This window comes from Rattus norvegicus, chromosome 5, assembly GCF_021556685.1.
Source record: "Rattus norvegicus strain SHRSP/BbbUtx chromosome 5, alternate assembly SHRSP_T2T, whole genome shotgun sequence".
Lineage (NCBI taxonomy): Eukaryota > Metazoa > Chordata > Mammalia > Rodentia > Muridae > Rattus > Rattus norvegicus.
The window spans coordinates 148,575,798-148,647,148 of record NC_141538.1 but is presented as its reverse complement, the minus strand read 5'-3'; the positions used below and the strand labels follow the sequence as shown (position 1 = coordinate 148,647,148).

General features: G+C 48.9%; 1 protein-coding gene, 1 long non-coding RNA gene and 1 other non-coding gene across 4 annotated transcripts; all 3 read left to right on the top strand.

The window, feature by feature from the left end:
• Nucleotides 1-12,453: 12,453 nt before the first annotated feature.
• Nucleotides 12,454-12,641, top strand: LOC148006070 (small Cajal body-specific RNA 16). Its single transcript, XR_015621561.1, has one exon.
• Nucleotides 12,642-22,400: 9,759 nt separating this feature from the next.
• Serinc2 (serine incorporator 2) lies at nt 22,401-44,722 on the top strand. The gene is given in 10 exon segments (NM_001031656.3): nt 22,401-22,484; nt 32,415-32,576; nt 33,177-33,367; nt 33,947-34,026; nt 34,428-34,565; nt 36,728-36,897; nt 39,393-39,483; nt 39,919-40,054; nt 42,749-42,958; nt 44,191-44,722. Coding segments are annotated over 10 exon segments (1,353 nt in total). The 5' UTR covers nt 22,401-22,445; the 3' UTR covers nt 44,327-44,722.
• Nucleotides 44,723-47,060: 2,338 nt separating this feature from the next.
• LOC102552786 (uncharacterized) lies at nt 47,061-49,881 on the top strand. 2 transcript variants are annotated; one of them, NR_174166.1, is given in 4 exon segments: nt 47,061-47,298; nt 48,301-48,418; nt 49,586-49,714; nt 49,812-49,881. It is a non-coding gene; the product is annotated as an uncharacterized LOC102552786 (long non-coding RNA).
• Nucleotides 49,882-71,351: the final 21,470 nt, after the last annotated feature.

Here is a 71,351-nt window from a genome sequence, read left to right as displayed (position 1 = left end):
TCCTATGCTGTACCCCTCCCCCATGCTGTACCTCTCCCCCCTATGCTGTACCCCTCCCCCCCGATGCTGTACCTCTCCTTCCTATGCTGTACCTCTCCCCCCTATGCTGTACCTCTCCCCCTATGCTGTACCCCTCCCCCATGCTGTACCTCTCCCCCCTATGCTGTACCCCTCCCCCCGATGCTGTACCTCTCCTTCCTATGCTGTACCTCTCCCCCCTATGCTGTACCTCTCCCCCTATGCTGTACCCCTCCCCCATGCTGTACCTCTCCCCCCTATGCTGTACCCCTCCCCCCGATGCTGTACCTCTCCCCCCTATGCTGTACCCCTCCCCCCGATGCTGTACCTCTCCCCCCTATGCTGTATCCCTCCCCCGATGCTGTACCTCTCCCCCCATGCTGTACCCCTCCCCCATGCTGTACCTCTCCTCCCTATGCTGTACCTCTCCTTCCTATGCTGTACCTCTCCCCCCGATGCTGTACCCCTCCCCCCTATGCTGTACCCCTCCCCCATGCTGTACCTCTCCCCCCTATGCTGTACCCCTCCCCCCTATGCTGTACCCCTCCCCCATGCTGTACCTCTCCCCCCTATGCTGTACCCCTCCCCCCGATGCTGTACCCCTCCCCCCCATGGTGTACCTCTCCCCACATGGCTCCTCATCTGCATATCTGTATAACTTACATGTCTATTTCTATATCTAGTTTTTCCGTACCTCAGGCTGGACTGGAACTTACTGTGTAGCCCAATCAGGCCTCAAACTTAGCATCCTCCTGCCTCATGTGCCAACCATGCTTTCCAGTTGGCATTTGGTTGTTGTTTGTTTTGAGACCAGGTCTCATGTAGCTCAGGCTGGCCTCAAACTGGACATGTAGCCACAGATGGCCTTGGACTCCTCATCTTTCTGCCTCCACCCACTGAGTGCTGGAATTAAATGGCTTGTACCACCACGTTTTGGTTTTTAGTTTTAAAGTGACATGTATTTACTGATTTTGTATGTAGGAGAGAGTGGTACATGTGGAGGTCAGAGGACATTTTGTGGAGTTAGTTCTTTCTCTCAACTTTATGTGGGTTCTGGGGGTTGGACCCAGACTAAGCTTTGCAGCAAGGGCCTTTACCCAGTAAGCATTCTGTTCTGTTCTGTTTTGTTTTTGTGACAGGGTTTCTTTGTGTGGCCCTTGCTGTCCTAGAACTAGCTCTGTAGACCAGGCTGGCCTCGGACTCACAGAGGTTTGCCGGTTTCTGCCTTCAGAGTGTTGGAATTAAAGGCACACACTACCATCTCTGGGCTTTGTTTGTTTGTTTTTTCTTTTCTTTTTTTAGGAGCTGGGGGCCACTGAGCTAAATCCCCAACCCCGGCTTTGTTTGTTTTAAGATTAATTAATTAATTAATTAATTTTTTTATTCATTTATTATATATAAGTACACTGTAGCTGTCTTCAGATACACCAGAAGAGGGCATCGGATCTCTTTACAGATGGTTGTGAGCCACCATGTGGTTGCTGGGATTTGAACTCAGAATCTCTAGAAGAGCAGTCGGGTGCTTTTTTTTTTTTTTTTTTTTTGTTTTTTTTTCGGAGCTGGGGACCGAACCCAGGGCCTTGCGCTTCCTAGGTAAGCGCTCTACCACTGAGCTAAATCCCCAGCCCCTCGGGTGCTCTTTTTTTTTTTTTTTTCTTTTTTTGGTTCTTTTTTTTTGGAGCTGGGGACCGAACCCAGGGCCTTGCGCTTCCTAGGCAAGCGCTCTACCACTGAGCTAAATCCCCAACCCCCAGTTGGGTGCTCTTAACCGCTGAGCCATCTCTCCAGCCCCAATTTATTTATTTTTAAAGATATGTTTATGTATTATATATAAGTACGCTGGCTGTAGCTGTCTTCAGACACACCAGAAGAGGGCACCAGATCTCATTACAGATGGCTGTGAGCCACCACGTGGTTGCTGGGAGTTGAACTCAGGACTTAACCACTGAGCCACCTCTCCAGCCCAAGATTTATTTATTTATTTATTTATTTATTTATTTATTTATTTATTCTTTAAAGATTTATTTATTTATAAATAAGTACACAGTAGCTGTCTTCAGACACACCAGAAGAGGGCATCAGATCTCATTATAGATGGTTGTGAGCCACCATGTGGTTGCCAGGATTCGAACTCAGGACCTCTGGAAGAGCAGTCAGTGCTCTTAACCACTGAGCCATCTCTCCAGCCCTTATTTTATTTTATTTTAATTTTTTTATATATTTATTTATTTCATGTATGTGAGTACACAGTAGCTGTCTTCAGACACAGAAGAGGGCATCAGATCCCATTACAGATGGCTGTGAGCCACCATGTGGTTGCTGGGAATTGAACTCAGGACCTCTGGAAGAGAAGTCAGTGCTCTTAACCACTGAGCCATCTCTCCAGCCCTTATTTTATTTTATTTTTTAATGTCATAATTTTGCCTGCATGTAGGTTTGTGCTTGTCACCTCCAGACATCATAAGAGGGCGCCACATCCCCTGGAACTGGAGTTACAGATGGTCGTGAGCTGCCATGTGGATGCTTCTAACCCAGGGTCTTCTGCAAGAGTAGCAAGTTCTCTTAACATAGAGCCATGGATTCAGTCTCGTCCCGACCCCTCACCCTACTGCGCTGTGTACCTCAGTGAGCTAGTTTGCCACCACCAGGTTTTGCTTCTGTTTCTGACAGGTTCTCACGTAACCCGCGGTGGGCGTGAACTTCCTGTGTAGCTGAGGTTGTCCTGGGACTTGTGCTTGGTATTTGTTTGTTTGTTTGTTTTTGTTTTTAGAGATGGGGTTTCTCTGTGCAGCCCTGACTACCCTAGAACTCACTCTGTAGACCCAGGCTGGCCTCAATATCAGAGATCCACTTGCCTCTGTTTCTGAGTGCTGGGATCAAAGGCGAGCACCACTCCCGGGGTTGTGGTTGGTATTTTTTATGCCAAAAGCGTTTTCATTGAGGAGTGTGTGGTCAGTCACAGACACTTCACAGTGGCACGTTTCCTGGTCTAAGGGACTTTTTCAGTGGCAGAAACCAAGGGAACACTGTCTTTTATGGGGCCTCACTGATAACCTAGTTTCCCACCTAGCCCCGCCCAGAAGGTGTGGCCCTGAGGCCAGGAGTATTATTTGGACTTTCCAAAGACTATCTATCCTCTCTATTTCAAGAATTGATCCAGGAACCACAAGATCCAAGCCGGCCAACGAGGCCCCATGGATTTGTTCCTGCATATCAGAATGCGGGTTCGTTTTTCATTATTACGTCTAGGCAGACCTGCCTTACCCTTGGCCTTGGCCCAGCTCTGTAACCTACGCTGAGATCTACTCCACTCGCCATAGCCATTGACTGCCCTTGTTCACCCCAGTAACACATTTAACTTGTTCACATTCCCGTTGCGGTTTGTTCAGACTAGAGTGTAAACGTCTTTGTGCTAGTAAGTGCCTTCGGCTGGCATTCAAAGGGTAAAGACTATGTCCTTTGCGCTCTTTATTGTAAGTCCAGCACCAACTGCAACGCCTGGCATGGAGCATAGCCTGGGTAACAGTGAGACCCCATTTCAAACAAAAACAAAACAAAACAAAGCAAATGATTGTTTTCTAAAGTAGATGGGACTGGAAGTTTGGCTCAGTGATAAACATGTCGAGCACACACATGGCCCTGGGTTTAACCTCCAAACCTCCAAAACAGAGCAGGGAGGAGGTATGAGAGATTCAGTGCTCAATGCTCTTCTGTTGACCTGTGATATGTTTTCTTTTCTTTTCTTTTCTTTTCTTTTCTTTTCTTTTCCTTTCCTTTCCTTTCCTTTCCTTTCTTTTCTTTTCTTTTCTTTTCTTTTCTTTTCTTTTGCAACACACCGCAGCCCAGGCTGGCTTGGATCTCACTGGGTGGTGCCCATGAAACCCTGTCTAGAAAAATCGTAAGAGATGGAGAGAAAAAAAAGTACAATGTGATATCGTGCCCCATCGTCTCAGTGATGGAGGAGTAAGAGGTGAGCCTCTGCAAACCTGTGGGCTAGCCTGTGGTGAAGACAGACCGGTGACAGACAGTCTCGAGCAAAAGGCAGAATGACCCTGAGGACAGAAGCTGAGTGTGTCCTCTGATGTCCAGATGCACACCCATGTTCCCACCCCTACTCCCACCTTCCTTCCTTCCCGTCTCCCTTCCTTCCTTCCTTCTTTCTTCCTTCCTTTTGTCCCTTCTTTTTTTCTTTTTGATTTTCAAGACTGGGTTTCTCTCTGTAGCCCTGGCTGTCCTGGAACTCACTCTGTAGACCAGGCTGGCCTTGAACTCACAGAGATCCACTTGCCTCTGCCTCCTGAGTGCTGGGATTAAAGTTGTGTGCCACCACCGCCTGGCTCGTTCTCCTTTCCTTTGAGATGGGGGTTCACTGTCTAGCCCCGAGTCACCTGAAATTCACCATATAGAGCAGAGGTTCTCAACCTGTGGGTCATGACTCCTTTGAGGGTGGTTCGCAGAGGTAGCCTAAGACTGCTGGAAAACACAGATGTCCACATTATAATTCACAGCAGCAGCAAAGATACAGGTATGGTTTTTTTATGGTTGGGGTTCCCAACAACACGAGGAGCTGTATTAAAGGGTTGCAGCATTGGGAATGTTGAGAACCACTGGTGTAGACCAAACTGGTCTCAAACTTACAGATATCCACCTGCCTCTGCCTCCCAAGAGCTAGGATTAAAAGTATGACCTACAATCCTCAGTGTTATTATTTTTAATGATATCAGGGAGTGGTTAAACCTAGGCCATAAACCCTGGTCTGATCCTGTTGTGTTTTGTTGAACTTCATATGACTCTGGGCTTCTGATCCTCCTGCCTCTGCTCCTGCATTCCAAGGTTGCAGGTGTGCAGCATACTGGGCCTGTGCAGCGCTGTGGAGCCAACCAGACTTCCTGCGTGCTAGAGAGAAGCTTTGCTTAGAGCCACACCCCAGCCCGTGGGCTCATGTGGCTCACACCGCTCATTCCTTTCTAAGAGACAAAAAACTGGTTCAGAGAGAAGATTTAGAGTAAGTGACAGGGACTGACATGAAGGTTTCTCTGGCACCCAGACATCCTTCTTTTCCTCTTGAGACCTGGGATTGAAGTGCATTGACACCTGAGTTTCTCCAGAGTCAGGAGGTCTTGTATTGAATGCAGATAGTGTCATACACCAACATGTCCACCAGGCGGCACCAAGGAGCCAGGACAGGAACGCCTTACAGTTCATCCTCGTTTGGGTCAGACTAGATCCCAAGGAGACTTCTAAAGGTCACCCAGAGAGATAGGGACAGGGCTGGCCTCTGAGCTGGGCCTTCTGACACGAATCAGCTGCATATTCTGGTTGGCTGGCAGTGTCCCTACCCCTCCTGGGGTTTACCCCTCTACCTGGACACTGACTGTCATTGAGCACAGATTCTGCCTCATCCCTGCTCTCTGTGAGAACTCAGGACCTCTGGAAGAAGAGCCAGTGCTCTTAACCACTGAGCTATCTCTCCAGCCCGGTGGTATACACCTTTAATCCCAGCACTTGGGAAGCAGATCTCCATGAGTTTGAGGCCAACCTGACTCAGGTTCAGTTCCCAGCACTGACCTGAGTTCCGGGGGACCCAGTTCCCTCTTCTGGCCTCCCCAGCACCAGCGCACATAGGCAGTACGCATGTATACATGCAGGGAAAACACTCGTGTGCGTAATAGAAATCTAAGGGTGCAGCGGAACGAGAGGGGGACTGGTACTGTGATGAAAAGAGAATGCATACATTTTTGAAAGTGTAAAACATAAAATCAAATAAAGAAAAAAGCCATCCTTCTAGGAGAATACCACCTTGCCCCTGGACCAGCCACTTCCTGGGTTTGATTTTTTCCAACGTTTCTGTTGACCTGAGAAACCAAGTCAGATCGAGCGCTGATATTTTACTTGGCCCATGAGCTATGAGTGATTTTTATTTTTGTAAATATATTCGTTACTACTTTGATTTACTTTAATTATGTATGGATGTCTGTATGTGCACCTCCAAAGGTGTTCTCGGAAGCCAGAAGAGGGTGGAGCTGGAGTTACAATCCTCTGGGAGCTGCCTGACGCGGGTGCTGGAATCTCAACTCTGGCCCTCAGGTAAGACAGCAGATACTCGTAGGCACAGAGTTATCCTCTCTGGCCCCTGGATTTTGCCTCTGTCGCCCCCGCCCCAGTGCTGGGACAGAGCCCGTAAGCCTTTCCTAAACTGGGCAATGGTCTGACCCGATCGCCACCCTTACACCTCTTATAAAAGATGTCTTATTTTGTTTTTAGTGCACGGGTGTTTTTGCCTGCATGTATGTCAGTGCTCACAGACGCCAGAGAAGGATGTCGGCTTTCCTGGAACTGCAGTTATAGATGGTTGGGAGCCGCCATGTTGGTACTGGGACTCAGACTCATGTCGCTGCAAGAACAGCCATTGCTCTTACTCACTGAGCGTCTCTCCTGCCCTCTTTGGTTTCCTTGCTTATTTATTTGTTTTTTTTGTTTTTTTTGTTTTTTTTTGTTTTTTTTTTTTGTTTTTTTTTTTGAAACGAGGTCTCCATGGATCCAAGGCTGGCCTCAAACTCACCATATAGCGGAGGATGACTTTGCACTGGTGATTTTTTTTTTTTTTTTTTTGTCTCTACTTCCCAAATGCTAGGGTGGCAAGTGTGAGCCACCGTGCTTACCATACTTTCTGGATTTGAGGCAAGGTTGCACAAAGTTGCCCAGATTGACCTAGAACTTTCTCTGTGGCCCAGGAATACCTTGACTTTTTGCTTCTCCTGAGTCAGCCTTCCAAGTAGTTGGTACCACAGGTTCTGGGTACTGGGCTTTGCTTGAAACCTTTGTTTGCTCGTTTGTTTGTTTATTTAAAGCAGAGTCTTGCTATGTAGCTCTGGTACTCAGATACAGTATTCACTATGTAGCCCAGCCTGGATTCCTACTCCTAGCAAACCTCCTGCCCCAGTCTCCCCAGTGCTGGGATTATGGGTGTATAGCACCATGCCTAGATGAGTCCTTTTCTTTCTGATGGTTCAGTGTACACAAACTCTCCTGTAGTCACAGAGTTACTGAAATATTGTGAAGCTGAGTCCAGCACCACATAACTGTGATCTCAGCCCTTGGGAGGCTGAGGCAGGAGGAATGATAAAAACAAGTTCTGGGCTAGGGCTAAATAGCCCAACTATGTCTCAAAAATCAAACCAAGGGAAAGTGAGATGACTCAGCAGGTAAAGGTGTCCAGCACAGCCTGCTGACCTGAGATTGGTCACTGGAACCTCACAGTGCAAAAGACCAGCTTTTGAAACTGTCCTCTGACTTCTGCATGTGCCCACAGCATTCACACACACTCAAAATAAACACACATAAGTCAGTCCCAGCATTCATGGTGGGGGACTTATCTGTAACTCTGGCTATAGGTGGTGCAATGCCCTCTTATAGCCTCTGGGTGTGGACACACACACACACACACACACACACACACAGCCAAGGCTACCCTGTCAAAGAAGAAGAAGAAGGAGGAGGAGGAAGAGGAAGAGGAGGAGGAGGAGGAGGAAGAAAAGGAGGAGGAGGAGGAGGAGGAAGAGGAAGAGGAAGACAGCAGTAGCAGCAGCTGCAGCATAAAACTAGAGGCTAATGAGACAATTGATCAGTTAAGAGCCTGTATTACTCTTGCAAAGGCCCAGAATTCAGGTCCCAGCACCCAGATCAGGCGCCTGACAACTGCCTTTAACTCCAGCTCCAGGGCATCTGATGCTTCTGGCCTCAGCATAAACCTGTGCTCATGTGCACACACTCACACGCATACACATACTTAAAAATCAAAATGAACTAATTATAAAACGAGGGGCTGGAGAGGTGGCACACAGGGAAGGGTGCTTGCTGGGCAAGGATTAGGACCTGAATTCAAACCTATAGCACCCACACGTAAAAATAAAATCCTGACACAGCTTCATGTTCCTGCTAAGCTCCAGTTAAGAGCCTGTATTGATCTTGCAAGGGGCTAGTGTGTGTGTGTGTGTGTGTGTGTGTGTGTGTGTGTGTGTGTGTGTGTGTGTGTGTGTGTGTATGTATATATATATACGCTCTGGGCCAGGCGATCCTGACAACTACTCAGTCTCTCCCGAGGCTAGTAGCAGCTCTCTGGGCCTCTTTGTTCCTGCTAGGCCTTGCTGAGGTCTCAAAGCATAAACCCTAAGAGGTCATTACAACTCCACCTCCACAGAGGTCTTTACAGCCCCATCCCCATGGGCATTGGGACGCCCACAGCAGAGGCCACTGTAATCACTGGTTCTTCCAGTTCACTGAGAGCCATGCAGGTCCTGGGATGGGGAGTTGGGGAGCCAAGATCTGACTGAAATGGATGCTCTGGGGTCCAGAGAAAGCCCAGGAGCAGATGAGAGGGATTCAGGGCGGAGCTGCTGATCTGGACTCAGAAGTAGCAGAGTAGAAGAGAAGGCTCTTTGATGGTTCAGTCAGATGACCAAGCCGCGGAGGTCTGACTGTGGGCCAAGCTATCCCATCAGCCCCCTGACTTCCTAGCCTGACTTATTGCCACCTCCACCATGACAGGAGAGGCCCTCTCTGGGCACAAATTAATGCTTTGTCTTCTGCATCCGGCCTTTCTCTCAGCCCTGAGCCAGGGAAAGGTAGCCATTGTCCAAGTCTCATGCTTCTGGGGTTTACCTGAGGCCAGGGAGGCCACAGAGTTGTCCCCAAAAGACTCACTTTCAGAATTTTTTTTTTTTGATTCTTTTTTTTTTTTTTCGGAGCTGGGGACCGAACCCAGGGCCTTGCGCTTCCTAGGCAAGCGCTCTACCACTGAGTTAAATCCCCAACCCCCAGAATTTTTTTAGGTTGTTCGCCTGTGCTGTTCCTTCCGCTTGGCAATGGTCTCCCAATTTCTATCTATCTTGAAATTCCTACTACCCTGCTCCTCATGGCCTCAATGGCTCCTCTCCTTCCCTCTCTTCCTTCCCATCCTCCTCTTCCTTCTTTTCTCCCTCCTTCCCTTCCATTCTGCTGGCCTGAACTTCCATTCAGTCATTCATTTTGAGCACTCATTCATCCATCCTTTCATTCACTCTCATTCATTCATTCATTCATTCATCATTCATTCATTCATCATTCATTCATTCATTCATCCTTTCATTCACTCTCATTCATTCATTCATTCATTCATTCATTCATGCTCATTCCTCCAGACACTGAGATCAGAAGAGGAGCCGGGACATCCTTGAGGACAAAGCACTCATGCCTTGTGAGAGGCTGAAGGCAAAGCGTGGTCTGTCACTTAATTGGCAGGTGCCAGCACAGGACGAAAACTTGGTGACCCTCATTAAAACATTATGATGCATTTCAAGGGTGACAGTGGAGAGTTAAGGTGACCCGGAGCCCTTCCTGACCAGCAGGCTCCTCTGCGAAGGCTATGTATCCTGGAAGCTGGCCCTGCTCGCAGGGAGTCCATCAGAGACGGAGGTGCTGGTGATGGTCAGTTCCCCTGGAGCAGAGGTCATGGCCACAACTGCCAAAGTCAGGAGAAGAGGTGTTACACACCTATTTTTGGAAACTGAAAGTTCCCATACAGCACTGCAGAGAGAGAGAAGGGCCAAGACAGCTGCAGTCAGACCTGAGGGCCACTTGGGAATTACTTTTCTTTCTTTCTTCCTTCCTTCTTTCCTTCCTTCCTTCCTTCTTTCCTTCCTTCTGTCTGTCTTTCTTTCCTTCTTTCTTTCTTTCTTTCTTTTCTTCCTTCCTTCCTTTCTTTTTCTTTCTCTCTTTCTCTCTCTCTTCCTTCCCTCCCTTCCTTTCCTCTCTTTCTTTCTTTCTCTCTCTCTTTCTTTCTCTTCCTTCCCTTCCTTCCTTTCTCTTTTTCTTTCTCTCTTTCTCTCTTTCTTTCTTCCCTTCCTTCCTTTCTCTTTTTCTTTCTCTCTTTCTCTCTTTCTTCCTTCCCTTCCTTCCTTTCTCTTTTCTTTCTCTCTTTCCCTTCATTCCTGTCTTTCTCTCTCTCTTTCTTTCTTTCTTTCTCTCTTTTTCTCTCTCTCTCTCTTTCTTTCTTTCAGACAGGGTTTTGCTACAGAGCTATGTTGGCGTGGACAAGCAATCCTCCTACTTCAGCCTCACATATGATGAGACTGCAGGTTTACATGGTCAGGTCCAGTGACAGGCGGCTCTTTAATTAAAGTGGAACTACAACCCATGATTCTAAATGGCTCTGACCGTGTGATCACATTTATTTGCTTGTTTGAGACAGAGTCTTATGCAGTAGCTCAGTGTGGCTTTGAACTCACTACGCAGTCAGTCCGTGAGTGCCGGATTGCAGGCAGGCCATCATGTCCTGAGTGTGTGTGTGCACGCAGAACAAGGTACGCAAAGAAGAGAGAGAGAGAAACTCTCCACCATCCATGGGCCTGTCCCATGGCAAAGCTCCCTGCGGGCCAAGACACTTTCAAAGCTACAAGGTGAGCATTATGGCAGGCATGGTGGAGCACCTTACCCCGGCACTCAGGAGGCAGAGGCAGGAGGATGCTTAAGAGGAGCAAGAACTGCTCTCCCAGAGGCTCCAAGTTCAATTCCCAGCAACCACATGGTGGCTCACAACCATCTGTAATGGGGTCTGATGCCCTCTTCTGGTGTGTCTGAAGACAGCTACAGTGTACTCATATAAATAAAATGATTAAGTAATTCTTTAAAATCTGGGGAGAAACCCCAGGGCAGGGGAGAGGAAAGTTACTTCCTTCTATACCCCTGTGCTGCTGGAAGCCTGTGTGTGTGTGTGGGGGGGGTAGCTTTGGAAAAGTGTGGCAGAGCCTCAAAAGGTAGGCAAAGGGTTTCCAGATCAGCCAGAAATTTACCTCCCAGGTATTCCCGTAGAGAACTGACAGCTGTGTGCACGCAGACGTTTGTGTTTGAACTTTCTCATAGCAGGCCAGACTGGAAGCAGTCTGCACGCCTATCAACTGTTAAACACATGCTGGACAGCTCTAAATAGTCAAGTGTTTGGAAGTCAAAAATGATGTGTGGGGCTGGAGAGATGGCTCAGCGGTTAAGAGCACCCGACTGCTCTTCCAGAGGTTATGAGTTCAATTCCCAGCAACCACATGGTGGCTCACAACCATCTGTAAAGAGATCCGATGCCCTCTTCTGGTGTATCTGAAGACAGCTACAGTGTGTACTTATATATAATAAATAAATAAATCTTTAAAAAAAAAATGATGTGTGGATGCAAGCACCAACATGGACGAGCCTTTGCCAACATTGTTATTTTAAAAATATCTTAAGGGCTGGAGGGATGGCTCAGCAGTTAAGAGCACTGACTCCTCTTCCAGAGGTCCTGAGTTCAATTCCCAGCAACCACATGGTGGCTCACAACCATCTGTAATGGGATCTGATGCCCTCTTCTGGTGTGTCTGAAGACAGCTACAGTGTACTCATCTATAATAAATAAATAAATCTTTAAAAAAAAACCATCTTAAGTGAAAGAGGTTCAGTGTGGCAGCACACATGGGATCCACAAGATTCAGGAGATTCCCAGCTCTCGGGAGCTCGGGGCTACACAGGGAGCTTCCAACTCAAAAACCAGCCAAGCAGAGCAAAGAAAAAAGGAATGAAAAATGGCGGTTACAAAACGGGCCGGTGAGAATGACGCTTGCTTTTCTAACACCGCACACCGCTAGCATCTCCCAGCACCTAGCCAGTAAGTGGAGTTTCCAGGTCAGTATTCACCCGATGACTCGAGTACCCTGTGTCTTCAACAATAGGCTCTTCGGGGTTAGGGATTTAGCTCAATGGTAGAGCGCTTGCTTAGCAACCACAGGGCCCTGGGTTCGGTCCCCAGCTCCGAAAAAAAAAACCAAAAAACAAAAAACAAAACAAACAAACAAACAAACAAAAAACAAAAAAAGAAAAACCCAATAGGCTCTTCCTGTCGTGTCCTGGGGGCCAACCAAGAGTAATGGCAGTAGCTACAGTGTCTAGGATCTATGAGATCTCATTGGCCAACAACTTAAGGAGACTCATTTCTAGTACTAGGGTTTTGACTTACTAGTGTATGGTATCTACTTGGGGTTTTGTCCCCTTTTACAGGGTAACTCCCTAGATTCAAATTCTCTCATATATATTTATAATGTATATATACATATAATATATGTGTATATATGTATAGACATATACATACATATATACACATGTATACATATGTGTATATATACACATACAGGTATGTATACATATTCAAACTCATATGTATATGTATATATCTGTGTGTGTATATGTATACCTATACATGTATATGCATATGAATATATGGAAGCCTAGATATTAGCAGGTTTCCATTGGAGTTTTCCAAAGGCCTTCAGTGTTCCCTACTTCCTTTTCCATCCTGCCCTCCCATCCTCCACCCTATTTGATCCTTCCTGTTTCATTTTTCCTCTTTCCCCTCTTTATAAGATGATATTTCTGATGGTCTGGGGAAAGGCTCCTTGTGTGGTTGACCCTGCCCGAGGTGGGTGCAGCCCTGTACCAGATAGCCCGACCTTGACCTAAAGTAAATTCCCAGAGGAGCATCCTCCCTGGGGCTAGAATTTGCAGTAACAGGTGTGAACCTCTTGGTGGCAGTTTGGTGGTCATGTATGATACTGCAAACAGGATTGTGTAATAATAATAAAAAAATTATTTTCAACACAAAAGTTTTAGGGCACAAACTATGCAACATTTAAGTAGCTGGGTTCTCATTTGGTCTGGGCTATTTGTTTTGAGACAGGGTCTCCTGATGGGTCTGACTAGCTTAGAATTTACTATGTAGACCTGGCTTGCCTCAAACTTGTGATCTCTTGCCTCTGCCTCCAGAGTGTTGAGACTATAGGCATAATCCGCCCCAGCTTTGTTTTGATGAGGTTGGGTCTCTCTCTATAATTCAGGGCTATACCGATAGTACTCTTCCTGTCAGAGCCTCTTAAAATTTTAAACTTGTATTTACAAAATAAAACCAATTAAAAAAACACACAAAAAAAGAAAACACATGCTATTTCTGTTTCCCCCGCTTTGAATCTTCCCTCCCGTTCATATGATAGTTCTAATTTTAGCTGTTTGAGGAACTTCTACTCCGTCTTCCCTAACGTCTGTGCTAATTCGAATTGTTAAAGCTTCCCCTTCCTTCTACATCCTTCTACGCTTGTTCGTTTTCACCTGTGGTTTGCTACCCCTGTCTATCCTTCTTCTTTTTTATTTTTATTTTCTGAGACAGGGTCTTTCTTTGCATCCATGGTTGTCCTGGAACTCTCTATGTAGAGCAGGCTAGCCTCGAACTTACAGATCTCTCTGCCTCTGCTTCTCACAGACAGGAGTTAAAGGTTTGTGCCACCATGTTCGACATCCTTTTTAAAATGTGTGTGTAGTGTGTATGTTTGTGAGTTCATGTGCCTCCCAGTGAGGGACATGCATGTGTGGCGGTCTGAGGACAATCTCGGGTGCCTGTTCCTGCTTTCCACCCCCAGACAGGGTTGCTGTCACCACTGTACATGCTGGGCTGGCTCTTGAGCTTTTAGGGACCTTCCTGCTCCCGACTCTCGTCTCAGGGTAGGAGTACAGATGTTTATAGATGTTCACTACCACATCTGGCTTTACAGGTTCTGGGAATCCAAACTCTGGTCCTCAAGAGTACTCTCTGCCTCACCTCACCAGCCTTTGAGGTGAAAAAGAGCTCATTGTGTGGACACCCATCAGGTCCTCCATGACAAAGCTCAGTTAACTCCAGCTGACTGTGGCCTGGACCTGCGGTAGGGGGTGGGCGGGGCAAGGGCTGGAGGGAAAGGGCTTGACTTCAGGTAGACTGTCCTTCCTGCTTGTGTCACCAGACACTCTTCCATGAACCCTGAGAGAGGAGGGCTCCCTGGCATGAAAGACTTTGGCTAACTACCTGCCTCCTTCTCTGGTCTTTGACCAGCTGGGTCACAGCCTGGGGCTGGGCAGGCTGAGAGGGCTAATGATCATTTGCCATACACTGGTTATCCTGATGAAACAGGTTGGTTCTGAGGCTGGCCTGATTACAGGGAGCCTGGCTTTCCCATCCCCGGGGCCAGGGAGCCTCCCAGCAACCCTTGATGTCCAGCTGCTCTGTAGCAGCTGCAAAGGGGGGAGCCAGGGGGGCAGGGGGCAGGGGCTAAAGAATTTGGGAAGCAGCTGCCCAAATGAATTGGTCTTGGGGATTCAGTTTGTGGTGAAGCCAGTGAGTTCACAGCATTAGGGGTGGTGGGGCAGTGACTAGGAATAACAGCCACCTTTGCTTAAAGATTTATTCATTTGTTTATGGACAAGAGCTCATGCTGTAGACTAAACTCAACCTGTGTATCCCAAGCTGGCTTTGAACTCAAAGCAATTCTCTGCCTCAGCCTCTATCTTTTTTTTTTTTTTTTTTTTTTTCTTTCCGGAGCTGGGGACCGAACCCAGGGCCTTGCGCTTGCTAGGCAAGCGCTCTACCGCTGAGCTAAATCCCCAGCCCCCTCAGCCTCTATCTTTTTTTTTTTTTTTCTTTTTTCTTTTTTTCGGAGCTGGGGACCGAACCCAGGGCCTTGCGCTTGCTAGGCAAGTGCTCTACCACTGAGCTAAATCCCCAACCCCCTCAGCCTCTATCTTAAGTATTAGATTATAGCATGACTTTCTCATGTCATGGCCTCAAACTGTTCTCTCTCTCTCTCGCTCTCGCTCTCTCTCTGTTTTTTCTTTCTTTTTTGTTTCTTTCTTTCTTCTATTTATATTATGTGCATATATGGAGCCCAGAGAAGAACTTCTTTGAGTTAGTTCTCTCCTTCCACCATGTGGCTCCCAGAGATCAAACTCAGGGTGGTGACCTGGGGGCAAGCACCTCTACCTGATGAGCCACTTAGCTGGTCACAAACCTTTTATTTTATAGATGGACACTTCAGTCCAGACAGGGGCAGGGACAGTAACGCTGTCCTTTACTAACGCTGGGATGAGAACCCCAGCCAGATGCTGCTTTTTCTCCCAGCTGGCTCAGGTCCAGTGCATGAACTATGGGCAGGAAAGTACTCTGTGCCTCCTCTCTGTGTCTCTCTGTGGGACCTGGGTTCTCCTGCTGGGCCCCTAAGCTGTGGGCTGGTGTTGCCCCTGGCTAGCAGCACCCTAAGAGGCTCCATCCTCTCCAGGCCCCAGTTTCTGCACAGTGAGGTCCTATTGAAAGCTTAGAATTAAGTCATGGGATAAGAGAAGATGAGGGACAGGACAGGATGAAATGAATGTGTGCGAAGGAGACAGAAGCCATTGCCCCCAGAGCTCTGGACACCCGCTTTGCTTTTGCCCTGTGTTCCTCCAGGAAACACTGGGGTTTCAGACACCCACACTTCTGCTCACCAGGAGACGCCGCTTGGCCAAGCTGTAGATGATAGAGTTCCCAGTTCCCCATGGCTGCCCCTCGGGCTGGTGTCTGCCCTTCCTCAACCTAGTATATTCCCTTTACCCAAGGAATGGGACTGGCTTCATAGAGACAAGGAGATTTCATGGAATACAGGAGCAGGCTTAACTGTGGGTGCAGGTAATCCTGGTCATCCACCTGACTTCCTGTGTGGAATCTTACCTCTACAGGCTAAGTCCTGGGATTGTAGCTCTGCTCCACAAAACCTGGATTTCTACTTTAGTTTAATTTTTGACCAAGTTTGGTCATGTAGCCCATTCTTCTAGTAAGCTAAAAATGAAGAAAGACCTAAACAGAATAGTCGTAATTACAGAATGCTATGCTTAATAAGTTAACATTTCAAGTACACACACACATCACACACACACACACACAGACACACACACACTCACACACACTCACACACACTCTCACACACACACTTACACACACACTCACACAAACACTCACATACCTACACACACACTGACACAGACACACACATACACACAAACACTCACACACACATTCATACACACACTCACACACACTCACACACACTCACATACACACATTCACACACACAGACACAGACACAACACACTCACACACACTCTCACACTCACACACTCTCACACACACTCACACACACTCACACACATACACACACACTGACACAGGCACACACACATACACACAAACAAACACATTCACACATACACACACTCACACTCACACACAGACACACGCACACACACTCACATACACACAAACACACACACACTCACATACACACAAACACTCACATACACACACACACAGGGGCAGGGAGCAAAATGGAGAGACTCACAAGATTATAAAAACCATTTTAGGGGCTGGGGATTTAGCTCAGTGGTAGAGCGCTCACCTAGGAAGCGCAAGGCCCTGGGTTCGGTCCCCAGCTCCGAAAAAAAAAAAAGAACCAAAAAAAAAAAAAACCATTTTAAAAACTAGGTTCGTAGCTTTGTCGTAATGTCTGAAAATAGGAACAAGTTTAAAATTGCCTCTACGGGGTTCTGTTCTTTTGTTCTCCATGGTTCTCTTGGAGCAGGCACTTAGCTCATGTCCTGTATACATTTTTTTTAGAAAGGCATGTTTATTAATTTGGGGTGGAGAGCATGCCACAGGGTCTGTGTGGAGGTCAGAGGATAAGTTGCAGGAGCCAATGCTCACCTGGGTCCTGGGAATCAAACCTTAGTCATGAAGCTTGACAGCAAATGGCTTTATCTGCCAAACCATCTCACCAACCCCCTGAATGTACATTCTAGTATAAAAGGCCTTTCAAGCATCCACAAGGGCTAAGAGAATTGTACAGACTGTCTGGGCATGGTGGTACATATTCAGCACTTGGTAAATGGAGGCAGAAAAGTCAAGAGTTCAAGGCTAGCTTTGGCTATGTAACAAGTTCCAGACTGGGATAGGCACCATAGTGAGACTCTCTATAAAAAAAAAACCCAATAGCTATGGTAAACATAGAACAAAAAGAAAAGTATCTACACATGTACTACCTGGAGTCCACAAGAGCACTATGTAGAAGTTTTACTCTATGGTATTTTCCATCATCTCCCTAACCATTCATCCACCCATCCACCTCCTGCCGAGCCTTTCCTCCATCATCTCTCTATCCACACAGTGAACACGAAGAATGAGCCCAGGAACGTTTATTTTCTTTCTCTTTCCCACACACTAATTATCCTGCTACATACACGCACGCACCAACACCCCCACAAACGTGTGTAAAACCCAATGTATACATGCAACACATGATTTACTAACGTGCCAGATTCACATGTGCACTCCTCATAGCACACATCTCACTGCCCTGTGCACCTCTGCTCGCCTGCATCTAGAGTAGACTCCTAAGGTCACCGGGGGGAAACATCTGCAGAAGCTCGCCGCTCCTCACATCTGGCAGCACTCCACTGTTGGTTCGTCTCTTCCGCCTCCATCATCCCAGATGCTTTTCACACAGGAAGTCAGAGCCCTGTGGAGTGGGGAGCAAAGCCCACCAGGTCGTTCTCTCTCTGCCAACAATGACGGCCATCATGGCTGCAGCTCCATCCTCAGCACCCAGACACACCCTGCCATCTGTGACTTGTTGTTGGTTGGAAGAAGGTCCCAAGGTGACCCAGAGGTGTGTATGCCTGGCATCTGCACTAGCATCTGTGCACGCATGACACCACATGCATACGCCTGCACACGTGATGGACATGCACTGTGAATACACGTCTGGCTGTCTCTACACATCCACATGTATTTTCAGGTTGTCATTTCCAGGTACGGAGTCTATCTGCCCTTCCTCCCTCCCTTCCTTCCTCCCTTCCTCCCTCCCTTCCTTCCTCCCTTCCTCCCTTCCTTCCTTCCTCTCCTTTCTTCTTTTTTCTCCTTCTGTCTTCTCTTCTTTCCCTTCATTGCCTCTCTCCCGATTTTCTCTTTTTTTCTTTTCCTCCTTTCCCCCACCTTCTTTCCTTCTCTCCTTCCTTCCCTCCTTCCATCCCTCTCTCCTTCCTTCCCTCTTGCTTTTTAGCTTTTCTTGAGACATGGTCTCACTCTGTAATCCACATCGGCCTCAAGTTCATGGCGCTCCTCCAGCCTTACATCCCAAGCACGGGAATTACAGGTACCAGACATCTGTTCGGGGGATCTACCTCAAAGACCTTGGCCACATAACTGGCGTGTGATATCCAGATGTGGCTCTGTGATCATGTGTTCTCAGCCAAACATCTGGCAGTAGGATTTAAACGATCCAGCTTTGATGTCCCATCCTCTGGAAAGATCTGGGCTTCATCCTACTTCTGCTCGTGACCACTGGGTCCATCCCACCTTTTTGGTACATCTTACTGATGTTCTTTGCCAAGTGCCAGCAGCCATAAGCACTTGTGAACGGTTACTGCCCTTGTCAGCATTGTTGCTTCAGCTCCCATGCTCCTCTGAGAGGAAGGACAGTCCTGCTTGGGAGGTAGTATGGTGAGAGTAAGGTGGATAGTGATTATGTCTCTTCCCAGGTGCTCTCCCAGCCCCCAGCCCTCATTACCCTACATGCATATTCATGAGGGATGGCCTCATCACTCCTCTGTAAATGGGTCAAGAGCAGGAAGTAGAGGCCAGTGCAGAGATCTGAGGCCCAGGGGACAGAGCCTCACAGCAGGAGCACATCTGAGTCCTCATGGATGGGAGGATGGTGAGAGGATTGGGTACCAGTGAACTGCGGGGAGTTAGCAGGCACTGAGGGCTTGGGGAGGATTTAGTTCCTAAATTTCATATTTAAAAAGTCCAGGAATAGCCAATCAGAGAACCCTGGGGCAAACGGCATATGGAAGCCAAGGCTTGCTCCAAGGGAACTAGGGAGCTGAGCAGGAACCACACAGGGGGATGGACCAAATGACCCTGGCAGTTTTCTCAGTGGATCTGGTTTCTGTGCCATTAAGTGGAGGAGCTGTAGCCTGCATCCCAGCCCTTCCATGAGGATTGGAGAGGCTGGGTGACTTGTCATGGTCACACAGCTACTAACTGTGATCTTGTCTTTGGAGGTGTGAGAGACAGAGTTATTCTAGTCTCATACAGGAGGTTTAAGACTGAGGGAAAGGCTGATGGAGCAAGGCTGCCAGGCAACCAAGTGTTTAATACCCACTGTGTGTTTGTTTGCTTGCTTTTTGTTATTGTTTGTTGGTGTTTTGTTTTGTTTTTGCTTTTTGAGACAAGGTTTCTCTGTGTAGCCTTGGCTGTCTTGGAACTCATTCTGTAGACCAGGCTGGCCTCTAGTTCAGAAATTCACTTGCCTCTCTCTGCCTCCTGAGTGCTGGGATCAAAGGCGTGTGCCACCACCTCTCGACTTGATCCACTTTCTGATAGCAAGTCCTCAACAGCCCCTGAGATAACCAGAGCATGATGATTGTTTCCATTTTACAGATGAGAAGTGTGAGGCTGAAGGAGGAGGAGGAGGCACCTGGACAAGACTACAGGGTGAGTAGTCTGCACAGGGCTGGTCTCTCGCTGCAGGGTGATACAGGGGATTCCAAAGACTAGCTGGCCTCGGTCTCAGGCAGGGGAAAAGCCGGGACCATGACAGCACAGTATCCTGTTGGGAAAATGTCCAGCCTAAAGCTGAGGGTCTTTTTCTGTGCTGCAGCTATGCTAATGCCTTCTCTTTGCGGGCAGCACCTGCCTAACTGGCCTCGGTGGTGCTCGCCTGGAATCCCAACACTTAGGAGGCAGAGGCAGGCAGATCTCTGTGAGTTTGAGGCCAGCCATGTCTACAAAGCAAGTTCTAGGCTAGCCGCGGCCACACAGAGATATCCTGCTTCAACAACCTCACCACCTCAAAAAGCAACGACTTCTTAGACCATGTTCCCAAACGCTCATACCTGCTGCAGGATTGAGTAGATAACCAGGTCTACTTCAGGGAAGGGGACGGAGGTGTCCTCGGGACGGCATAGGCTCTGGGAGGCTGGGGTAGCATAAGGACCCCAGGTGTCACCCCTCTGTGTCTCTGTGCTGGATCATGGAAAGGAGATGCTGTTGGTGGAGGATCCAGGTGATGGGGGAGGGGTGCCAAGGGAGCAGACCGTGGCATGGGTGCATTCGGAAGGTGGGTAGCACTTCAGGCTTAGAGGACAGGCATGTGTGGAAGGTGACTGTGTGGGGCTGTTGGGTCAGGATGTTGTCACAGTGAACGAGGAAGCAGTTCACGTATCTATTCGGCAAGCATACTGTCTCCCTGTGTATCCTCCTTGTGCATTGCTCAGGGGAGAGGGTACAGCCAGAGATGAATTGGTATGTGTGTGTGTGTGTGTGTGTGTGTGTGTGTGTGTGTGTGTGTGTGTGTAAGGCATTGTTTTCAATCTCTTCTACCTTCCAAGAGAGTTATAAATGGCTACGGACAGGCTTTGGGGACCTGAGGTCAAGGTCACCCTTTTTTTTTTTTTTTTTTTTTTTTACTTTTCTATTTTTCAGAGCTGGGGACCGAACAAGGTCACCCTTGATGGCCTCCTAGCTCAACCCCTCCTGAGCTGTGTGGGTCTGAGCAGCAATAGTAGTGATTTCTGTGACCACAACCAGCGTTTGGCCAGTACCAAGTTTACCAATAGCATGAACTTCCATTTCCTCATGTGTGAACTGGGGCAGGGAATGAATCTTTCTCAGGACAGACACGGACTCAAACGGTCCCACGAAAGAGCGCGGCTCTTGCCACTCTGCCAAGGTGAATCGTATGTGAGGTCTGCTATTCTCGATGCCCCAGGGAAGCGGGCCCAGGTTCATTTCCAGTCAGGCTAGGGTGTGGGCTGGTGGCCACGGTTCTCTTCATCTATAAGATGTGGGATGCCAGCAAAGCTTCGAAGGCCCCACAGGTGGACAAGGGGAAGGACTTTCAGGAGGAAGGCACCAGGTGGGCTGCTGTGTGGAGGAGGGCAAGGGCAGGGTATTTGTGGAACAGCCCTGGCACAATTACCAGCTCAGCCAGGTGCTGTATGAATCACCCAGGGAAGCAGTTGGGCCAGATCTTTGGCCCCTGGGGCCAGCCAAACCTATGGACTTTCCTTCCCTAACATTATCTAGTCTGAGTTGGTGGGGGGAAGGCTGGGGTGAGCTACCATAATTACAGAACTCAGCGGCTGCGTCTCACATCTGATCCTGAGGGTGACCTATCAGGGTGCCCTCTCCCAGTGACCTCCTTAGCCAGGAGGTCAGGGTTGCACACGGATAAGGAGTGAGGAGTGCTGAGCAGTTTGTGTGTGCATGTGTGTGTGTGGAATCATGACCAGTGAGTGTGTGTGTGTGTGTGTGTGTGTGCATGTGTGTATGTGGAGTCATGACCAGTGAGTGTGTGTATGTGTGTGTGTGTGCATGTGAGTGTGTGTGTGGAGTGCTGAGCAGTGAGTGTGTGTGTGTCTGTGTGTATCTGTCTCTCTCTGTTGTCTGTCTATCTGCATGTCTGTCTCTCATGTGTGTGTGTGTATGTGTGTTTTTGTGTGTGTATGTGTATGTATGTATCTTTTTGTGTGTATATGTGTATGTATGTATGTTGTGTGGTCCAAGACAGGGTCAATAGTTTGAAGACCAGGTGGATGGAGAGGAGGGGGTCTGAACAAAGCTGGAGTCTATATTTTTGGTTGTGAGCCTAGCTTTTAACGGCTGAGCCATCTCTCCAGCCCTCAAAGCCTGAGTCTTAACTGGGATGGGAACGACTCGGGCTTTTATTCATGGGACATTTGCTGTGTGTTCTAACAGTCCCATGAGGTAAGCACCTTTAGTTTCAATAGGGGAAGCTGAGGCTCAGAGAAGCAAAGTAGCCTCCCTCGTTCTCCCTCTGTCTGTCCCTCTCTCCTTTCCTCCCTCCTTCCATCTCTTCTTTCCTTCCGCAGGATCTCAGGTAGCCCAGGCTGACCTAGATCTGGCTATGGTGATTTTGAATTTGTGACTCCTGCCTCCTGAGTGCTGGGTTACAGGCATGGGCCACCATGCCCTGTTTTATGTGAATCAAACCCAGGACTTCATGAATGTTCCGTAAGCACTCTACCGACTCAGCCACCTTACCAGTCCCCCTTTTATCTAGTAATTTATCCTTCAGTACCCATAGATTGAGCCGAGGTTTTGTGCCAAGTTTCAAGGATGGCAGGGAAGAAAGACCACCTCTTACATCCTCTAACAGTGACAGTATTCTGGAGTCGGTCACACAATGGCCCTGGTGAAGTTCAAATCCAGATTTATTTCCAAATCCTTGCTTTGGTTCAGTATACAATCCGAGCTCAGAGTCGGGTTGGGCTGTGCCCCTGTTGTTGCTGGACTTTTCCCCATCTCAGCCTCTTTAGGTAAAGTCTGGCGCCAGCACCTGTCCCAGGTGAGTCCTACGAGGTCCCGAGCATTGCCGGAAAGTGACGAACGGCTTCGGCAGGTGGGGCGGGGCCGGGGAGGGGATGGGCTTGGGGTGGGGCCAGTCAAAGCGCCCCGAGTCCCACCGGATCCGGGATCCGAGGCTGGTGCCCCGCGCCCCGCGCCCCGCACCGCCATGGGGGCCTGTCTGGGAGCCTGCTCCCTGCTCAGCTGCGTGAGTGCCACCCCGTTCCTGCCGCGACCCCGCTCACTTTTTCTCTACCTTCTTCCTCCAAGTACTTTCTTCTTTTTGCTTCCTCCAAACTTGCCTTTCTGGGACCCTACCGGCGCCCTTCTTATCCTCATCCCGCAGTCGCTCCGCTTTGGCCGCGGTGCGCCGGACAGCTGGTGTCGCGGATCGAGTGACCGCGGGGGAGGGGTGGGGCGCGGCGCGGCGCCCTGGGCGCCGCCGCTCAGGGAACCGGGACACTGAGGCCAGCAGCGGGTGCGGGGAGCCCCGCGGCCACTGCTCGCTCCCCAGCTCAGAGCGCCCCCCGGGTGCGTGGCGCGTCTCTCTCAGGGGTGCGGGACTCTTTGTGTAACTGGCAGGGTTCCGGCCCCACTGTGCCTGCGTTTCTGTCTTTCTGGCAGAGCGTCCGTCATTCTGTCTGTCCCTGTCGCCTGGCTCAGTCTGTTCTTTTGTGTTTGTCCCGTTCACTTCTCTGGGGTTAGGGCTCTGTCTGTCTGTCTGAGCGTCATAACCAGCTCCGTCTGCATCCTCTCTCGGCGCGCAGTCTGGCCCGCTCACTCTAGGGCACTCTCCCTGGAAGCGCTGGACCCTTCCCCTCCAGCTCAAGATGGAAAGGGGATGGGGGTTGGGTGGGAAGAAGCCCCCCTCTCCCACCCCGCTCTTGAGCGAGGTTGGTGTCGGTTGTCACTGACTACCTGTGCCAAACTTTGGATTTGGGAAGACCCAGAAATCGAGGGACGTTGTGTGTACCCACCTGGTCGCCAGTGTTGGGGACCAGGCCGGTGGCCAGCTCTGTTTTGGGGCAGCAACCAGCATAGGGGAGGGGATTCAGCCATACCAGGCTGGGAGGCCCCTACTTTCCCTTTCCCAGCCCCCTTTCTTCTCCTTCCTCCCCTCATTAAATCTGAGGTTCTTTCAGACAGCTCCCTCCCCCTCTGGCCCCACACAAAGAGGGGCGGAGAGGGGCTCTGGCTGGCTGCTGAAGGAAGGTTTAGGACTTACATCCTTTGTCCCTGATTTGTGTGCGTGTTAGAAGCGGGTGCCCAGGCGAGAGCTGGGCATCTAGAGGTTTTCTTTGTAGCCATTTTCTGAGAGTGAGCTCAGACTGGGGAGGCAGTGGAGTGGGTCCCTGGACACTGTTCTTGTCCTCTCTTGGGCTTCTCTTTCCACTGAAGTGTGTGTGTGTGTGTGTGTGTGTGTGTGTGTGTGTGTGTTGCGCCCTACCCTGAGATGAGAGTAAGGCTATTGCTTCCTGATGCCCATACCCCTTCCTGGGACAGGTTTGCTTCCTGGTTAAGGGGGGAGACCTTCCCACTCACAGGCCACAAGATTCCCATCTGGTCTTGCCTGGTTACCCGTGCTCTACTGGGAGAGGGGTTGTGAGGGCAGTTCTGCCAGTCCTTAGCTCTTTATCTCTGAATGCATGAGCTGAAGGCTACCTCAGTACCTCCCTTGGTATACCCTTGCTGATATGGACAGATAAGAGGTGGAAATTACCACCCAGCTCCTGTGTATCAGAGAGTGGGCATTGTGGGAGCTGTTGTCACCCTGGAGGAGACATAGGTGGAGAATTCCATCTGGAGAGCAGAGCCAAGAACTGCTCTGAGTCACCCAGTCTGCAGTCTACAGAGCTGAGGCCAGCCAGGCTTGCTCAGATCCTCAGCCTACAGGGAGTTAGCTCTCTCCCCTCAGGTTGCACAGTGAAAGCACAAGGGAATTCAGTCAGGCTTAAAATCTGAAGCCAGGGAGCTGAGAGATGGCTCAGCAGTTGGAATCCACGTCGGATTCCCAGCACCCACATGGCAGCTCACAGCGATCTGGAACTCCCGTTCTAAGGTATGCGATGACCTCTCTGATCGCCTTGGGCACTGCGTGCTTGTAAGCATGCACATGAAAAAAATCTAAAATGATTTTTAAGAGTCTGAAGCCAGATGTAGTGAAGACACATGTCTGCCATCTCAGTATTCAGAATGTAGAGGTATTAGTTCAAGATCGACTTCCACTCCGTAGTGACTTTCAAGCAAGCCTGGGATATATAGTCCCTGTCTCAAAAAAAAAAAAAAAAAATCTCACTCTTGGTCCAGGTGTCATCTCTTCCACACCCCCACCACACTCTGGGGGGTGGAATTGGAAGCTACTTTGTGTCTAACATCTGTAAAGGATACCCCTGGCTTTGTTTCCGTTGACATTTAGAGTGCCAGGTGCTGTACTAAGGTCCCGGATCACGCTGTTTCACTGATTCTTCCTGAAGCCCTCTGGCATTGCTACCCTGTTTTAGAGATGATCATGCCAACAGAGGCTACGGCTCACTCTGTCCTTATTATAGGTCGGCACCTAAGAATTGAGCTACCTTGTGACTTAGGCCCAGAATTGCAAGAAGGATATTTATTTATAAATATTTACTTTTCTTGCTGCAACAAAATATCCAACGAAAGCAATTGAAGGAAGGGAGGATTTATCTTGGCTTCTAGGTGGAGGGTTCTGTCTAGTAAGACAGAACAGACTTTGTGGCAAGAGCTTGTGGCCGCTGGTCACACGGCCCCAACAGTCAGGAAGTGGAGAGAGATAGATGCTTGTACTCAGGTCTCCTTCTCTTCCTTCAGCCCGGGACTCTAGCCCATGGAATGTTGTCATCCACATTTACATACGTCGACCCACCTTGGTTATACCCTCCTTATAGACATGCCTGGAGGTTCGTCTCTCAGATTATTCTATATCCTGTCAAATTGACGATCACCAGTAACTGTCACTCTGTATATGTGTCCTTTCGTTTAATCTCCACAGAAGACCCTAGTGTCATGATTGATATTTCCATTTCTGGCTGGGGTGTGACTTCCTTGGTAGAGTACTTGCCTAGTGTGGACGAAGTCCTGGGTTCGATCCCCAGTATGGCATAAACTAGGCATGATGGTATATACCTATAATCTTAGCACTTGAGAAATGATGGCAGGATCCTGCCAGGTGGTGGTGGTGGTTCACACCTTTGATCCCAGCACTTGGGAGGCAGAGACAGGTGGATCCCTGAGTTTGAGGCTAGCCTGGTCTACAGAGTGAGTTCTAGGGCAGTGAGAGCTGACACAGAGAAACCCCGAATCAAAAACAAACCAAAAACTAAAATTTTAAATTTTAAATGAATAAAAAGAGGGATCCGAAGTTTTTGATCATCCTTACCTTGAGTCTTGTGCCTGAGAATTGGCTCAGAAAACCCATCTCCATTTTGCTGATGGAGAAGCTGGATCAGCGAGATTCAATGATTCCCTCACAGTGGAACAGTATTAGGTGGTGGAGTGAGATGTTCCCAAATGCCAGCAGCACCATGCTAACAGGAAAACTTGCCCCTCGGGAGTGAAGGTTTTAAAGATTTATTTATTTGCACGTGTGATTGTGTGCATGCACACATGTGCATCTACAGAAGCCAGGAAAGTGTCAGATGACCTCTCTACCTTTTCCTTCGGGGGCGGATCTCTCCTTGAACCTGGGGCTCATGTTTTCTTGGCTTAGGTTGGAAGCCAGCAAGCTCCAGCTATCCTCCTGTCTCCACTCTGCCTAGAAGCTTGGTTACAGGTGTTCATGAGACCCATGATTTGTTCTGGTGGGTTCTGGGTGCTGAACTCTGATCCTCGATGACAGTGGAAAACACTCTTAACCACTGAGCCATCCCTCCTGACCCAGGAGAAGTTCTGGTGAAAAGTTGGGAAGACCCCAGGACTTTCTGGGTGCCTGGGTTGATGGGAGATTTTTGTGTTCTCTGGTTGGGATCCAGATGTTCACTTCTGCCTGGCATTTGCACTGGACAGGTGAGTCCTGCCTTAGAGGAGGGGATAGGCTGGGCTCACAGAGGGTGAGTCACACAGCCTGGACAGCCTGCAGGTTTTTAGGGACAGTTGTGCATTTGAGCGACTGTACAAGGCATGGGCTTAAACCCCAGCTTGGCATATTCCCACCTGCCCACTGTGGGCCGCACATAATCTTCTCCATGTCCATCGGAGGAACAATGGGACCCACCCCTCACCTGTGTAGCAGGACTGGGAGGGTGCAGGGACACATTTTACATTAAGCTGGCGTGTAGCAGCCAAGCCATAAACAACACACAGTGATGAGTTGCTGAGACTGCCAATGAGGAAGTGGGGATACCAGAGACACCACAAAACTCAGAGCTGTCTACATGCAGACCCTGAGCTTGGCTAGTGTCCTTCCCAAGACCCTGTTTCATAGATAAGGACACTGAGTCCAGGGATTGGGATGAGAGAGAGAAAGAGGGAAGGAAGGAGGGAGGGAGGGAGGGAGGGAGGGAGGGAGGGAGAGAGAATGCTTTCCCCAGATCAAAGCTGAAAGAGTTAGGACCAAGCTGGCTCAGGAACCGCCCTGGAGAGCTGTGGGACCATCCAGCTGACTCTCCTGTGATTGGAGGCTGAGGTGGCTTAGCCAGTGGAAGTGTAGTTTGTGGAGGCTGCAGAATGCATCTCTGTGCCAGGTTTTTTGGCTTTTAAATAGCAATGAAATCATACCAGGTTATACAGTATAACGCCTACCATTGGGGTCTTTGATCTTTGTTTTAGTCTTTAAGGGCCTTGTCATTTATCTTAGACAGTCCTAGTTAAATGACCCAGCCTAGGCAAGTGGCATTGTCAGAGTGACTGTTGTCGGTTCTGGCACTCGGTGATAACTGCCATCCTGTCTCCTGATGTCAGTTCTCTCTTCTGGGTGACTCAGAGCAGCCAGTGACTCTCTCCACCCCTCCTCCACCATCTGCCTCCTCATTCTGGGGCCACAGTTTTGTCACGACTCTTCTTGGCAGTGAGTTCCTATAACTTTTGAGGGGAAATCCAAACTCCGTGGTGTAAACTTTGAGGAAAGGCTACCTCCCAGTACCACTCCAGCCAACCCAGAAGTCCTGAAGATACAGTGCAGTTTGTGGGTGCTGTCTCTGCTCTCTTGTCCTTCCCCCTCTCTTCCCCCTCTTGCTATCCCCCTTCCTTCTTGGTACTTTGTTTTCTTGAGACAGGGTCTCACATCGCTTGGGGTGGTCTTGAACTCATGTAGTTGAGGATGGCCTTGAACCCATGATCCTCCTGCTTCTGATTCCCACGTTCTGGGTGTACTCACATGGGCTATCACCTCCAGGTCGGTCTGTTTGCATTGCTGGGCATCGAACTCAAGAGCATCGTGCACAAGGCAAGCGCCCGGTGCCTCCGAGCTCTAGTCTTGATTCCCAGTTGGGGCAGCAGGCTCAGGAAGATGAAACAACTTGCCCACCCCACCCCACCCCACCTTTCCTTCCTTTTCCCTCCCCTTTCCTCTTCTCTTTTCTCCTCTCCCTTCCCCTCCCACTCCCTTCTCACTGTTTTTTTCTTCTCCCCACTCCTTCAGGGTCTCACGTAGCCCAGGTTAGCCTCAGACTCACAATGTAGCCGAGGATGACCTTGAACAGCTATTCCTCCTGTGAACCACCTCAGCCAGGGTCTAAACCAAAGCGTTGTGCAAGTCAGGCACCAGCTGAGCTGCATCACGGCCTTCCGCTTTGTACTGTGACAAAATACACACGGACTGACAAGGCAGCCACTAGTTCCTTTGAGCCGGGCCTCAGTGTGTGACCATGACTGACCTCAGGCAGAGGGGCTCAAGGGGCTCCTGCCCTGGCCTCCCTTGGCTTCATTTTAGTCAGTTTTCTTACAGTTCAAGAACATCACAGTTGTTCATACTGAAATGGAGCCATTTCCAGCACCGTCTGCAGCGTCTTTTCACCTCCACAGACTGAAATCCCTGTGCATGTTGGTTCTTCAGTCCCTGGTCCCCCACCAGCTCACCGAAACCCCCTCTCAATGAATTCAGTGGGTTCCTTATACCATGCCTGTCCTCTGTGCTTGGATTATGTCAACCGGAACCGGGTCATGCAGGCTGTAGCATGCGGTGGAATTTATTTATTTATTTTGTGACACATCTCCCCGTGGGGCCCAGGCTGGCTCTGAATTGTCTCTGCCTTCCAAGTGCTTGGGTTTACAGCCATGCACCGCCACACCTACGTGTGTGTGTGTGTGTGTGTGTGTGTGTGTGTGTGTGTGTGTGAGAGAGAGAGAGAGAGAGAGAGAGAGAGAGAGAGAGAGAGAGAGAGCGCAAGTTTGAAGCCAACCAAATAGCGCTGTTTCTGCAGGGTTGAAGACTGAGTTAAGTCTTGTGCCAACTTAGCACTTAACTACTGGGCTGTGTCTTCAGACATTAAAATTTATTTTTACTTTGAAATAAGATCTCACTAAGTCACCCAGGTCAGCCTCGACCTCACTCTGTAGCCTAGGCTACCCTGAGCTGCAACCTTTCTGCCTTAGCTTCTTCTTCTTTTTTTTTTTTTTAAAGATTTATTTTTTTATATTTGTGAGTACACTGTCACTCTCTTCAGACACACCAGAAGAGGGCAGATGGTTGTGAGCCACCATGTGGTTGCTGGGAATTGAACTCAGGACCTCTGGAAGAGCAGTCAGTTCTCTTAACCATTGAGCCATCTCTCCAGCCCCCTGCCTTAGCTTCTTGAATAGCAGGTATTCACGCCACATTTGGCTAAAACCTTTATTATTTTTATGTTTGTGAAAGCAGCAGATGATAATCTAATTTCACGTGCACATGCACGAGTACACACATGCACGCACACACACACACGCACACACACACACCACACACACACACCCCTACCTGCCCCCACAGTAGAACAATCCTGTTGTGGAATACCATGATGTGAATGACAGGCACCAGGTTGTCAGCTTCCTCCTGTTATTTCCTGACAGGGACAGCCCCATAGTGCACTTCCGGTGTTCCTGTGAGCTCATGGGTCTCTCTCCTGTCCAGAGGCCAGTGTGTCTTTAGGAAGGGGATCTAGTGGAAACTGGTCCAGACAGAGCCAGGGTGTCTGGCAGATCAAATGGGGTGGATTTGTGTGCTGGGCAGCACTGTGGTGGGCCCGTGTCTCTCTTTTTTTTTTTTTTTTTTTTTGGTTCTTTTTTTCGGAGCTGGGGACCGAACCCAGGGCCTTGCGCTTCCTAGGTAAGCGCTCTACCACTGAGCTAAATCCCCAGCCCCGCCCGTGTCTCTCTTAACCTGGGCCCTCTGGGTATGCATTAGGCTCCAGACACGCTGAGGTTTCAGGTATCAGGAGCCCCCCCCACCCACCGAGGAGCATCTGGGTTTTGACCTCTATGAACCAGAGCGAATTGAAGCTGCATCTTGAGTGAACCTGGTGGCGTGTCCATTCCAAGTGTCACAAAGAGAAAGTGTACCGAGTCAGAGGTGGGGCCTAGGTGGAGTCACGCATGTGAGGTGGGAGGGGTTTCCTCCAGCCTAGTAGGGATTGTTTGCTTGACTGACAAGGTTAGAGATTAAACAGCACTCTCATCTGGGAGCCTTAGGCTGGGCAACGGTGTGTCTGTGCAAAGCCTGGCCCGTGGCAGCACAGTCTCCTAGGCTGACTTACAGACCTCGGTTATATGACACTTTTTTAGGGGTGGTGAAGGGGGTAAGTGGGCTGGCTTCAAATGCACTGTTTAGCCCAGATTAGTTTTAAACTAATGGTCCTCTTTCTTAGCTCTCAGGCTCTTGCGTGCTGGAAATTATGGGATGCGTGGCTGTGCCCTGCATCGGTTTCACTTTCTCAGACAGGAAGTGTGCTGTGCGTGGATGGAGTGCTTTCCACCGGCCCCGCAGCTAACCCTTCCGATCACTTCTGTCTCCCAGCTTCCTTGCTGTGAAGGTGTTGCTGTATGACCTGTGCTAAGCCCTTTAACCTTTAACCTCATCATCCTCATGTGTAAAATGAGACATCTCTCAGGCTCATTCCAAGATGGCTATAGCTAGGAGGCTGGGCTTCAGGGAACAACCGGAAGGTGTGGCCGGAAGTTGCCGGAAGGGCGGAGCCTGTGACTTGGACTGGAGAACAGTCTTTGTGCGGCATTCAGCATCCTTGTTGCATTTGGCCTTGTTAGTGACAGAGTTTCCCAGGACGGTTTCAATCTGAGAGAAGAGGCAGATGGAAAGGCAGCAACAGTGTTGTGTCCCAACGGATCCAGAAAGTTCTCAGAGGAGCCAGAGCCTCAGAAGCTTCAGTCAGTCAAGTTGATCCTATGGATGAGGTCGTTTCTGCATTTGGGGCTGTGTACCCTCAGAGGATGCCCACTGTCCTGTGGATGAAAACCAGGGTCCCATGGGCAGGCTGCATGTCTGGTCCCACCACCATGTCAGAGGACACACCATGCCTTCTCCATACTCCTTCCTCTGATGCCCTGGGGTAGGAGTGCTTTCCCCTCTGGCCCTGGCATTACCTCCTGGTCCTTTAGGTCCTCACTTTACGCAACTTCCTCAAGGAGGCCTTCTAAGACTTGCCATTACCCAGTCAAAACCAGCCTGGTTAGCTTTGTCATAGAAGTGGACCTGAATAGTTTATTAAATGTGGACAACGTTTGGTGTAAGGTCTTAAGATCCACCAAAGACTGTTGCTCTTGGGTTCTTAAATACCTGGGTGAGGACTTGGACTGTTTGTGGCTGGCCAGGGAGGCTGTTTCCTCAAGGCTTGTGCTTGAAGGGACTGGCTTTCCAGAGGAGAGAGTCTCCCCTTCAGTGACTCAGTTATGGTATAGCCTCCCTATTCACTCACTCAGTGGTTTCAGCCCAGGAAAGCTGCAGGTTGGATGGTGGGTGATGGGAAGCATTACATCACCACCTGCTGCCCAGAATGAGGTCAGCCCCAGGCAAAACACAGCTGCAGAGAAGTCTCTGTTCCCGGTGTTTGGGTGCCTGCCTTAGCACGCATCTGGTTCCTTACTGGACACTTCAAGTTCATTGGACACGTAGTTTATGATTCTCTAGTAGGTTCCCGATATCATGTCTGGGTCTGATCCTGTGAACGAAGCAGACCAAAATAAATAAATAAATAAACAAACAAACAAACAGGTAAATAAATAAATATCCGTCCTTGTTACAAGGAAGGTACAAAGAACATTAGAGTCGTAGAGAAAAATGAACCGAGGAAGAGACAGGGCTCTCAAGGAGCTTGCATTCTGTCTGTCTGACTGTCTGTCTGTCTGTGACAGGTCTCATGTCACTGAGGTAGGCCTCAAACTCACTACATAGCTGAGGCTGGCCTTGAACTCTTGATCGTCCTGCCCCAAGGATTATAGGCATGAGCCACCACACCTGGCTGGGATTTACAGTTTAAACACCCAAGGCCGGAGAGATGGCTCAGTGGTTAAGAGCACTGGCTGCTCTTCTAGGGGTTCTGAGTTCAATTCCCAGCAACCACCTGGCAGCTCACAACCATTGGATCTAAGAGATCCAATCCAATGCCTTCTGGACTGCAGATGTATATGCAAGCAAAACATCAAATGTACATAACATAAATACACCTTAAAAAACAAACAGGGCTGGAGATTAAGAGCACTGACTGCTCTTCCAGAGGTCCTGAGTTCAATTCCCAGCAACTACATGGTGGCTCACAACCATCTGTAATGATATCTGATGCCCTCTTCTGGTGTGTCTGAAGACTTACATACACAAAATAAATATTTTTTTAAAAATGTCTTTAAAAACAAACAAAAACCAGTTTTAAACACCTTGCTTCATTCTCAGGACTACCTGTGACTACCGTTGTGACACCCCCCACCCCGTTTTATGGAAGATGACAATCATCAGTGACAGCTGGCCCTCTGGATTTCTTTTTAACCACTCCCCCTTAACGATAAAGAGTGTGTCCCCAGTCCTCTTCTTCTGCCTATGGGCTTTGTGGTCCTGCATGGATTCAGTTTTAGTCCCTAGCTAGAAGGTTAAATGAGTTCATTACAGACTTGACGACTTGGATGCGGCAGCTGGAGGGTGGGGGGTGCTGCGTGCTCACGTGGGGAAAGGGACTAATGAGGCTACCGTTCCTGTTTTCCCTAGGCATCCTGCCTCTGTGGCTCTGCACCCTGCATCCTATGCAGCTGCTGCCCCTCAACCCGCAACTCCACGGTGAGCCGCCTCCTCTTCACCGGCTTCCTCTTCTTGGGGGTGCTGGTGTCTATCATCATGCTGAGCCCCGGAGTGGAGAGTCAGCTTTACAAGGTGAGTGTCTGGAAAGGGCTAGGGAGGCGCCCGGACCGTTCCACCCTCCACAGGCAAAGGTAGGTGGTTGAAGTTCCTGGTACCGATGTTGTGCAGGTGGCTGGGGTAGGAGGACACCTGAACAGGGTGGATCTCCGCGGAGAATCCTATTCGTCACCGCTGCCCTCTACAGGCAGGTCCCGGGAGTGCGTCTCCCCGAGAGTGCTGAAGCCCAGGGTGGGAATCTTGCCTTGGTCTGTGCATAGGTGTGGATCCCTGCGGAGTCCGTCGAGAGACCGACTCTCCCGGGGTTCCGTGGGCTTCTTAGGTGTTCTACAGAAGGCAGGAGGGGGAGACCGTTCTGGGAAGCAGGGCTTCACACGTCGCAGTATTCAAACAGAGTAGGTGATGGGAGTGGGGTGGTGGTGATGGCGGGGGCGTCAGGGAAATGGTCACCTAGGCGGGAGCCGTGATGGGATTGGCACCTGGGTGGCCTTTCTTAGTGTTCAGACCAACGCGGGATGGGAAACATGCCTTAGAGACGGAGGCAGGCTCAGACTTGATGAGAGACTGCAGGGTTCTGGTGGGTGGGGTCCTCAGTCCTCCCTGTTGTCTCCGCAGCTGCCCTGGGTGTGTGAGGACAGGGCCCAGCAACCCGTGGTCCTGCAGGGGCCCCTGGACTGTGGCTCCCTGCTGGGTTTCCGCGCTGTCTACCGTATGTGCTTTGCCACAGCAGCCTTTTTCTTCCTCTTCATGATGTTAATGATCTGCGTCCGCAGTAGCCGGGACCCGCGAGCAGCCATCCAGAATGGGTGAGGGGTGACCCTGGCACACTCCCCCTGTGGGCTTTTCTCCCCAATTCCTGACCCAGAGATCTCTAGACCCCACCCATTACAAGCCCGAGGTCAGCCTCAGCTGTTCCTAGGAGCCGTCCACACTCCCTGGGGCTGGTTCTCCTAGCCTGGCTAGCCAGCCCCTAGGAACAAGCATGTCTGGGTTTTTATGTCATGACTGGAGATGAAATGTCAGTCGTCCTGCCTGCAGGACAATCACTTCACCAATTGCACTATCTCCCCAACCCCTACTGGCATCCATTTTTCAAATGAGGGAAAAGCTCAGAGAGGGTAGCCGTTTACCTGAGCTCACACAGCAGTTTAATAACAGTTTCATTGCTTGGTTCTTCGCACTGACCTGAGCTCCAGGCTTTTTCTCAAAAAGGGAAAGAACCTATGTCTATCAGATCCCCAGGAAGGCCCTTCACCTCTCCCCCACCCTGCTTCTTGCGGGGGTGGAGTTTCTAGGCTGCCTCTGCTTTGGCTCTGTATGTCCCTGTGGCCCACCACTCAACTCTCCTGCTACCCACCACTCAGCTCTCCTCGTTTCTCCTGCAGGTTTTGGTTTTTTAAATTCCTGATCCTTGTGGGAATCACCGTGGGTGCCTTCTACATCCCTGATGGCTCCTTTCCCAAGAGTAGGTGGCTCCAGGGACAGCGGAGGGGAAGGGCAGCAAGGAGGGTGGTGGGTGGGTGGTAGGGTGGGTGGCTCTTTGCCTTGGCATCTCATGGACTCCAGGTAGCAGCTGGTCCCCCACACCCCCTTCACTAGATAGCATCCTGCTGCTTGGCTTTGACGCCTTCGGGTAACTCAGTCTGGGGGACCATCTGTCATGAGCTCTACTTGGCCAAACCAAGAGAGGGGGACCCTACTTTTCTGGGTGTCCCCCATGCAGAGTATGGTATTAGGGACAACTGGATGAGTCTGTGTTCGAGAAAAAACACCTGACTGAAGTTATGCTAGAAACCCTGGGGACCTGCTGTCCTCACAGCTGCTCCTGTGGCCCCAACAACCTGCCTCACAGCCCTCTCCCCACAGTCTGGTTCTACTTTGGCGTCGTGGGCTCCTTCCTCTTCATCCTCATCCAGCTGATCCTGTTCATTGACTTTGCTCACTCCTGGAATCAGCGGTGGCTGTGTAAGGCCGAGGAGTGTGATTCTCCTGTCTGGTACGCAGGTCAGTGCCGTGCTGGCCTCCACACCGAGGGCTTCGGTGCCTCACGTATCGGGGTCTGGAGTTGAGGAAGTCTGGGGAGAGGTGGAGGAAGAGACTGACTGTGGGAAGCTGCCTGAGGGACCGTGAGGGGGGTGAGGTCAGTAGCTTCTGTAGGACAGACTGCACACAGCAGAAAATGGGCCAGGCTCTTTTGGTGGTGACTTAAGTATACTTTAAGTGGTGTCTGGTCATTGAAATCCTAGCAGCAGATTGCCCTGCTGAATTTCTGGCACTTATTGTAAGTCTGCAAGAAAGGCTGGGCTAGCACCTATTGCTCTTCTAAAATATGACGACGTGAGTTTATATTCGCAGAACCCACACAAAAAAGCACAATGTGAGCTGGGTGGTGGTGGCACATGCCTTTAGTCTCAGCACTTGGGAGGGAGAGGCAGGCCTCTGAGTTCAAGGCTGGCCTGCTCTACAGAGCATTCAGGACAGCTAAAGGAACATGGTCTCAAGACAAAAGAAAGAAGAGAAAGGAAGGAAAGAAGAAGCCACAGAAGTATGCTGTTAACTGACTGCTCACAGGCTCATGCTTAATTAGCCGCCTTACACAGCTGAGGACCACCTGCTTAGGGAATTGAGCCGCCCACAGTGGGCTGGGCCCTCCTACACCGATTAATAAGCAAGGCAATCTCCCACAGACGTTGGCTTCCCACAGGTTGATTTGATTTGGACAGCTCTTCATTTGTGACTCCTTTTTCAAGTGACTCTAGGCTTTGCCTAGTTAACAGTTAAAGTTAACTATGACAGTGGCAAAAATGATGAAAGTGTTTGTCACACAAACCTAGTGACCTGAATTCGGTCCCCAGAACTTACATAAATGTGGGAGAAGAGACCCCTTAGAGAATCCAGAGTTGTCCTCTGACTTTCACATGTGTGCCATGGCACATGCGCCCCCACACATCAACACACACACACACACACACACACACACACGCACGCACGCACGCACGCACGCACATGGGCAATAATAATTTTAAAGAGATTAAAGGCATGTGCCACCACAACCCAATTCACATTGTGCTTTTTGTGTAAAAAAAAAAAAAAAAAAGGTAAAGAAGCTAGATATGATCCTCACACCTGTAAGCCGCATTTGGGAGGTGGGAAAAGGAGGGTGGAGAGTTCAAGGCCAGCCTCTACTAAATAATGAGTTGGAGGTTAGGCTGAGCTACATGAAACACACCCCCCTCTCAAAAAACACAATAAAGGTCCCAGCGTGGTGACACATAGCTTAATCCCAACACTCTGGAGGCAGAGGCAGATGGATCTCTGTGAGTTCGAGGCCAGCCTGGTCTACAGAGTGAGTTCCAGGACACCATGACTGCATAGAGACGCCCCATCTCAAAGCAACAGCAACAGCAGGGGCAGCAGCAACGGCAACAACCACCAAATCAACGAGACTATTTTAGAAAACGGAATGTTGCGGTTGGGGATTTGGCTCAGTGGTAGAGTGCTTGCCTAGGAAGCGCAAGGTCCTGGGTTCGGTCCTCAGCCACAGAAAAAAAACAAAACAAAAAACAAACAAACAAAAAAACCAAAAAACAAAAAACCGGAATGTTTTGAGTTTGAACTGGAGCCTGGGTTTATTGCTGGATTAGTCGTTGTTAACTATTTTTCTAGATTACAAAATTGTAGCACATTCAAGCTACAAGGCTGTCGAAGTTGTCTTTAGACAGAGATCAAACATATAATGATGTATAAAGGCTGGGTCTCATATTCTATGTGGTCTTGAGGTCAGCAAAGGCTGTCGCATCCCCTGGGACTGGAGTCACGGATGGTCGTGGGCCATCATTCGGGTGTCGGGAACTGAACCCTGTAAGGGCGAAGAGTGCTCTCGAGTGCTGATCTGTAGCCATCTCTCCAGCCCTGCAAATGCCTTTGAATGACAGCGGAGCAATGATGTCTTCTACAGCGTAGTTAGTATTTATTGCACTCAGCGTCACCTCCACATAGCACGAAAGTCATTATGGGTTGGATTGGGAAGGAACTCACTAAGGCGCCGTGGGAAGCCACTCCGTATGTTAGGAAACTGAGGCCTGTGGTAGGAGAGCAGCTTGGGTGGTCGGTGCTCCTTCCTCTGCCCCCTGCATCTGAGCATTGCTCTGCGCCCTTCCGCCCAGGCCTTTTCTTCTTCACCTTCCTCTTTTACCTGTTGTCCATTGCCGCCGTGGCACTGATGTTCGTCTACTACACGGAGTCTGGTGCCTGCCACGAGGGCAAGGTCTTCATCGGCCTCAACCTCACCTTCTGTGTCTGCGTCTCCATCATTGCTGTCCTGCCCAAAGTCCAGGTGAGCCTGCGCATTGGGCGAGCAAAGCCTTTTGCAGATGTTCTGCCTGCATGTACGCCTGCACTCCAGAAGAGGGCGCTAGATCTCATTACAGATGCTTGTGAGCCACCGTGTGGTTGCTGGGAATTGAACTCAGGACCTCTGGAAGAGCAGTCAGTGCTCTCAACCGCTGAGCCATCTCTCCAGTCCTACGGAAGTGCTTTTTTTTTTTTTTTTTTTGGTTCTTTTTTTCGGAGCTGGGGACCGAACCCAGGGCCTTGCGCTTCCTAGGTAAGCGCTCTACCACTGAGCTAAATCCCCAGCCCCCGGAAGTGCTTTTAACAGTGCTGTGCCCCTCTCTCCTGAAGTGGAGAATGTCCTTTTAGGGTTGCTGTCAGGATGGAGTTCTGACTAGGCAGATAGGTTTCAAGTCGACTCCAGCTGTTGCTATAGTAACCAATGTTGTACCAGTCAAGAAAAATGATGTTCAGAGTTCAAATGGAGGTATTGGGGAATGGGGTGCAATTTCCTGACATCCTGTCCCAGACACTCTGTGACAATGGACAGGACTGGCAGAATGGTCCTTTGTTCTCTAGAGAGTCTCCCTAACCCCTGAATATACCCACAAGGACTTCCCAGTTTGGATCTCAGCGTTCACAGGTAGCTTAAGTTTTGTGTGTGTGTGTGTGTGTGTGTGTGTGTGTGTGTGTGTGAGAGAGAGAGAGAGAGAGAGAGAGAGAGAGTAAGTGTGTGTGTAAGTGTGTATGTGTGTGAGTGTGTGTGTATGTGTGTGAGTGTGTGTGTGAGAGAGAGTAAGAGTGTGTGTGTGAGTGTGTATGTGTGTAAGTGTGTGTGTGAGAGAGAGAGTAAGAGAGTGTGTGTGTGAGTGCATATGTGTGTGTGTGTGTGTGTGCGTGCACGCGTACTCATTAGTTCAGAGGTTGGGAGCCTCTCTTCTGCTCAGAGCCTTCATTTCCCATGGTGAAGGTTGGAGCCTGTGAAGGGAGATGCACATGGGGCTCATTGGGTGGACACCTGCTGTCACCAGGCTCTGCTGTGAGGAAGTACAGGAAGGAGGAGGGGAGGAGACAGCCGTTACTGGCACCTGTCACCTGTGTCTCTCACTCCTCAGATTGTCATCTCTGCTTCACTAAGAAATGAATGGGCTTAAAGGAGTAAAAGGGGGTGGGGATGGCTCAGTGCCAGCGTGAGAGTCTGGATACCCAGCATCAAGTCAGAAAGGTCAGGTGTGCTTGTAACCCAAGAGCTGGGAGGCAGGGACTGCCAGTCCAGTCACATTGGTGAGCACCAGGTCCTACTGAGAATCCTTGTCTCTCAAAAAACAAAGGCAATGATGGTTCCTGAGGGACAACAGCCTAGGTTGCCCTCTGACCTTCATCTGCATGTGCACACACACACACACACACACACACACGTGCGTGCACACACAAACACATGCAGACTTTCTCACACAGCCACTCTCAAACACACCCACATGCACACACTCACACACATGCACACACTCATATATACACACACACTTGTACACTCACACTCATGCATATATGCATACATATTCACACACACAAACACACATACACATTCACACACACACTCACACACTTATACACACATGCATACACTCATACTCACGCACATACATACACATTCACACACATATTTACACACATACACACACATGCTGACTCTTTCTCACACACACACTCTCAAACACACCTTCACGCTTACATACACTCATACTCACGAACACACATACACATTCACACACATACACTCACACACACAGTCATACACACTCTCATACACATGCATAAACTCACACTCACACACATACACATTCACACACACACTCACACTCATGTTCTTTCATACACGCACAAACATACAGACACACAGGTACGTGCACACTCACACACACACATACACTCACACACTCGCCCATATGCATGCTCTCTCTCACACCGTCACTCACTCACACACATACCCTTCTGCAAGAAGAAGAAGAGGAGAGTTAGCAAGGCTAGTAAACAGTGGGGCTGGGATTCGAATCGAGGTTGTGCATGTGGAGTTGGGGGAAATCCAGCAATAGGACTCAAGGCCAAACAAAAGGAGTTTAGTTACAGAGCTTCGTGGATCACAGGCAGGGAGCTGGTAGGGCATGAGTTACCATAGCAGGAGCCCAGGGCCTCATTTCCCTCTCTCCAGCTCTCCCCCCTCTCCCCCCAGGCAGAGGGGCCAGCAATATGTCTGGTTTCAAAGCCACAGAGGGGCAAGAGGTTTGAATGTCGGGGTGTCTGGGGTGTGACAGTGGGGTATGGGCAAGTGAAACTGAGCAGACAGGAGAAGCTAACCTGAACTTTTGCAGAAGAAAGGGTGCTGGTTATCTGGGGGTTTCAGGAGAAAGAATTAGGGTTCCAGTTTGGGGTGGGAAGGAGTGGTGGGTGGTCTGGTGCGCTGAGTGGCCTGGGCTCTTACCTTTGAACTTTTATTGCCAGAGTGCCCAGCCTAACTCAGGTCTGCTACAAGCCTCTGTCGTAACCTTGTATACAATGTTTGTCACCTGGTCTGCCCTATCCAACGTCCCTGGTGAGTGTGTGTCAGGCCGCTACTCCAGTGCGGCCTCCTGAAGTGTGAGGGACATCGCAGGTGTCTGGGATACCCAGAGGCACAGGGTGTGGGTGTGGGTAGAGGGTGGGGTGGGGTGGGGGTAGGGGTGAGCAGGAGGTTCTCATCTGCTCCTGGAATTGTTTGTCTTTCATTGTATCTGCCATGTGCTATCTGCTGCTGGGCCTTAAAAGGTCAAGTGTGTGTGTGTGTGTGTGTGTGTGTGTGTGTGTGTGTCTGTCTGTCTGTCTGTCTGTCTGTCTGTCTGTCTGCCTGCCTGCCTGCCTGCCTGCCTGCCTGCCTACCTGCCTGCTTGTCTGTCTATTCTCTTTAGTCAGCTCTCTGGCTGTCCTCAAAGTCCCCTGACTCCTAGATCTAGTCAGCTAAAGGTTCAAGGTGTCTGTGTTCCTTTCCCAGACCAAAAATGCAACCCTCACCTGCCCACTAAGAACGGGACGGGCCAGGTGAGCCTGGAGGACTACAGCACAGTGTGGTGGGACGCCCCGAGCATTGTGGGCCTCGTCATCTTCATTCTGTGCACCTTCTTCATTAGGTACCACGGGCTTGTGCTCTGGGAGGGGGTGCTGCGTGGGGAGGGAGGGAGGATCGGGAGCTTTCTACGGCTGTGATAAACACCACAACCAAATCCAGCATGGTGAGGAAAAGGCTCGTTTGACTTATACATTTCAATCACAGTCCACCATGGCGGAACACTGCTCCCTGGGTTCGGTCCCCAGCTCCGAAAAAAAAAAAAAAAAAAAAAAAAAACCAAAAAAAAAAAAAAGATAGTTTGCTTTCTTATACAATCCATGCCCATCAGCCCAGGGGTGGCGCTTCCCACAGGAGGCTGGGCCCTCCCACATCAATCATTAATCAAGAAAATGGCCCTTTTAGTTGGCTCTCTCCCCGGGGATTGAACTCAGGTCATCAAGCTTGGCAGCTGGTGACTTGACCCTCTGAGCCATGTCCCCGGTCCTGTTTATTCTTTTTTGTGAAAAATTTTTTCTTATACCATTCATTAAAACAATGCTATGGGGGTTGGGGATTTAGCTCAGTGGTAGAGCGCTTGCCTAGGAAGCACAAGGCCCTGGGTTCGGTCCCCAGCTCCGAAGAAAAGAAAAAAAAAAAAACCAATGCTATGGACCAATAGAAACAGAAAAGGAATCAATGTATTAAGACACAAGCTGTAGGGATTGGGGATTTAGCTCAGTGGTAGAGCGCTTGCCTAGGAAGCGCAAGGCCCTGGGTTCAGTCCCCAGCTCCGAAAAAAAAAGAACAAAAAAAAAAAAAAAAAAAGACACAAGCTGTAGACAATTCCAAGTAAGGGGCTGGAGAGATGGCTCTGTTGTTAAGGTTCCCGGGTTCAATTCCCAGCACCCACGAAACAGCTCACAACTGTCTGTAACTCCAGTTCCAAGGGATCTGGTACCCTTGTGTAGACAGACAAGCAGGCAAAACACCAATGAACATAAAAAATAATAAGATTGAAAAAAGAAAACTCAAATTAAAAGGAACTCCCAAGTGTCTAATGCACTGACTCCTTCATTAGCCAATGGAAAGCCCAGGAAAGGCCGGCACCCAGAAAATAAAGTCCAGGCCTTTTAAAAGGTCTCCTTGCATATGTGAGCATGACGTGTATGTGGAAATGCATGGACCACGGCACACATGTGGAGGTCAGTGGAGTCTGTTCCCTCCTTCACATGGATTCTAAGGAAGAAACTCAGTCACCAGGCTTGTGCACCAAGCCCTTTTACCTCACCGAGCCACCTTGACAGCCTATGGCATTGTTTGGCTTTCTTTTCAATGCTGAGATCAGGCCGGCCGGGGCTTTGCTTGTGATAGGCCAGTGCTCTGGTACTGGCCCCTTTGCCCCGCCTTCTTTTCCATAAACATGAAAGCAATTGCTAAAACAAAATCCCTAAGACTAGTAAAGTTTCAGGTTTCCAGACATGGCTCACGCCTGTAATTCCAACCTTTGGGAGGCAGAGGCAGGAGGGAGGGTTGCTGTGAGGTTTAGAACAGCCTGGGCTCTATCGTGACTGAGTTCCGGGCCAGCGTGGAATACGTCAGACGGTCATACAAAACAACCAGAGTTCCGGGATGATGGTGCAGTGGATAGCGTACGGCTGCGTGAACATGACGGCCCGAGCGTGGGTCTCCAGCATATACCTGAAGCACACTACTGTGACCCTTGCCCTGCAGGGTGGGAACAGGGGCAGTCTCCGTGAATCTGAAATGTCAACTCCCAGGACCAATGAGAGACCCTGCCTCAGAAAAATAAAACAGCTGAGCAGTTGAGGGGGAAACCTAACATCATCTGGCTTACACAAGTGTTTACACACACACACACACACATGCACACATGCACAAACCACACACGCATGCGCACATATATGCATGCGTGTGCACACACATACAATGTTACTACAGGCAAGGACACCCACATATACACACGCACACATACACATACACTCTCCACCCTCAAAAACAATTGTATAAATTTCCTTCCATTGCTGTGATAAATACTGCAATCAAAAGCAACTTGGGAGGAAAGGATTTACCTCAGCTTACGCTTCCAGGCTACAACCATTCCATCGTGGAAAGATGTCAGAACCAGGACTCGAGGTGGGGACCTGGAAGGAAGCAGACGCTGAGGCAGGAGCTGTGGAGGAGCATTGGTTTCTGACTTGCTCCCTATGGCTTACTCAGCCTGCTTTCTTCTATAGTCCAGGGCCACCTGTCCATGGTGGCACCACCCACAGTGAGCTGAGTCCTTCTGGCGCCTCCTGCTTTGGCAATTAATCAATAAGATGTCCCAAAGACTACCTAGAAGCTGTTCTGATAGAGGCAATTCCTCAATCGAGGTTCCCTCTTCCTAGAAGACCCTAGTTTGTGACAAAAACTTAATCAGTTCTTAGTTTGGTGATTTTCAATACTTGGTACTTGGTACTCAGTACTCCGTACTCAGTATCTAGCACCTGTTCTGGGAATGGTACAAATACTAGTCTATACCCTGTTCAGAGCATTCGTGAGACACGTTGAGGAGTCCAGGGTTCACAGAGGGTGTATTTTACTTGGGGACATAAGGAATTGGAGTAGAGCTGAGGGTCTGAACAGTTTGTTGGTTCCTGGGAAGGAGCCAAGATCACCTAGTACTGTGACCGGTCCCATAGCTCGTGGGACCACACCCTGCTGTGTCCGCCCATCTCTGTTAGCGGCCCTAACAGCCTGCCTTCCTCTCCCACAGCCTGAGATCCTCTGACCACCGTCAGGTGAACAGCTTGATGCAGACAGAGGAGTGTCCAGCAGAAATGGTGCAGCAGCAGCAGGTGGCCGTCGGTGACGGCCGAACCTATGACAATGAGCAGGACGGTGTCACCTACAGCTATTCCTTCTTCCACTTCTGCCTGGTGCTGGCCTCCCTGCATGTCATGATGACACTTACCAACTGGTACAGGTATGCCGCAGTGGCCTGGTGGGTGGCAGGGCCCCGCCAGCCCCAGGTGTATTCACCGTGTGCTTCCTCCAGCTGCTCCTGGGTGTCCCAGTCTCTGCTTGGAGCTTGGGAACATAGGTGGCAGGGTCTGCCTTAGATCCCCATAATCCAACCCTGCTCTGCCTTAGTTCCCCTTCTGTGCCTTCTTGGCCCAGCTTCTGATATGTTTGCTCAGAGGCCAAAGGGGATAGTTAGGAGGCGAGGCTGGGATGATCAGGGCGACTATGTTTGCAAACCAGGCCTGGACTGCGGGGGAGTCCGGTGTGGGATGCATGGACGGGCAGGATTAGGATGGGGCTCAAAGTCAGACTCAAAGTCTGAATTAAGAGTCAGAGTCATCAGGCAGTGTTGACACATATCTTTAATCCCAGCACTCAGGAGACAGAGACAGAGGGATCTCCGTGAGTTTGAGGACAGCCTGGTCTACAGGAGAGCCAGAGAAACTTTGTCAGGACTATTGGGGAGCCATAGTTTGTCCATATACACTGGGACTAGGTCCTTTGGTGAACACTGAGGTTCAGAGGCAATCAAACCAGCAGAGGGGCAAGGAGCTGAAGTTGGAGTAATAAGGTTGGGGGCCAAGGCCGAGTTATTGGATCAAGAACCAAAGTTGGGGAAAAGCAGGGTTAAAGTTAAGTTCATCAGTCCTCAGGGATGGGGAGCCAAAGAACTCGGTGACAAGGTCCTAAAGACAGGGCTTCTCTGTGTGGCCCAAGTGGGCCTTGAATTTGAGATCCTCCTGCCCCACTTCCTGAGAGGCTGGGGTTTCAGGCCTGGGCCACTGACCTTTGGGCTTTTTTGTTTTACTTTTGTCTCACGCAGCTCAGGTTGGTCTCACACTGATTCTGTAGCGAAAGGTGGTCTTGAACTCCTGATCTTCTTGCCTCTGCCTCCCAAGTGCTGGGATTATAGGTATGCATCAACAGGCCTGGCTCAGGGTGACAAAGGGAGGGACCAGGAGTCAGGTCAAGTCAAGGTCTCAAACTAGAGTCAAGGCTGGAGTTGAGGTCAAGTTTGGGTCTGTGGTCCAGGGTCATAGGTCAGGTGTCTCCAATGTGAAGCACAGAGCTTGGAGTTAACAGGGTAAAAGCCAGGGTTGAATTTAGATGTCTCGGCCTGGCTCATTGGGTCAGGGAACAAGACGGAGGTCACAGGATTGCGGACCAGGCTCATGAACCGATGGTGTGTTCCAGCCCTGGGGAGACCCGGAAGATGATTAGCACGTGGACCTCGGTGTGGGTGAAGATCTGTGCCAGCTGGGCAGGGCTGTTCCTCTACCTGTGGACCCTGGTGGCGCCTCTGCTCCTGCCCAACAGAGACTTCAGCTGAGAATGCCCTGCAGCCTGCCTACCTGGTGCCTTGGGGCTCAACAAGGGCCAGCCCACCGCTGGCCACACTTACCCACTCTCCTCCAGGACCTGCCCGAGTCAGGATTCTCCATTCTCAGTGCCTCCGGGGTCTGTGGGACATTGTATTCTGATTGAAGCCCCACCTTCCTTTGACCATGGTCATGCGTACTCACCCCTGGGACAGAAGTAACCCCCGTTCTTAGGGTCCCGAGAAGAGGGCCTGAAAGGAGAGAGTGGTCCAGAGCTGCTCAGCTGATAGGGGTACCCACCTTATACACTAAGGCCTGTGCTCGGGGCCTCCAGAGCCCACCCCCTTCCTAGACCATGTGCCTTACTGAGTCTCTAAGACTTCACCCAATAAACATGCCTGTATCCATGTGTGCTTTCCATGTCTTGAGCTCCTCAGCCCTGGTGTGAGGCCCCACCCCTCCTTAGCCAACCTGGGAGCTGGGGCATCCCTGGAATGAGGGTCTTGGAGAGGGTGATGAGCTGGACAGGGCTGGCCTCAGGACACTTGTTTACAGTGTCTGCTCAGGAACTCCACTCCCTCTGCTCCCCTCAGCCCCGAATTCATAGTCTGGACCTCACCATACCCTCCTGTAAGCAAGCGCAGCAGTAGTCCTTGGGCTTGATGCCATGGGAGGCCAGAGAAGACCCACAACATTCCTGGACCTTGAAATACCTGAGAAAGGACTTGTACTTTGGGGCCACCAAGCCTGCCTGGCTCTGAGGAGGCCAGGGCACCTAGCTCCTCAATGATTAGAGGAAAGTGTGCTGCCTAGTTGGTCAGGGGCTTCTGCAATGGTTTAAGAAGTGCGGCCTGTGCACCAGGCTCAGCCAGAGATGCTCAGTGGTGTGATGGTCACAGACAGGTTCCTGTCACGGCACTGCGGGTCATGTGCCCCGCCCATTTATGGGTGTGGCCTGTGGATGGGTGTGTCCTGTGGGTGGCATGGCCTGTGGATGGGTGTGGCCTGTGGGTGGGTGTGGCCTTAGGTAGTTCTTTGAAGGTCTGCTTGGGTTCTGACTACAGTCTTGCCTTGGCGCACAGCGACTTCCTAGCTACCCCAAGGTTTTGGGGAGTATAGCGATTCAGGTAGACATCCTGAAAACAGAGCAGGAAGCATCGGGAGAGAGGAGTGACAATTGCTGAGGTACACAAGGCCAAGAATGAGGGGCTCAAGGGCAAGTACAAACTGGGGTGCCGAGGGCATGTGGGGTCAAAGGAGAATGAGGAGATAGATGTGGGCGGCATGGTACTCAGGGGCTGTGGGGAGACCAGGCTATCCCACAGACAGAGAGGAGCCACCGGGAGACTGAGCTGGCAGAAGGCCTAAAGTTGTGAGCTGATGCTGGGATGCTCCCCGCTGAATGGTAGAGTCACATTGCAGTTTAGACAGATTTCCCCGGGTGAGGTGGGACTGGTCTGTGTGAAGCTGAGGAAGGCTCTCTCACTAAGGCTGGGTCTGGAGGATACGCTTGTCTCCCAGCCTCTCTGTGTGAGGTTGTCAGAGCAGCAAACGTGTTATTCTTTCCTTCAGGAGAACAAATGCCCAGAGGGTTCCTTGTGTATTTGTAGAGGTGGTCGATTGGCGGGTGTGGTGGCGCAGGCCTTGAATCCCAGCATTTGTCAGGGAGGCAGGCAGATCTCTGTGAGTTCCAGGCCAGCTTGGTTTACAAAGTGAGTTCCAGGACAGCCAGGGTTACAAAAACAGGACCCTCCCAAAAACAAAAACAAAAACAAAAACAAAAACAAAAACAAAAACAAACCCAAACAAACAAATAAAAGCACCAAACCAAACCAAAACAAAAAACAAAAAAATCCACAAAAAACAAAAGTGGTTGTGGTTGTAGGTTTGTTAGCCCCAGATCAGTCAGTAAAGCATTCAGTCCAGGGGCTGGGCTGGGCCTTGCTTGTGGCATGGGGGAGGGGTAGAACAAAGGGCCTCGGTTCTAGGTGGGTGAAGGACTTCCCCTTGTCACAGGGAAGGCAGGTTGTTGTCACTCTCCTTAGCCTAGTGGTGAGGTAGAGTTGTCACCGCCCGCCTGGACAGGGAACCTGTTTAGCTTCTTCTCCTGTTGCCCAGCGACCTGGCTTCCACCCTTCCTGTCTGAGCCTCCTCTGTTCTTGCTTCCGGTCACCCACACCCTCTCTTCCTTTTAGAGCGCCACTCTCCCTTTCTGGTCACTTCCCCTCCTTTGTCCACTTGTGGGAGAGGCTCATATGGACAGCATCTCTGTTGCTTACAAGCCCCTGATAGGCTGGGCTGGGAAAGGTGCTGTCATTGAATCCAAGGAACCACACCATCCTGGTCCCCCCAGACCACTGTCCCTCAGCCTCACCTGCAGCTTAGATTGCCGAGTGAGGTAGGCAAGGTGATTGCAAAGTTGGTAGATGACGTCGGAAATGAGCAGTGCTTCTGGAGAGCTCTGGGCTTGGCTAGTTCTGTCTGCCTTGATGTGTCACGGTGCTATTACCCTCTCAGGGCCTCACCTGTACGTTCCATGGCCGTGGCCACAGTAGCTTTCTTATAAGCCATAAAATACTTTGCATTCACCCAGTAGTAGTTACACAGCAGAAAGTCTCAGCCCTCGTGGTGGTTTGAATGTGCTCAGCCCAGGGAGTGCCACTATTAGGAGGTGTGGCCTTGTCGGAGGTAGTGAGTCGCTGTTGGCACAGGCAATGAGCTCCTCCTCCTAGCTTCCTGACGATGGACTGAACCTCTGAAAGTGTAAGCCAGCCCCAATTAAATGTTGTTTTCTACAAGAGTTGCCTTGGTCATGGTGTGTTTTCACAGCCCCTTCTCCCTTTGCTGCCTGGCCACTTGGCAGCTTCTCTGGGGGAAATGCTGGCTGTGTTCGCCTCTCTGCTATAAGGCACTGCTCTGCCTTTTAACTCCAAGCAATGTCTGGAGCTACAGCAACCTTCTTGGACAATTAGACAACAAAATGGTGAGTAGGAAATCTGCCTTAAGAGACATGGAAGAGTTTGGGTCCTTGATGTCTGTGGGAGCTGCTGTGCCTAGCCTGATGCCACTTAGATGGGGAAAACCAACCCCGGTATATCTAAGTCCCATGGCTATACCTAATGGGACAGCAATGCAGCTGAATGCGTGGCTAACTGTCTTAGTCACTGTCCTACTGCTGTGAAGAGACAGCATGACTAGGACACACTTACAAAGGAAAGCATCTAGCTCAGGGTTTGTTTAGAGTTAGAAGGTTCCAGAGTTCAGGATGATCATGGGAGGGAGACAGGCATGGCACTGGAGCAGTAGCTGAGATCTTAGCATCCTTATCCTCAAGCAGCAGCCAAAGAGAAGACAGACAGACAGACAGACACATACACAAAGGCACAGAGAGAGAGAGAGACAGAGAGACAGACAGACAGACAGACACATACACAAAGGCACAGAGAGAGAGACAGAGAGGCAGAGAGACAGACAGACAGACAGACAGACAGACAGACACACACACACACACACACACACACACACACACACACACACACACAGACAAATAGGCAAATACAGAGTCCAAGTGAGCCTGGGCCTAGCCTGAACTTTTGAAACCTCAAAGCTCATTCCCAGTGACACACTCTCTCCAACATGGTCACACCCCCTAGTCCTTCCCAAACAGTTCCCTAACTGGGGACCAAGAATTCCATCATAAGAGCCTTTGAGGGCCACTCTCATTCAAATAACTCTACTAACTGATAAAATTAACTGACCATGAATTTTAGTACTAATAAGAATAGCAGGCAGGATACTGACCCCTCTGTTTGTTGGCATGATGTTTTGTAACTGCATACAGTTTACCCTCGGGTTATTCAGATGCTGGTTTCTCCGCCCTCATATCTCGTTTCAATCCAGACACAGCATTGTGATGCTTATACCAAGAATCTCCTGTCTCAAGTTTGTGTACACAGCTCTTACCATTTATTCTTTGCCTTGCCAGTAAATGTTGGTCACCCAATGGCTGAGCAGAAAAGAGGAGAGGAGAGTCAGCTCACAGGGAAGATGGAGGAATTGGGGCAACGAAGAAGGGGTCTGAAGAGTCAGATCAATAATAATACGCAAGTATCTTAGGATGGGGCTGGGAGGTAGAAGATTAGCATAGAAGTTAAGGTGCATCTTTCATTTAACTGCTCAGCTGTCCAGGTGCAGTCTTAAATCTTGGCTTCTCTGCAAAGTTATTGGGATTAGCATAAGGTAAATCAATACAGCCACTGGATTAATTCACTGTTTACATTTATATTAGGGATAATTAATTCATTTTCAGAATCTAACTTGCACCCGTTTCTCCTAGGACCATGCTTAATCTTTTGTAACCCTTGAATCCATTTGTGTGACTGTCACAGGGTGGTCCTACTCTCTACAAGGCCAACACAAGTGAGAACCTGTGCTCACACTTGTCATGGTGGTTCCCTGGGGCTAGAACAGAGTTGGAGAAAGAGAAGCACTCAGAAAAAGTCGAGTTAGATGAATGAACACTGTTTGATTCTGGAACAGCCACAGGGAGGCTGTGGAAGGAGTAGAGTGGAGGGCTGTATTGGGTCAGAGTTCTATTATGGAGGGGTAGAAATTTGAGGCGGTGTTTCTCTCAGTTCTGAAACTCACTCTATAGACCAGGCTGGCCTCAAACTCACAAAAATCTTTCTGCCTCTGCTTCTCAAGTGCTGGGATTAAAGGTGTGCATTGCCAGCTAAAATTAAAAAAAAAAAAAAGCCTTAATCATGGTTGGTGCTAATGGCAGGTTCTGAAATACATTCCTCTCTAATGGGGCAAAGCCACAGGGGCTGGGCAATTCAACTCCCCAGTTAGCAGCTATTGAATACTCTCCTGTTGTCTTGGCTGCCTTGAGCAAACAGCCGGCCTGACTGCCCTTATGCCAGCACCAGCCTTCTGGAACACTCCGCAGCTGCCCTGAGACAAGTGTACAAAAGACAGCAGCTGAGTGCTTTGGCTCCCCAGAGCATAGTCCTAGCCAGGGCTGCTCGGAAGAGTCTGTAGTAGATGCTTTTGCTCTAACAAGGCTTGATATATAAGTCTGGGTAAAGAGTTCGTATAGTTGTTCCATTTGCCATCCTTTTACATAAAGAGATTTTACCTGTCTCCAATTATTGTGGATGTGGGAACCAAGCAGACAGAACTATCTCAGAAAACATCAGGTGACTGGGACTTCCTGATAAGCTTGAGGCCAGGGAGTTTCACAGAATTTGCTGAGTAAACACCCTATTCAGGAAGTGTCCCAACCACAGTAAGGGTTGGACCCTCCACCTCCCCGCTCTTCTGCGTACCAGAGATATCTCCCCATCAAGGTCCTCCAATGAATTCAAAGGACAATAGGCGACCACCAGTGAATTCAAAAGGTAACAAGCCCTGCCAATGAGAAATAACCAACACGTGCTGTAACCTAAAGTCTATGCCCTGAAAAAGTATAAGAAGTGTGTGCCTTTGTTCTTCCAGGTTGCCTCTGCCCCGATTGCAGAATGACCTCAGTGCACTGGATCAATAAACCTCTTGCTTCTTGCATCAATCTCCATCTCTGTGTGTCTGTGAGTGGGATGTCGCAGACGTAGGGCTTGGGGGGCTTCTTGAGTCTTACATTATAAATATATAGTTATCATATATATCAATCATTTATATAACCATTTTTTAAAAAAGATTCATTTTATTTATGTGTATGAATACATTGTAGCTATCTTCAGACACACCAGAAGAGAGCATCAGATCCCATTACAGATGGTTGTGAGCCACCATGTGGTTGCTGGGAATTGAACTCAGGACCTCTGGAAGAGCAGTCAGTGCTCTTAGCCACTGAGTCATCTCTCCAGCCCCATAACCATTGTTTTTAAAAAGTTCTTTGCATATAAATATATATATATACTTTTTGCAATTATGAAAATGAAAACATATTTTTATGCCAATGTAACTGACGTGCCTATTTTTATATAAAGAATTAAATCTTGGCTAAATTTTTGATACTACAGGGACACAGAGCATTTTCAACATGTTTCAGAGTCAATCCAGCTTTGGATTTTATAACTGTCAATGTTGAGAGCACTGCTTTGCACAAATACGTATTATAAAATGGTATACGTACAGGAAGGGTGGTCAGGGCTGTTTCCCTGAGATCAGGAGATTTTGTGTGTACAGGAAAGACACTGCAGGCCATACCATACAGCAGTTTCAAATCTGAGCTGAGTTTTTCAGGCAGCACTGAAATTGTGTGGCCTGATTGCATGTTCCAGGCAAAGTACATATGTTGTGTGTTCAGACCCAAGGCTGCAGCAGTCTCACAGCACAGGCAAACTATGCCAGTTTCATTATGCATGTGAGTTTGAGTTAAGTTTTGACTATTGCCCAAACAGAAACCTTTTACTGCTGCCATGTTTTTGTGCTTTCTCTGTTCAGTCACAGAATTCTATGTGGGGGTCACTACCCACAGTTTAAGAAGATTTGCTGGGGCTGGGGATTTAGCTCAGTGGTAGAGCGCTTGCCTAGGAAGCGCTAAGGCCCTGGGTTCGGTCACCAGCTCCGAAAAAAAAAAAAAAAAAAAAAGAACCAAGAAAAAAAAAGAAGATTTGCTTTGGGACTGGAGAGATGGCTCAGCAGCTAAGAGCACGTGTTCCTCTTGCAGAGGTCCTGAGTTCAAGTCCCAGCACCCACATGGGAGCTCAGAACCATCTGTAACTCCAGTCTCAGGGGATCCACATCCCTCTGCTGATTTCCGGGGGCACCAGGCACACATGCAGACAGAACACTCATGCACGCAAGATTAAAATTTTAAATGTTCTAAACACACACTTTAGGGGGTGCAGCTCGTTTGGCAGAGTGTGTGCCCAGCATGCGTGGAGCCATGGGTTTCCTTCCCAGCACTGAATAAAACTGGGCAGGGCTGTGTGTATCTGCAATCCTAGAACTTGGTAGGTAGAGACACGAGCTTTAGACGTACAAGGTCATTCTTAGCCACATAACAAGCTTGAGTCAAGTTTGGGCTACATGAGACTCTATGGGGGAGGAGGGAGGAAGAGGAGGATAAGAAGAGGAAGAGGTGGAGGAGGAAGAGGAGGAGGAAGAGGAAGAGGAAGAGGAGGAGGAAGAGGAAGAGAACACTGTTTGGGACTGCCATCCGGTTGCTGAGCCCAGTGCTGGCAATTGCTGATATAACAGGAGGACATGCATGGTACAGCCACTGTAGAGGACTCAGAACTACCCAGAAGCTGCACCCACAGACCTGAACCTACCTGTGCTGTTAGGTGCTGGGACCCACCAGCGACCCAGCCTGAGAACTGTTACCCTGGCTTCCGGGAAGGGGCAAAGGGCCAGATTCAGAAGACTGCGCAGCAAGTCTAACACTAGAGGGCGCTCTTTGCTGTTGATCATGTTTGTCTACTGCCGGCTGGGAAGCCGCCCAGGAGCAGCGTTGTAGACTATCCACACTTTCTATCTAGGTGGAGCAAAAGAAACTCCGCCAGTTGAGCAGTGACAGGCATGCAGGTTGCAGGCAAACACACAGGCATAGAGGCTGCAGGCACACACACAGACATGGACAGATGCACGCACACACAGAGGCAGGGACAGATGCAGGTGCACACACAGTCATGGAGGATGTACACAGGTTGGAAATATCAAAGATAGTGTTGGGCAGCACTGTTCATAACAAAGCTAGAAGCAAATTGCCAGCCTCTCTGTGAAGGGATGAGTCCCGCTAAAGAAATGTTAATACTCCCCAGCAAAAATGATGAACTAAAACAACCAATTTAATAAAGATGGAGAAAAGGGAAAAAAAAAAGAATGATGAACTAGCTTTAGGTCTAAGGGGTTCTCAGTCTGTTTTGAGGACAGAACGATGTGAGGAAGTTGCATTTTTAAAATGGTCCTGTGGTGCTTAGGGTTACTATTGTGATAAAGCACACAAGCAGAAACAACTTGGGGAGAAAAGGGTTCATTTTGATTTACACATTATGGTAACAGTCCAGTCAGTCCATCACTGTGGGAGACCTGGAGGAAGGGACTGATACAGGGCCCACAAAGGTGCTACTTACTGGCTGGCCCCTCGTGGCCTGCTCAGCCTGATCTACAGCACTCAGGACCCCCCAGCCCAATCTTAAAGATTTATTTTATGTATATGAGCACACTGTCGCTGTCTTCAGACACACCAGAAGAGGGCATCGGATCCCATTACAGATGGTTGTGAGCCACCATGTAGGTGCTGGGAATTGAACTCAGGACCTCTGGAAGAGCAGTCAGTGCTCTTAACCGCTGAACCAGCATTTTCTTACCTGAGGTTCCTCCTCTCAGATGAGGAGTTTGTGTCAAGTTGACATAAAACCAGCCAACACAGGTCCTTTTAAGATTAATTTTATTTTTATGTGGATGTGGATCTCATCAAAGAGCAGAGGGAGGTGTCAGACCTCCTGAAGCTGAAGTTACAGGGGGCTGTGAGCTGCTGGGTGTGGGCACTAAAGCCCAAACTTGGGTGCTCTGCAAGAGCAGTGTGCGCTCTCGACTGCTGAGCCATGTCTCCAGCCCCAAAGATCTTCCTTTTATCTCCGTCCAGAGATGAACAAGCGTCTGCAGGCCCAAGGTTACACCTCTGAAGGGCCAGGGCCCTGACCAGGGTCCATCACTGAAGTCCAGGCTGTACTGGTTCTTCTTCTTCTGATCAGGATAGGTTCCAAGTTAGACGAACTTGGCTTTCAATTCTGGCTCTCATTCGGTCTGCTCTGATCTTGTCTGTCTAAGCCAGCAGTTCTCAACCTTCCAGATGCTGTGACCTTTCAATTCGGTTTCTTAGGTTTTAGTGGCCCCCTCCAACCACAACATTTTTTTTGTTGCTACTTCATAACTGTAATTTTGCTGCTGCTATGAATTGTGATGTAAATGTCTGAAATGTAGGATATTGGATATGCAACCCCACAAGTTGAAAACCACTGATCTAAACTGCCCCACCTGCAGCCTGCTCCAATCCAGACTCTGGACCAAAGAATCTCCAGCTAACGGTTTCTGTCAGTTGGGGGCCATTTAAGAATAGATTCAGTCAACAACAACAAAAAGCCGGTTGGCGGTGGCCCATGCCTTCAATTTCGGCAGAGACAGGAGGATCTTTGTGAGTTCGAGGCTCGCCTGGTCTACAGAGCAAGTTCCCAGGACAGCCCCGGCTACACAGAGAAATCTCATCAGTTTCTCCTCCGTTGAAAATGAACCAGTTGAAGCCGAATCGGAAGTATAAAGGCAGGTTTACTGAGAGGCAGCTCTCGGGTAAGTTCACTGTTCACAAAGGTGGAGGTCAGGAGGTTTGGTCACTTGGCCAAAGCAAGGAGGTTTCATGGGTTTGGGGCACTGGGTGATGGCGTATGAACTAGGAGCTGGGATTGCACCCATATAAGTTAAAGAAGCCCTGGGCCAGCACTCCTGGGTGTGTAGCGGGACATTGGAGACCGGGAGAGATGACATCAGCCTGGAGGTTCCTTCTTGTGGGCAAGGGTTGGGAGCAGAAAAACAAATGGGGTTTTTTAGCTTGGGGGGGGGTGAGCAAGGGTTCCAACCAAACAAAATCCTGTCTCATTAAGAAAACAAAGCAAACCCCTCCCCCCAAACAAAAGAATGGTTTCAGAAGAAAGCTCAAGGACTGTTTGATTTCAGTTTAAAAGAAAAATCTTAGGGCAGACAAGCTGTGAACCTTGGCGTCTTCCCAGAGGAAGGAGGGAGAAAGCCATGAAGGTTGAGTTGCTCATGTGTGTTCCAGCAATGCTGGGGGGGGGGGGGAGGGGGTGGTGGTGGTGTGTGCCCCAGATTGAGCAAGGGGCCGCAGCAGGGCAAAGGGGGCGGGGATCCAAAAAAAGATGTCAGAAGCCCAGGGTTAGAGAGGGCACAGCCAGGCTCAGGACAGACAAGAAGAAGAGATGGAAAAGAACTAAAAGGAAGTTACATCTTTCTGAGTGTGGGCTCAGAGAGGTGGGCAGACCTAACAGCCTGAGAGCAGCAGCTCTGTGCTGACTGGACAGAGGGTTGGGTTTCTGGGAAGGAAAGTAATTCACTCATTAGAGGGGTAATTACTCATCCCATAGTAATTACCTAGTATGGCTTGGGAGGTGGGGAATGTGCCTTGTCAAGGGTGACTGATCCCTTAGCCGGGTGACTGGCCCAACTCACTAACTCTTACTGACTTGGAGGAAATGGTTTTCTCTTAACAGGCCTCTGAAACCCTTGCAACATTGTTTCTCAGGATAGCTTGTCAGTGCTTGTAAACACTGCGGAGTAGGGCATTCACCTTCGCTCCGGCAATGAGTTTCAGGGGGCGTGGCAGAGAGACCTGGTCTTGTTTATTGCTCTCTCTGGCTCTCTCTCTCTCTCTCTCTCTCTCTCTCTCTCTCTCTCTCTCTCTCTCTCTCTCTGTGTGTGTGTGTGTGTGTGTGTGTGTGTGTAAGGGATGGTGTTTGAGACAGGATTTCATGTTGCCCAGACTGGTCTCAAACTCATTATGTAGAACAATGACCTTGAACGTCGGATCCACCTGCCGCCGTTACCCAAATACCCCGACTGCAGGCATACAGCTCCATGCCAGATTGTAAACCTTCAACTCCTGATTCATAAGAAACGGACAGGTTCCTCACCCCCTACTGCCTCTGACATTCACCTCTGTGATTGCAGCCCGACGCCATCTTACTCACCTCTCCCCAGTGGACCCTGTGCCCAGTGTATCTTGTGTTTGCGGACGGTGACGCATGTTGCAAGCTGAAGCCAAGCCTGAATGTTTTCTCATCACACAGACATCCCAGGTTTCCTGAAGGCTTCATCTCTTCATCTGTGAATAGAGCAGGTGCTAGAATACACTGGAGTTCAGAAGTAGGCAAACCGTGGGACCTATCGGTGCTTCAGAAGTCAGGACTGTGTGTGCCCCTCCGGTTCTTGAGGAGGCTTCCGCAGGGTGACTCCGACCCCCTAGTTTGGAGCATCCTTCTGGCTGCCTTTATTACTCTCTACCCTGCAGTTGTCAATACATAACGGAAGCAACTTTAAAAGGGAAGCTTTACTTTGGCTCCCAGTTCCTCAGGGCTTAGAACACAATGGTAGCAGGATCCTGTGACAGAAGCAGTTCATATTCAGATGGACACAGACATGGGGGTGGGCACGGGCAGGCACAAGGTCCCTTCCCCAACATTCTCCCAGTGACGGTGATGTACTCTCTTAGGCCTCCACCTCTTACGTATTCTATAGTCCCCTGAAATAGCGCCACCGTCTGGAGACTAGTGGTACAACATACAAGCACCCGCTCTATCTCTAACCCCCCACCCCCACTCCAGCTATGACCACACTGTTGTTCCGAGCTAAGATGATGCAGGGGGTTACGACGTGCCAACACCAGTCCTGAGGATTCATAGGTTCCTACATCATCCGGCCTTAATAGTCACTCCATGAACGCAGTTGCTTTTGGTCCACATTTTACAACCGGAGTCATGTGGAAGATCACAAGTACTGCTTAGGCTCCAGGAGCTTAGAGAGACTCTTTGGGCCCTGTTAACTTTAGTTTCCTAATCTGAAAAGTGGGTGGGGAGGGGGTGCTAGCCTGACTCTACTGAACTGACTGCTGGTGTATCCGTGAAGTGTTTGCGAGTGGATCGAGCTGCTGCCGCTAACCTGTGGACCTGTGATTTCCAGACAGGAGTTGCTCCAAAGAACCTTTCTAAACAGGTCCACTTCTCCCATATCCTTTCTTTTCCAATACCTCTGGTGGATCGTGGGCTAAAGGGAGGTTAAAGCATTTAAGAACCATCGTTAAAAATAGGATTAAAAAAAAGTAAAGTTACAGGGGAGCTTCGCAACAGGCAAGGGAATGCTCAGAGAGGTCAGGGCATAGTTCCTGCTTCGAGTAGGGTAGGGAGGGTTGGTTCTGCCCCCACGTTCAGTCAGAAGTGGGTGTGCGATGATTCTGTGATGACTTTCTCCAGCCCCCTGTGGAGTCATGGGGGGGGAAACTGAGTCACAGCACAAGGAAACTCACAGGCACCACCCTGGGAGGGCCCTTGTTCTGCCGTCTGTCTGTCCAAGGAGCCCTGAGCCATGACCCTGGACTGTGGTAGCCACCTTGACCTTGGCTGAGTTACATCACCTCCACACATGAGAAGGAAGAGAACTGGGCTATGGGAACTGGGGCCATTGAGCCAAAGCTTGGTCGACTTGGATGGAGAAAGGCCCATCTGCACAGCTGTCACTAAGGGCGTCTGTGTGTGTGTGTGTGTGTGTGCGTGTGTGTGTGACATATGCACTTGTTACTGTGGTAGTGTGGGAGGGGACTCTTACATAAGGTGTCACTGGGGATATAATAGTATGTATGACAAGCAACATGGAAATGCTCAAAACATTACAATCAGAACTACGTGACCCTACAATCCCATGTCTGGCTCATCCAAAGGAAATGACGTCGTTGTGCTCAGGGGCGGCTGTTCTCCCGTGTTTGTCACTGTGTTCTTCGCAAAGACCGAGATACGGGGAATGATCCTGCCAATGAATGGGTGGAATGTTAGAGTGTGCGGTGGAATGCTGCTCCGCAGAAATGGTCGCAGCCGGGGCTGGGGATTTAGCTCAGTGGTAGAGCGCTTATCTAGGAAGCGCAAGGCCCTGGGTTCGGTCCCCAGCTCCGAAAAAAAGAACCAAAAAAAAAAAAAAAAAAAAAAAGAAATGGTCGCAGCCACAGAAAAGGTGTGCAGCATGGATGAGCCTGGGGGATGTCGCGTGAAATGAAATAAGCCAGCCAAACTGCAGGGGCATCACTTATATGTAGAAACCGAAAGCTCAAATCAGAGACACAGGGTCACATGGCCAGTGGCTGAAAGGCAGGGGTTGTGAGGTGGGCATGGGGGTGGGCAGAGGCTGGGGAAAGGCCAGGGTCACATGACCAGGGGCTGTGGGGGCAGAGGCTGGGGAAGGGTCACAGACTTCTGGCTCGGTTGGGCGAGTAAGCTCTGGAGACCTAGCGTACCCTATGGGTAGACAGTGATAGTGCTGACTGTGTATTTGAAATTTGCCAGAGCAGTCTTAAACATTCTTACGATTCTCCCTGCCCTGTCTCCTCCATTTTCCAGACTTTCACTGTGGAATGAGCCGGGATGTTATAAGGCTCCAGGGCCCCTTCTTGGGCTTATGTGAGCAGTAAATAACTGTTGGAGAGAGTGGCCGCCCCCGTGGAGTTGCCTGTGAGTTGGGCAGAGAGCTCCCAGGTTGCAGCTTTCGTGATTCATCCTCACACCATAGCAGGGTCCTCAACGAAGCATCTGTCCTGCGTACTTATGTGCCTGTAAGTCCCATCCCCGTGTCTGTAAAGAGGCCCAATAGACTCATTGAGTCACCATGTGTCTTAGTTAGGATTCTCAATTTGCTGTGAAGAGACACCACAACCACAGCAACTCTTAGAAAGGGAACCCAGAGCAGCTGGCTTACAGTTCCGGAGGTTTAGTCCACTGTCATCATGGCAGCGCGGTGCGCAGGCAGACATGGTCAGAAGTCTCGATCTGCAGGCAACAGCAGGAGACTGTGTGCCACACTGGGCATAGCTTGAGCACAGGAGACCTCAAAGCCCTCCCCCACAGTGACACACTTCCTCCAACCAAACCACGCTTTTAAAACTGCCACACCCTATGGGCCCAGCATTTAAACCCATGAGTCTATGTGGGCCATTCCTATTCAAACCACTACCTATCAAGATCGACCATGGCAGAATCATTTGATGTCATCAGTTCTTTATCAGGAGTGGACAGATGGTTTTCACGTCCACCCAGGAGAAGACATGCAATGCAGACAGACAGACAGACAGACAGACAGATACACACAAACACACTCGAACAGGGAAAACAAAAGCCAGGCAGTGGCGGTGCACATCTTTACTCCTAGCACTTGAGAGGCAGAGGAAGGCCTAAGAGTTTGAGGCCAGCCTGGTCTACAGAGTGAGTTCCAGGACACCCAGGGCTACACAGAGAAACCCTGTCTTGAAAAACCAACACCTGCCCACGAAACAGAACAAAAGAAACATACTCACCAAGAGCATCCGTGTGGTGTAGGGCTACATTCATGGTCTCCTTATCCTCGTGTGGTCCACGGGTTCTTGCTTGGACATGCTGGACAGATCCTCTGTCTCAGCTGAGCCAGCGTCTGAAAGGCAGAACCTGGGTAACTGAGCTCCTATAAAGGGAGGGGTCTGTTCTAACTGTAGCCCTAGGTCTGGCTCCCTTTGTGTCCATTGGCTCAGATTCTGCAGGGTCTTAATAATGTAAATTATATAAAACTCGAATTATAGGCTTTGGCAACTTTCCTCTGATCCTTGTGGTCACTGCCCCTGGGGAATGGCCTTCAGAAGAGGAGGGGTGGTGAGGTGGGGCAGGGAGGGGGACAGCTGTCATTTCCTGCTCTTTACAAGGTCGCAGCATGGCTCTTAGGAAGTCAGAAACAGCTCATCCACCCAGGGAAGAAGATTAATTGTGCTGACAGGGAGGCATGACATGATCCGTGGGCCGGAGGTTCACGAGGCCTATAAATCTTCCCCAATGACCCAATTATATATCTTGTGGCGCTGCCAACGGAAGTTAACTCTGACTTCATATGAGTCCGAGGGCCCAATGTGGCAATTTGTGAAGAACATTTGCATTGACCTTTCTGCATGTCCGCGTGTGGTATACACAACACACAGACACACAGACACACACACACACACACACACACATCTTTATGTGTGGGTGCAGAACCACATGTTCACACAGAAGCCGGACATCAGGTATCTTCCCCTAGAGCTCTCCACTATACTTTTTGAGCCAGCGTCTCTTACTGAGCCTGGAACTCAGCGATTCAGCAAAGCTAGCCTGGCAGCAACTCTCAGGGATCCTCTTGTCTCAGTTTCCCCTACTGAAATTACAGGCATGTAAAGGGGTGCTCTAATCTTTAAGTGGATATTGAGGACCCAAACCCAGGTCTCTATGCTTCTGTGACAGTACTTCACTGACAGCCATCTTCTTAGTGTTCAACACACTATGTACTCTGTGCCCCATTGAATTTATAACTGTACCTCTCACAAGATAAAAGACGCAAAATTATTCTAGTACCTCAAAAGTCTCCCTGGTGTCCCCTCTTAGTCAGTTGGGCCTTACCCAGCAGTAACGACCCCTCTGACTTCAACTAGGATGGAGCTGACTTGGTTTTGAATTTCTTATTAAAATATACCATACGTGCTGGCCATGGTGGCAGCAAAAACCTTAGCTACTCTAGGAGCTAAGGCAGGAGGACGGAGCACTCAGGGCCAGTTTGGCCAATTTAGTAAGACCTTGGCTGTCTGGCTGTTCCTGAAGTTCCTGTGTAGCCCACCCTGGCTTCAACTCACAGAGATCTGCCTTCCTCTGCTCCCTGAGTGCCACTATGCCCGACTCAAAATAAAAACTTTTTTTTTGTTTTTTTTTTAATATTTTATTTATTTATTTATTATATATGAGTACACTGTAGCTGCCTTTAGACACACCAGACAAGGGCATCAGATCTCATTACAGATGGTTGTGAGCCACCATGTGGTTGCTGGGATTTGAACTCAGGACCTCGGGAAGAGCAGTCGGTGCTCTTAACCACTGAGCCATCTCTCCAGCCCCCATAAAAACTTTTAAAGGAAGGACTGTTAATGTAAGCTAGTGGTAGAGGACTTACCTAGCATGTGAAAAAAGAGAGAGAGTCATAAAGTATCATACAAAGTGTGCATATATAGCAGATAGTAGTAGTCGTAGTCGTCATCATTGTCATTGTCATTGACATCGACGACGATGTCGTCATCCTTGTATTGAGCCTGGCTTCTGTGGCTCAAAATTATGTTCACCTTTCACTTACATTCACTTACATTTAGTACTAGCTTGGTCTTTTTCATTTCTATATACTACTCCATAAGATAGACTATACTTTGCTTGTAACTTCTACTGCATTCTACACACGCTCATAGTTAAACATGCTTGTTTATATATATTAGTATAAACTATACATTATATATTTTAAGAATGAGATGATTTCTAGAGACTTGGCTTGGTGATTAAGAGCACTGGTTGCTTTAACAGAGGACCCAGGTTCAGTTCCCAGCATGGTATCGGGGGATCCCAATTGCCTGTAAGTCTGGTGGTGGTGGGGGATGTCCAAACCCTGCTTCTGACCTCTAATAGCACCAGGTGTGAGTGAATCTCCTTCAGGTGAGACCTCTACTGACTTATTTATACAGCAGACAGTACCATAAAGGGAGAGTCAGAAATGAGAGAGACCTTATTCCTTCTCCTGTGCTCCCCGCCCCCCCCAACTCCCAGTCAGACTCTAGGAGGTCCTGGCTGGGATGAAGTAGGCTTGACTGATGTGTAAACTGGACACAAGAGTCATACCTATGCCAAACAAGGGGAGTGGGGCTGTTTGGGGTGTGACCATGGTAAAGCTGCTTTGGGCCTCAGGTATATAGGGGGTAGGGGAGGGTTCGGCTTTTCATGATGAACCTAGAGGAGGACAATGCTGGCTTATCCATGCTCCTCTCTGGCCTGACTGTGGGGAGTGGCGGGGGTAGAGGGACGCATAGGAAAGGTGGATCAGTGAGGCCTTTCCCAGCATCACAGGAGGGCCTGTGTTCTAACGCTAGCCATTTTATATCTGTCAGGGTCAAAGTTCCTGTTTTTGGAGTCAAGGAGTCTCACAATGTAGCCCAGGTTAGCCTCAACTTTGCAGCCCTGTGTCCTTTGCCTCCTGACTTTAGGTGTGTGCCTTCAGATCCTGCTTAGAGGCTCCAGTGCCCAGTGTCCGATGCTAATTCTCTAGGCACAGATCCTGCCAGTAAGTTGTGATGTTGTTGGCCACTGTTCCAATTTGCGTCTGTTGCAACGATAAATCTGACTAAAAGCAGCCTGCGGAGGAAAGGATTTCATCTTCTACTTTCAGGGTGCAGTCCATCACTGAGGGAAGTGGGAGAGAGAACTCAAGGCCCACGCTTGAAGCAGAAACCATGGATTACTGACTGACTCCCTCTGGCTCCTACTCAGACAGCTTTCTTATACACCCCAGGACCATCTACCTAGGGATGGCACACCCACGATGGGCAATGAAGAAAAGGCCCCACAGACATGCCTGCCCACAAGCTGATCTGATGAAAGCAGCATTCCAGTTGAGACTCGTTCCTCTGCATAACTGTGGGCTGTGGCAAGTTGACAGCTGACGCTAACCAAAGAGTTGTGTCTCTCTCTGAGGTCTTGAGCTCAATTAGAAGAACTTAATGGATGCTCTAGTCTGTATTTCTTAGGGTTTTTGTTGTTGTTTGGTTGTTTTTTGTTTTTTGTTTTTTGTTGTTTTTTTGGTGGTATTTCAGAGCAGTGGGTATTTTGTCCCTAAAAGCTTTACTTTTTTAAAAATGAGTAGTGGCAAGGATTGAACCCAGGACCTTGTGTATGCTAGGTTAGTGCTCTACTACTGAGCTCAGCTCCAGCTCACTAAAGCCTTCTTTGCATGGGAATTTTAGTCTCAGTGACACCAGGTAATTTTCTCAACCATTATTTCATACTTATATACTGTAGCCACTGTTGGGATTCAGACCCAGGACAAACAGGGCATCAAAAGATACTTGGTTCCCTCCAGGTATGGCTATAATCACAGCACCTGGGAGTGAAAGGCCAGGACTTTACCAGGATGCCCTGAACTCATGAGCCAAAGTAAATCCCTCTTCCCTTAAGTTGCTTCGGTCAGGGATTCTGTCACAGCAATGAGAACAGTAACCAAAACAAAAATTGGCACCAAAAAACTGATCATGTGGTTCATAGCCCCAAACCCCCAGGCTGACATATGGAGACATTTGTAGAGAGAGGAGCAGTGGGATAGAGAAGCAAGTTGTAGAAGGATGCAAAGAGATCTTATTCTGGAAGGAGGTGGGAGGACAGATGTAGCCAGAAGTATAAAGACGGCTCACAAGGTTTCAGATGGACACAGGGACACTATTAGGAACCGCACTGATGGCCATTACTGTTACATTCTAGCAAAGAATCTGGTTGTCTTGTCCTAAGTCCTGAGATTTGAGTCGAATGTAATTAAAGTGTTTAAAGATAGCATAGGATAGTGTTCAATCCACGGCATTGCAATTGCTGGCTGCGTTTAGCCAGATTTATAGTGAGAGCTGAGGACAATGGCAGAGGGAAAGGTGTGAAAATGTGCAGTTTGGTGAGAAGAAAAGGGTGAACAAGGAGAAACTTGTGGACAAAGCAAGCCCTGAGTGGGGTAGAGAGATAGGGACAGTCAGAGAGAGGCCAACTTTCTGCATGGGGAAATGGGAAAGATGTCTCAAGGACAAGACCCTACCCACAGAAGGACCCAGCACGTAAAATATGCAAGCAAATTCGAAAGACTAAGAAGATAATGCAGCATTGGTACCCAGTAAAAAAGCTAGGCACAGGAGCTTGAGGAGATGGCTCCATCGGTAAACGCATTTGCCTGCAGTCATGAACATGTGAGTCTGGTCCTTAGAACCTATGTTTAAAGAAAAACAAAACAAAACAAGCAAAAACAACACACACAAAGTCCCACCCCTAACCAAGAAGCTATATGCAATGGATGCCTGCCTAGAGAGGGAAATCAGTCTTCTTCAATGGAGTGTCATTGTGTATCAACCACACTCCAGGCCAGGCTCCATGCCCAGGAGCCAACACAAAACAGATTCCATGGGGTTTTGTTTTTTTTTTTATTTATTATATATTATGATTACATTGTCGCTATCTTCAGACACACCAGAAGAGGGCATCAGATCTCATTTCAGATGGTTGTGAGCCACCATGTGGTTGCTGGGATTTGAACTCAGGACCTCGGGAAGAGCAGTCGGTGCTCTTAACCGCTGAGCCATCTCTCCAGCCCCCCATGGGGTGTTTTTAATGTGCTTTTTGTTGTTGTTGTTGTTGTTTTAGTTTGGTGTTTTTTTTGTCTTTGTTTTCTTGAATTTGTTTTGTTTGATTTTATATATATATATATATATATATATATATATATATATATATATATATAGAGAGAGAGAGAGAGAGAGAGAGAGAGAGAGAGAGAAAGAGAGAATATGAAGTTGGTTGGATAGGGAAGTGAGAGAATCTGAGAGGACTTGGAAGAAGGAAAAGAATATGTTCAAAATATATTGTATGAAGGGCTGGAGAGATGGCTCAGTGGTTAGAGCACTAACTGCTCTTCCCGAGGTCCTGAGTTCAATTCCCAGCAACCACATGGTGGCTCACAACCATCTGAAATGGCAACTGATGCCCTCTTCTGGTGTGTCTGAAGACAGCTACAGTGTACTTATATACATTAAATAAATAATAAATAAATCTTTAAAAAATATATATATTGTATGAAAAAATTAATTATTATAAAATGTAATAAAGAGTCAGGCTTGGTGGTATATATCTTAAATTCCAGCACAACAGAGGCAGAGGCAGAGGCAGAGGCAGAGGCAGAGGCAGAGGCAGAGGCAGAGGCAGAGGCAGAGGCAGAGGCAGAGGCAGAGGCAGAGGCAGAGGCAGAGGCAGAGGCAGGCAGAGCTCTATGAGTTGAGGCCAGCATGGTCTACAGAGCTAATTACAGGAGAGCCTGGGTTACACAGAGAAACCCTATCTCAAAAGAACTAACCAACTTACTAATAGAATAAAGGCTGGGCATAATGGTATGTGTTTTTAATCTCAGTGCTGGGAAAACACAGATAGGTAGGCTCATGTGGTTTACTGTCGAGCCAGTCTAGCTTAACCAACAAATCCCAGATCAAAGAGAGACTCCTAAAAATCAAAGTAAGGATCTGGATTAGCTTACTCCATCCACATCTGACTCTCTGGAGCCACAGTGCTGGGCCAGGTGTGGGGCTCCACAGATTCTACAGGCAGGGCAAGGTGACAGCTGTCCTGCTCCATGGAAGGTGCCACTGAACATTGTGCAGGGGACTCAGGAGGAGCCTCTTGCTTACTGGCACTGAGGCACTGTACAGGTACTGAGTTATCAGGTGCTAATGTGGTTGTGTTGCCAACACTCCTTCATGGCTGCAGAAGGGACAGCATGATATGGTTCTTGCCCCTGGTGCAGAGCCAACAGGGCGTGGGCTTCCATGAGTATTGACGGTTGCTATAGGCATAAAGCTTGTTGTATACTAACGTCTATATTTTGTTTTATGTTCCTTCTTTTGGGGAATGTCCTCTCTGCCAAGGTTAATGACTCCTTGATAATCAAGAGAGCATGATTCCTGGAAGCAAGAATGTGTCTCTGTCATGCTGAGACATTCAGAACAGCCCTTAAGGCTGTGGAAAAGAACTCTGAAAACATGAGTTCAAGAATACCTAAATCAGGGGCTGGAGAGATGGCTGAAGAGTGGTTAAGAGTACTGACTGTTCTTCCAAAGGTCCTGAGTTCAATTCCCGGCAACCACATGGTGGTTCACAACCATCTGTAAATGGGATCCGATGCCCTCTTCTGATGTGTTTGAAGAGAGTGACAGTGTACTCACATTAAATAAATAAATACAGCTTTAAAAAAAAAAGAATACATAAACCAGTGTAAGAGCTGTCCTTTACAGGGTTTCTCAACTATCCAAAATACAAGGGTGCAAAATGAATTGTATGAGGGGTTTCATGGACCTGAAAGAACAGAGGTGGCTGCACTAGTGAGACAGTTTGTCAGAAAGATATTAATGAAGGAGATAAAGAGATTTAGGGAATGGTGATCTTAGGGCAAGATTGCATACAACTAAGTTTATTGTCTGTGCTTACAAAGGCAGGCTGACTTCCGAGTTCAAGATCAGCCTGGAACAAAGCAAATTTAGGTATAGATATAGTGGGAATGGTGATCTCAGGGTGGGATCCTACCCAGCTAAGCTTATTGTTTGTGTTTACAAAGGCAGGTGATCTCTAAGTTCACTTCCTATGTTAAAAAAATGTACTTGGGCTGGAGAGATGGCTCAGCGGTTAAGAGCACCCGACTGCTCTTCCAGAGGTCATGAGTTCAATTCCCAGCAACCACATGGTGGCTCACAACCATCTGTAAAGAGATCTGATGCCCTCTTCTGGTGTATCTGAAGACAGCTACAGTGTACTTATATATAATAAATAAATAAAAAAAATGTACTTGCTGTCCTTTTCTAAGAATCAAGGGGCTAAGGTCATAAAATTCTGACTCATGGAATAATTAAAAGAGAACCTGGAGTAAAAGACTGAATTGATATTTAAATAAAAGGCTAAGCTTTGGTCTTCAAGAGTGAGCTACCTAGAGAGAGCTAACACAGTTCTTTTAGATTTTTTCTAGCAAAAAGTCAGAAAAACCATGAGCTTCTCAGAGAGCTGTCTAGAGAGTTCTCAAGCAGAACACAGCTGTCAGCTTGTACCCATCACTGACTTCGAGTTGTTTAGTCCACCTCTCCCAAACACCCCTTCCTCAGGAACCTGACCAAGCCGAGGCTGGTCCTTAGGGGTTGTATCTTAGATGTTGCTCTTGGCTGATGCTCTGAGTCCTCTCAGCCATGGAGATGGTCCAGACAGGATCTGCCTCCCTGTGTTCCTATGGAGACTCCATGAACTGATCATCAAGGTCATCCAGATAGAGCAATCGGTGTGCACATCTCATGTGCACTAGGCTGTGTTCTTATCTTTCATTTTGTTTCTCTCATCCATTGATTATCATTGTAAATATTTCTTCTTCCTTAGATTGAGGAGTTGCTTTAAGCCTGTTTTCAGTGGCTGGGGAGATGATTTGGTGGACAAAGCTCTGTAAGCATGAACATAACAAGTTTAGATCTTCAGAACCATCTGAAAGTCAGGCAGACATGGTGGCCACCTACTGTCCCATGGGTTGGGAGGCAGAGATGAAGTATTCCTTGGGCCAATTGGTGAGCTGACGAGCTGTAATTGGTGTGCACTCCAGCTCCACAAGAGACCCTGCCTCAAGGAAATAAAAAATGGAGAGCAATTGAAGAAGATATTTGACGTCAGCTTCAGACTTCCATATAATGCACACATATACATGCAAACATGCACGCAACACATACACTGTTCATTTGTTTGCTTATTTACTTATTTACATTAAAAGATTCCCCCCCAAAATTCATTTTGATTCTACCCTTTGCCTCTTCAACTCCTCCCAACCCACCCAACTTCGTAGTATTCTCTCTCTCAAAACAAAACAAGAAACAAAAATAAAAACCCAGTCTGACAAAAATTACCAAAAGCAAACAAACCAAACCAACCTTCAAAAACTAACAAACCCAAGAAAGCCAGAGTCTGTTTTGTGTTCACAGCATGGGCATTTTCACTGGAAAGTTCTGTCAATTGCAACAGCGTGAACAGATGAGTGTTGCTCAGTGAAATGAGCCAAGTCTGGAGGAGTGCCTATCATATGATCTCACTTATATGTGAAATCTAAGAGTCATGCTCACAGAGATATGGAGTGGACAGCACAGGGTGGGGCGGGGTGAGAAGGCGGGTGATGCTGGGAATCAAGGAGCTAACCACAGGGGAACAGAAGGCAAATGATCTGGGGCTCTGTTACCACACGGTTTCACAGGGCTTTTGTTTGTCTGTTTGAGACGAGGTTTTACACAGTCTGGGCTGCTCTTCGACTCCTGGGGGTTGTTTTGTTTTGAGACAGGGTTTGTCTGTGTATCCATGGCTAGCCTGGAACTCACTCTGTAGAACAAGCTGGGGCTCGAACTCACAGAGCTCCACCTGCCTCTGCCTCCTGAGTTCTGGGATTAAAGGTCTGCACCATCATGCTTGGTTTATGCAGCTCCATGGATTGAACCTCAGCAATTTCTCTCCCAGTTGAGCTACACTCCCAGCCATAAAGTATAGACTATATTTTAAACCACGTACTTTTAAACAGCTGGAAGAGGGCAGACAAGATGGTTCAATGGGTAGAAATGCCTACAGTGCAAGCCCGAGGACCTGTGTCTGATCTCTAAAGCCCATGGGGTAGGTGGAGAATCTAGTTCTGAAAGTTATCCTCCAGCTGCTCCTGTGTGCTGTGGCACATGGATGCCTGCACTCATGCACACACGTGCATGTGTGTGCACGCGCACACATACATAAACATACATGGCATACATATATACATACACACACATATACACACATATACACATACACACATATACACACTTTACACATACATATACACACATGTACATATATGCACACAAACATACCATAATAATGAATAGAAAAAAAACCTAAAAGTTAAAGAATAAAATAGCTAAAAGAGATCATTTAAAATGTTCTTATCACAAAGAAAAGTAACCATTTAACATGAGGGATAATCATTTATGTGCCACTCAAAAATCAAAGTTTAGGGCTGAAAGTGAGCTCAACAGTCGTCTGCTTGCATGTGAGAGACCCTGGGATTCCCAGGACCACAGCCCAAAAGGTAAAATAAAACCTAAGAAGTGAAAAGTTCCAACAAAGAAGAGCTGGTGGCTCTTCAAGGCTGTTGTCACTGCTGCCATTGACATCATTGTCCTAGTTACTAACTAAGCTCCTCACAGGAGAGTCCTTTTGTCACGTCGTGTCGTGACATGTCGTGACGTGTCACCTCCTCTCCTCCCCTTCGTATTAGCTACTTTTCTCATGAGAAAATGCCTGACAGTGACAACTTAAGGGAGGAAGGTCTCCTTTGGCTCACAGTTTGGGAGTTCAGTCCATCATGGCCGCCGGAGTCTCGGAAGGTCACATCACACCCATAGTCAGGAAGCAGAGACAGAGATACTGGAGCTCAACTCACGTCCTTCTTTTTAATCAGTTTAGAACCCAGCACATGGACTGGTGCTGTCCACATCCTGGTGGAGTTTTCCCACCCCGGTTAACCTAACCAAGAAAATCTCTCACAAACATACCCCAAGTGGTGTCTCTTCAGTGATTCTAGACCCTATTAAACTGAAAATTAATATTAGCCACCCCACCCTACCCGTCCCACCCCATCCCATCCCATCTCATCCCACCCTACCCAACCCTACCTATCCCATCCCATCCCACCCCACCTGTGATGGTTTGTATCAGCCCAGGAGTCGCATGATTAGAAAGTATGTCCCTGTTAGAGTAGGTGTGTCACTGTGGGCGTGGGCTTTGAGACCCTAATTGTAGCTGCCTGGAAGTCTGTGTTCTGTTAGCAACCTTCAGATGAAAATGTAGAACTCTCAGCTCTGCCTTCACCATGTCTGCCTTGGATGCTGCCATGCTCCCGCCCTGATGATGACGGACTGAACTTCTGAGCCTGTAAGCCAGCCCCAATCAAATGTTGTCCTTATAAGAATTGCCTTGGTTATGGTGTCTGTTCACAGCAGTAAAACCCTAAGATAGCCACCCCACCATTCCACCCCATCCCCTTCTCTCTCCTCTCTTTCCTTCCTACCTCAAGTCCTTACAACCCATCTTATCTTATCTCCTCCCACCTTGTCCCCTTCTCTGCCTCCTTATTCCTCCCTATCCCCTCTCACCTCATCCCATCCCCTCTCACCTCATCCCAACCCCTCTCACCTCATTGTATCCTATCCCAATCCACCCTCAAGACCCTCCTGTCAGGCAGAGGAGGAAACTGAGGCTTTGGGGCAAAGCACCTGCCCAGGGTCTAGCAGAAGAGCTGCAGAGCTAAAGACAGGCTCTTCCATAGTCACCTGGTGGGAGAGGATGGCGTCTCCATGGAAACGAGAGCCTTTTCACCTTCCTGATTAGAACCAGAAGCTGGAGGCTTTATTCAGCTTCACTGTGGCTTGGTAGAGGAACTCTGGAGGCCTTGGTGACTAGGAATCCTCCCTAGATCTACTGAGCATCCGCCTCCCACTCTAGGCTCCTCCTGTTGTCCTGGCTTGGACTCCTGAGTCCCCGGGGGCCTAAGAGCTTTGGCTTCTCATGGGAGAAGAAAGAGCTGGAGGCTCTCAGCTCAAGATCACCAGCTCTCTCTCCCACAGGAACACCCTGACTCTGTCTAACGGCCAAGGGGACCTGCTGGCCAGCTGCTATTAGGCACCTGTCACCATCCAACGCTTTTGAGGTCTAAGATTCAGATTAGGGGAATAAAGTTGAGTCAGAAGAGTGTTTGCTGTGCAACCATGAGGACTGGACTTCAAGCCAGGCACCCTGTACACAAAAGCTCCAAGGGATCCAACATCTTCCCGCTTCCTCACCTGCACAGAACCTCACACCTGTATAACCATGTACACCCAAGCTCATACGTGTGCGTGCTCATGGGTGTGCACACATAGACACACACGTACTAAGACAAACTCACATTTAAATAAATAAACATGCACATTTAACTAAATATACACACATTTAACTAAATACATCTTTTACAAAAGGATTCAATATTATATTTACTCTTAGTCTAAAAGCCAAGAAGCCATGGCATCTTAAAGTATCAAAATAATACATCCTCAACTCAAAGGCATTACTTAAGTCATGCCAACATCAAGTCAAAGCTATATGGGAAGTGAGTCCCACATCTCCAGATGTAAGAAGCACTGGGCTTCGCAATTGTGAATTTGTGTCACTCATAAACCGATATGCTCAAACCTTTGCTATGCCCTCCATTTGGTCATATGTGAGCTTAAAAGGTCATCACCTGTAAATATGTGATTTCATTCTGCTAACTCATGTATGTTTTATGACTTGTTTAAAACCCCTATTTAGAGGCGGGAGAGATGGCTCAGTTCTTAAGGGCATTGGCTGGTCTTTCCGAGGACCCAGGTTCGATTCTCACCATCTACACACATGGTGGCTCACAGCCGGCTCTAATTCTGGTTCCAGGGCATCTAGCGCCCTCTTCTGGCCTCTGTGGAACCAAGCATGTAGTGTAGACTTACATGTTGGAGTCCCTTGGGTCTATCAGAGAAGGTAACTCAAAGATGCGTTAAGGCCTTGCTGACAACAGGGAGATCTAGCCTCTGTGGACTGACTCTCCGACAGCCATGCAATAGCATATTTATTGATTGGGACACACAGTCCTCATATCAAGACCTCTAATCTAATCCATGTGTTTCCGGAAGGGAAACATCACACCCAGGCAACTTTAGTCCTTACTGTGTGTGCAGTTTGCAGGACTCAATAATGCAAGACCTTCCATGTGCCTGGACCATCTCGTGACCAAAGCCATGCACAGTCTGTAAAGGTCCTGCAGAGAAACAGCTCCACAGGTAACAGAACAACTGCCCCTTTCTATGAAGATTTCAAGGTCAAAGCACCTCTAGAGAACAACTACTCATCCTAACGTTTACCCGAGATATAATGATTCTACTAGATCTCCTGCCACATAGACAAAACACCAAACATTAAAATAAGATAAAATAGAATAAAATAAAATCACATCGAGCTCCCCAAACAGCTTCACATTAATTTTATTGGCACAAGATCTTCTTTTTTACCATTCTGAGCGTGCTCTGCGAGCCTTGCTGGGCAGTGGCTGAAGTCTCCTGTTCAGGGTCTCTTTGGCCCCTCCGTTCTTTCCCATGAGCCTAACAGGGTGGCAGGTTCTGTGAGTTGGGAAAAACATACGATTCCCTCTGTTATCACTTTAATCAGTGCAGGAGGCTCTATGACCTCAAGAGTGCATGTGCGTGCGTGCATGTGTGTGTGTGTGCATGTGTGTATATGTGCCTGTGTATGTATGCATGCATGTGTGTGTGCATGTGTGTGCATGCATGCATGTGTATGCATGTACGTGTGTGTGTGTGTGTGTGTGTGTGTGTGTGTGTGTGTGTGTGTGTCTGGGCATTCTGCAGCAGTTGGCATCTAGATAGTAGTGTTGGTCCAAGGCCCTGCCTGGTTATTATTTCACAGACTCATTCATCCTCTTGTCCCCTGGGGTCCCATTTCACAGACAAAGAAACTGAAGCTCAGAACAGTCAACTCATATACAACCGTCACATTTTTAGAGTGGTTTTCTGCCTGCTATCTATCCTGCAGAAGGAGGACCACAGGAGGGCTGCAGGCAGGAGACAGGATGTAAGAAGAAGCTAATGAGTAG